This window comes from Theobroma cacao, chromosome 9 (genome assembly GCF_053813885.1).
Source record: "Theobroma cacao isolate CCN51 chromosome 9, ASM5381388v1, whole genome shotgun sequence".
NCBI classification, from domain to species: Eukaryota; Viridiplantae; Streptophyta; class Magnoliopsida; order Malvales; family Malvaceae; genus Theobroma; species Theobroma cacao.
In genome coordinates, this window is record NC_142647.1 from 16,756,094 (window position 1) to 16,820,540 (window position 64,447).

The window sequence follows — 64,447 nt, forward strand, 5'->3', positions numbered from 1 at the left end:
TAAATTTCAAAAAAATTACTCCCCCAAGACTTTGGATAAGTCTGAGAATTTTATCTAAACTATGGATATGTGGGACAAGTGTATGGTGAAAATTTAGAAACAAATGGATGGCTAGAATTTAAGGAATTAATAAAACAAAAAAAATAAATAAAATAATATTATATTATTTGAGCCTTTAAAAAGGTCGAAATTTCCAGAATTTTCATCTTCGTCAAGCCATCCAAACCAGGAGAGAAAAGGGGGAAAAGAAATAAGAACCCTAGCTGAAAATTTTGGGGAAAATCAAGAGAAATCAAGAAATTAAGCATTAAAAAGGTAAATTTCATTTATTTTTCTTGTGATTTTCACTACCCATGCATTTTTTCTCATTTCCATGCAAAATTAGAAAGTGGGTATGGACACCCATGCTGGCCAAACCTCCATGGATGAGTTTTGAGCTTGAGTTTTGGTTAATTTTAATTGAATTAAGTGATTTTAGTTAGGTTATATTGAAATATAGCAAAAATAAGCTAGAGAAATAATTTTCTCCCATTGAAACCCACTATGCCAAATTTTCTAGGGGAATATTGGCTGCTGGTCTTGATGTTTATTTGAGGAATTATGATGAATAATGATGAATTATGAGCCTAGAAAAATAATGGAAATTTTCGGAGCAAAAATATGAATTTTTACCCACTATGGGTATTTTCGTAATTTGCTACCGAGACTGATAATTTGCACCACACTAAGGGACATTAAGTCAATTTGGGTGCAATTGAGGTATAGAAAATGAAAAAAATTAATTTGGAGTTTAAACAGACGCGTATATCAATTTATCAGGTAAAAGACCGAAATAGGCTAACATCGCGTTTAGGCAAAATTTAGACATTTTGCACTTCATATCATGCATTAATAGTATAAATTAGTTTATTTTGGTTTAGTACCAAAGTAGTAAACCTCTTAATTGTGCAATTTGTCAAGTAGTAAACCTCTTAATTGTGCAATTTATCAAGGTGGCGAATCCTCTAGCAAGGGCAAAAAAATTGCACCCGAGGAGTAATAGTTGGAGTACTCGAATTTAGTTTTCGAAAACAGTGAGTAACCTTACCATCATTTTAATTATCTAAAGTATGTTTTTATTCGGTTTTGGTGAATTTATGAAAATGAGTTCAAATGGTAAATTTTTATGTTTTGTAAACAAAATGAGTTTAAATGAAAATATTTTATAAATTGTCTTGAAACGAAATAACGATTTTGAAAATAGAGTAATTGGAGACCACTTGTTATGAATTAAATTTATTATTTGAATCGAATGATAGTATTTGCATGAATGGTTGAATTGATATTTGTGTTGAAATATATAAAATATATATTTAGCCTTGAAAGGTTGTGAATTACAATAATAGTCATATCATGTTATCGAATTTTATTGTATGGTGGGTTTGACATACTGCAGTGGGCTGGGTTCTTTGGACTAGCCTATTAGAGGGGCACGGAATCTTGTTATATTTTTACCTCGGTTGGAGAGGCGAGTAGGGTAACTCCTGAGGTACAATTTTTAGAGTTCACTTCGCTCCAAACCACCACGTGAAGGGGAACTCGGGCAACGCCAAGGAACGGCTATGTTTTCAAAATAAAAACATGACTTTCTAATAGCCTTGGCGGACTCAGTTGGGATAGCCCTCGACCAAGGTATCCCAGATAACTGAGTATGATAATAATTTTTGGCATGAGCCAAGCTTTTTAAGAAATTCATAAGCCATACTAATTACTTGCTTTAAATAAATTGATTTCATTTGGTTGAAGTAAGTTGAAAGATGATAAATTACAGTTTGATGAAATATTTTTATAGTCTCCTTTTACTCGACTTTAGATATTTTGAGTGATGTTTGTTTACTCACTGGGATTTTATAATCTCACCACCCTCCTTTCCACCCATTTCAAGCTCAGAAAGGATTGTAGATAACTGATATCAGTGAGGATTACAGTTGAACTTGCCACATCCAAAAAAAACTGTAGGTTCATTTTTTTTGATACTTTTGGTCATTCGTGGGCTCACGTGTCATTGTAAATTAAATTCTATACTTTGGTTATCTGTATTACAGTATGTAGGAATTTATTTTGCTTTTACGCTATAAAAATTATTTATGCAGTGTCCTTAAAATATTATTTTATGTGAAAATTGAATATTTTATTTAATATTTTTATTTTATTATAACAGTCATAATTTCATTTTAAACGAATGTTTTAGACATCCAAAATTATTTTTGATTATGAAATATGTGTTTTCCACTTACATACTATATTTTTAACTGATTTTGAGATTTTTTGGATAAATGACCAAAATACCCCTGTGAAACAAAAATTATTATTTTATTTGTTTAAGTTGGAAACAGTTTAAAATCTTTTAGAACGTGGTATTTGGCAACAGTTACCCACAGGGGAGATGAGAAGCTGATATTAAAGCATTGCGGGGTTTCGGTTGACATTTCAGGTAATGAATGTCGATCAAGATGTCGCGGCGGTTGTCACGAGCTCGATTGGAGTTCCAGGTCGTGACACATTATTAGTATAATAAATTAATGAATTTTTAATTTATGTTATACTTATTTTGTGTATGTCTTGATTATTATTGTAATGTCATGTGATCGTATATATTTGAATAATTGAGATTAGGCACAGCATCTTAATTACGATAAGATATACATTAAATAAAAAAAATATTTATTCAGAGCACATCAAGTTTAAATGACATTATAAACTAATTAAACATATTTGTATAATTATTTTACCTCACAAGTAAATTATTATATTTTCATGATTAATTAGGATGAAATAGAAATTATTTTTATTTCTTAATTAGCCCACAAGTATTAAGAAATATTAATAATTTTTAGTTTCATCATAAAGTTAATGAATCATTATGTGTTAGAATATTTGCCCACAGGTAGATTTGATGATATGTCGATTCATGTATATTTTGATTTGTCTTATATTGGTAAGCTTATATTTATGATTGATGATTTGTGCCTCATAAATTATTAAGTAAGCATGTTTATTTACTTATTTATTTCGCTATAGTTGATCAAACTTTAATGGTTTCTAATGATAAAGTTCCCAACTTGAGTGGTGACAATTATAAAGGGTGGAAGGAGAATTTTCTTCTCCGTTTAGGATGCATAGACCTTGACTATACTCTTCATAAAGATGAGCCCATCGTACCTACGAGTACTAGTATTCAAGTTGAGATAGTATTATATGAAAGATGGGAACGATCAAACTATTTAAATATGATGTTTATCAAATCTCACATTATGATTAGTATTTGTAGATCGATACTTGATTATAAAAATGTCAAGAATCAAATAAAGGCTATTGATGAGAATTTGAGTCTTCTAATAAAACATTTGCTAGCACCCTAATGAGCAAGTTGACATCAATGAAGCTTACTAGCGTTAAAGGCATCCGTGAGCACATTATGCAAATGAGGGATATTGTTGCTCAATTAAAATCCTTAAAAATGGAGATTCTGATGATTTCCTTGTGCACTTTATCCTGAACTCTCTTCCATCTCAATATAATGCTTTCAAAATATTTTATAACACACATAAGGATAAATGGTCAATTAATTAACTTTTGACCATGTGTGTTCAAGAGGAAGTAAGATTGATTCAGGAAATGGATGAAAGTGCATATCTAGTAACAAGAAACAATAAGCAAGCCTTTAACAAGAAAGGAAAAGGAAAATCAAATGCATTTGGCAAGTCAAATGGACCTACCCATACTAGAATAAAAGACAAATCTAGGTGTTTCTTTTGTAAGAAGAAGAGACACATGAGGAAAGATTGTCTTAAAAAGAAGGTTTGGCTTGAAAAGAAAGGTAATCTTATATCTTATGTGTGTTATGAATCTAATATGATTTATGTTTCCCCTAACACTTGGTGGATTGATTCTAGTTCTACAATCCATGTTTCTAATACCATGTAGGGTTTTCTAAACCTAAGGAAACCAACAAAGAGTGAATACATCATCTATTTTGGAAACCAGATGCCTTCACGTGTAGAAGCTGTTAGAACGTACAAACTAGTTTAAACAACTGGTTTTGTTTTGGATTTAGAACGAACTTTTTACATTCCAAGTTTTTCTAGAAATTTAATTTCTATTTCAAGACTTGTTCCTTTGGGTTTTTCCTTCAACTTTTTTATAACATCCTTTAATTTATTTAAAATGCAATTGTTATTGGAAATGGTACAATAGATGATGGTTTGTTCAAAAATCATTTAAATGATAGTGTTCTTTATAGTTTGATGGCTTCACATGATAATGCTAGTATTAAACGTTGTGCTATATATGAGAAAACTTCCATGTTATGGCATCAGAGATTGAGACATATCTCCATTGAGAGAATCAAAAAATTAGTAAATAATGGAATTTTAAAAACTCTTGACTTTACCGATTTTGATACTTGGGTAGACTACATTAAAGGAAAGCAGACTAACAAGACTAAGAAAGGTGCCAAGAAGAGTTTTGAAATTTTAGAAATCATACACACTAATATTTGCTGCCCTGATATGTGCTCAAGTGGTTAGAAATATTTCATCAATTTTATAGATGATTACTCATGATTTATGTATCTTCACTTGCTTCATAACAAGAACAAAGCATTGACTGCTTTTAAACTATTTAAAGTAGAGGTAGAGAAATAATGTAAAAACAAATTAAAATTGTGAGGTCAGGTAGAGGTGGTGAATACTATGGTAAGTACACAAGAACTAGGGAAGCACTTGGTCCATTTGCTGAGTTTCTTTAAGAGCAATGTATTATAGCTCAATACACCTTGCCTGGCTCACCATCTTAAAACAGTGCAGTAGAAAGGAGAAATCAAAAGTTCATGAATATAGTAAGGAGTATGCTTAGCTACTCCAAACTTCCTTTATCCTTGTGGTGTGATGCCCTTAAAATAACAGCATATATATTGAGCAAGGTTTTAACAAAGGCAGTTCCTAAAATGCCATTTGAATTATGGAAAGGTTAGAAATCGAGTTTAAGACATGTATGCATTTAAGGTTGTCCAATTGAAGTTAAGGTTACAATCCACAAGATATGAAGTTAAAGCCAAGGACTATAAGCAGATATTTTATTGGATATGCTGAAAAGTTCAAGGGTTACAAGTTTTATTGTCCAAATCATACAAATAGAATTGTTGAATCAAGAAATGCTAAGTTTCTCGATATAGACATGGTTAGTAGGAATGATAAACTTAAAAACTTTGTTTTTGAGGAAGATCGTGTTCTTAATGCTACTCCTGCATCAAGTAACACATTGGTTGTTCATCCAAATAGGATGGACATTGAGGAACCAATTATTCAAGCTCTATGTCCTATTGAAAATGCTTTATAAGATCTTATTGAGCAACCACCACAAGTGGAACAACATGTTGAACAACAATTTCCACAAGAGGTTGTTGATACAACATTAAAAAGATCAACTAGAGCAACAAATTAGTAATTTCTACTGATTATGTCGCATATTTACAGGAATTTAACTATGATGTTAGTGTTGATAATGACCCAGAGACATTTTCATGAGCAATGAAAAATGATAAATCTAAATTTTGGTATCATGCTATGAAGGATGAGATGGGTTATATGGCAAATAATCAAGTCTGGGATCTTGTTGAGTTGCCTAATGAGGTGAAGCCCATTGGCTGTAAATGGATATTCAAAACAAACAAAAATTCATTAGGCAACATTTAAAGTATAAGGCCAGACTTGTTGCTACAGGATTCTCACCAAAAGAAGGAATTGATTATTGAGAGAGATTCTGTCACGACCCGGAACTCCCCATCGAGCCCGTGACAACCTCCGCGAGGCCTCGACAGACATTCTTCACCCCGAATGCCGATTGAAACCCCGCAAGGCTTAGCATCGACTTCCGCATCTCCCCGGTGAGCAACAGTTATTAAATCTCGCATTTCAAAAAAATTATAAGTCATTTTTAAATAAGAACAATAAAATATTATTTTCTGGCTCACAGGGGTATTTTCGTAATTTTTTGTCAAAAATCTCAAAACTTGCTAAAAATGTAGTAAGTAAGCAGAAAATATATATTTAATGATTTAAAAACAAATTAAGTATCTAAAACGTTCATTTGAAAGCAAATTGTTGACAACTAGCACTATTCAAAAATAATAAATAAAATATTCTATTTTCTTATAAAATAAATTTTTATAGAAATATTCGTAAATAATTTTTCGCACATGAAAGTAAAGTAAAAATTGTATGAATAGAAATACAGATAACCAAAATATAAGCTTTGATCTGCAATGACACGTGGGCTCCAATTGACAAAGAGGATGTAAGACTGTGAACTCTTACTTTCTATAATGCAGTTCCAAGCTTAGTTCTCGTCCTACTCGACTATCTACAAACTGTCCTGAGCTTGAAAAATGTATAGGAAGAAGGGGTGAGATTTTATAATCCCAGTGAGTAAACAGATACCATCTAAAGTATCTAAAGCCGAGTAAATTGAGACAATTAAAATAAGTCATCATACCGTAATTTCATTACCTTTCAGTTCATTTCAACCAAATAAAATCAATCCATATAAATCGAGTAATCAACTTGGCTTATGAATTTCTTAAAACTTTGGCTCGTGCCAAAACTCATACTCGGTGATACCTTGCGCAGGGCATCCAACCGAGTCCGCCAAGACTGTTAAAATTTCGTATACACTTAAAATATATTTTTAGTTTGAGAAAAATACAGTCGTTCCTTGGCGTTGGCTGAGTTCCCCTTCACGTGGTGGTTGGCGTGAAGTGAACCCTAAGCTTTACCCCAGGAGATACCCTACGCGCCTCTCCGTTCGAGGTAATAATATAATGGAGTAAATAATTAATATATAATCCACCAATCAATAAAATTCATTCTAGCATGACATGGCAATTTATCGCAACCTAGCCTCTCAAGGCTGAATACACAGTATAAATAATTCTAACACCAAAATCAGTTTAGCCATTCATGCTCATTTATTATCATAAGCCATTCAATTCAAAACCATAAATTTGCAACACAAACTAGCAGTCTCCAATTACTCTATTTTCAAAAACAATATTCGATTTTTCAAAAAATTTATAAAATCATTTCATAAAATTACAATTTCTCTTAAAACATAGCAATTTACCATTTAAACCCATTTTTCATAAAATCACACAATTGTATAAAACTACTCTAGATAATTAAGACGATAATAAGTTCACTCACAGTATTAGGAGTAGAAATACTCCTATCTTCTGCCCTCGGGTGCAGTCTCTTACCCGAAACAATTGACTCACCACCTATCCATAATCCATGATACAAAATTCAATAAATTGTGTCAATTTATCATAAATTATTTCAGGCTCTTATCCATGCGTATGCACTAGATAGGATTTGAAATGTCTAGACAATCGCTTAATTACGGTGTCCGACCTAACTCTCCTATACACGGTGTAAATTCTTAAAATCCCCAATTCGACTCCAATTTCATCCATTTCAGTTTCAATTATCCAATTATATCCACAATACCTCAATGACTGTGAATTTGGTCCAATTTATCAGTCTGGACTATAAATTACGCTTTTACCCTTAGTGGGTAAAAATTTTAATTTATTGCACCAAAAATTCCCATTTAATTTCCAACCTCATAATTCATCATTTTTCCACCCAATTCTCTTAAAATAAAGTCAACCTCATCCTCATATACCATTGGCTAGATTCGACCTAGAGAAATTCATGGAGAAGATAAATATTTTTCTTGTTGTTTTACTCATAAACATGCTAAACTAATACTAAACACTAACATAGCTCAAAATCAAATTAATCTGACAACTTTCTCTCTCCTAACCCATTTTTCAGAATTGAATTCATCCTCAAATCACATGATTCAACCATGGAAAATGATGGGAAATGCATGGGAAAGGTAAAGCACAAGACAAATTTAAGAAATGTTACCTTTTTTTCACTTGATTTTTGAATTTCCACCTATTTTCCCTTTAAATTTCTTGGCTAGGGTTTTATTTTCTCCTTTCTCTCTCTTGTTTCTTGCTTGGCCGAATGTTGAAGAAGAAGAATGGGTTATGGGCTGATTTTTTTATGCCTTTTTTATTAGTTTAATGAAATAATATTATTTTATTCATATTTTGAATATTTTATTAATTCATTTTTTTTTTCTAGCCATCCACTTGTCTTACTTTTTCCACCATGCATTCCCTTTGACTTATCCAAGCCTTAAGTGAAATTTCCAGATTTTTCCAAAGTTTTGGTGGAGCAAATTTTTCAAAATTACACTTTTGCCCCTGAACTTTTCAAAAATTACATTTTTACCCCAAAAATTGAAAATTTTCCATAATGCATAATTTTCACTCCTCATACTCATTTCACACTCCAAATAATTAAATTTGATCAAAATCCTTTCAAAAATTAAATTTTTGATTTCGAGTGGCAAAATTACCATTTTACCCTTTTACTCCAAATTGTACCGAAATTAAAATTTTTCACTTCTAAACCTCAAATCTTACTCCAATAAGTCAAATGGGGCCAAAAATCTTTTCTAAGAGTTCCCATTTTGTCCCCAAGTGGCAAATGACCATTTTGCCCCTAACCGGTCAATTTTCCGGATTGACTCCAAATCGGACCTCAAACTCCGAATTACCATATTAAACCATTCTGGGACTTTAAAATTCTTAATTTCATCATGAATTCTCTATTTGATCTAGTTCGAGGCTTAAATTAACTTTGTTGTACGTCTAGGTATAATACCGACTTCTGTAAATTTTTTTCGGGACTCTCTTAACATGCAAACATGCTATCCATCACATGTATGTCATGACAATTATTTTTATAGAGTCGGGCTTGTCATCTTCTCCCCCACTTGGATCAACCATATGATCCTTCTTCTTGATTGACTTCGACATCAAGCTAAATATTAATATTTTAATATTATTTCATTAATAAAATATTATTTTATTTTAAAAATTTTATCTTATCTCCTTGGTACCCAAAATACCTTATTATGCCTCACTTGACTTCCAAATCGCCTTTTATCTCACAAATTCTCCTCCGATAAAATTATTATTATTTTATTATTATTTTCTCATTTGCGAAATATTTTATCCTAAACTACTCCTTTCGTCTTTTATCACTTCTAAACATTTTAATTGACTTCAATGTGTATTCGATCAACTTTATTTATCACCATATCAAAGTATGGGGTATTTCAGATTCTCTCTTATATCGAAAAAGGATTCTTTCCGTATCATCATGGCATTAGTTGCTCATTTTGACTTAGATTTACATCTAATACATGTGAAAACAACATTCCTCAATGGAGATTTAAAGGAAGATGTTTATATGAAACAACCTGAAGGGTTCATTTGGAATAAAGGTGAGTACTTGGTTAACATTGTCAAGCCCGACCTTATAAAATACTTTCCATGTCATTCATATGATTGACAATATGCTTGCATACTTGGAAAGCCCTGAAAGAAAAATCGTTAAAAGACGACAATGTACCAAATGGTACAATTAAGTTAATTTAAGTCTCGAACTAGATCAAATAGAGAATTTAAAATGAAATTAAGAATATTAAAGTCCCAGAATGGTTTAATATGTTGATTTGGAGTTCGAGGATCAATTTGAAGTCAAACTAGAATTTTTACTGTCCAGGGGCAAAATGGTCATTTGCCACCCAAGGACACAATGGGAATTTTTAGAAAAGAATTTTTTTAGCCCCATTTGACTTATTGGAGTATGATTTGAGTATTGGAGTATAATTTGAGGGTTTGGCAGTGAAAAAGTTTAATTCCAGTGATTTCTAGAGTGTAGGGGCAAAATCGTAATTTTGCCACTCGCGGACAAAATTTGAGATTTTGAGAGAATTTAGATCAAATTTGACAAATTGGAGAATGGTATGAGTATAAGGGATGAAAAATATGTCTATGGGCAATTTTTCAATTTTTGGGGCAAAAATGTAATTTTTTACTTTTACGGGGGTAAAAGTGTAAATTTCAAAAATTACTCCACCAAGACTTTGGATAAGTCTGAGAATTTTACCTAAGCTATGGATATTTGGGACAAGTGTATGGTGAAAATTTGGAAACAAATGGATGGCTAGAATTTAAGGAATTAATAAAACATTAAAAAAATGAATAAAATAATATTATATTATTTTAGCCTTTAAAAAGGTAAAAATTCCGGAATTCTCATCTTCTTCAGCTGTCCAAACCAGGGGAGAAAAGGGAAAAAAAAAACAAGAATCCTACCTGAAAAATTTGGAGAAAATCAAGAGAAATCAAGAAATCAAGCATTAAAAAGGTAAATTTCATTGATTTTCCTTGTGATTTTCACTACCCATGCATTTTTTTCTCATTTCCATGCAAAATTAGAAAGTGGGTATGGACACCCATGCTGGCCAAACCTCCATGGATGAGTTTTGAGCTTGATTTTTGGTTGATTTTAATTGAATTAAGTGATTTTAGTTAAGTTATATTGAAATATAGCAAAAATAAGCTAGAAATATAATTTTCTCCCATTGAAACCCATTATGCTGAATTTTCTAGGGGAATATTGGCTGCTGATCTTGATGGTTATTTGAGGAATTATGATGAATAATGATGAATTATGAGCCTAGAAAAATAATGGAAATTTTTGGAGCAAAAATACAAATTTTTACCCACTAGGGGTATTTTCGTAATTTGTTATCGAGACTGATAATTTGCACCACACTGAGGGATATTAAGTCAATTTGGGTGCAATTGAGGTGTAGAAACTGAAAAAAATTAATTTGGAGTTTAAACGGACGCGTATATCAATTTATCGGGTAAAAGACCGAAATAGGCTAACACCGCATTTAGGCAAAAATTTAGACATTTTTGCATTCCATATCAAGCATTAGTAGTCTAAATTAGTTTAATTTCAATTTAGTACCAATGTGTTGAATTTCTCGATTTTGTACTATGTCAAGGTGGTGAGTCCTCTGATAAAGGCAAGGGAATTGCACCCGAGGACCAATAGTCTGAGTATTTCGAAAATCCTCACTCTAGACACGGTGAGTAACCTTACCATCATTTTAATTATCTAAAGTATGTTTTTATTCGGTTTTGGTGAATTTTATGAAAATGAGTTCAAATGGTAAATTTTTATGTTTTGTAAACAAAATGAGTTTAAATGAAAATATTTTATAAATTGTCTTGAAACGAAATAACGATTTTGAAAATAGAGTAATTGGAGACCACTGATATGTTGTAAATTTAAAATTGAATTAATGGCTTATGTTATTGTATTGGCATGACTGGCTGGGCTGTGTTTTTATGAATTATATGAATTGCTTTATTTTACCCTTACAGGCTGGGTAGTAATATATTAGCCTTGTCATGCTGTCAAAATTTTATTGTATGGTGGGTTTGACCTGCTGCAGTGGGCTGGATTCTGTGGACTAGCCTATTAGAGGGGCACGGAATCCTGTTATATTTTTACCTCGGTTGGAGAGGCGAGTAGGGTAACTCCTGAGGTATAACTTTTAGAGTTCACTTCACGCCAAACCACCTCGTGAAGGGGAACTCGGCCAACGTCAAGGAATGGCTATGTTTTCAAAATAAAAACATGACTTTCTAATAGCCTTGGCGGACTCAGTTGGGATAGCCCTCGGCCAAGGTATCCCAAATAACTGAGTATGATAATAATTTTTGGCATGAGCCAAGTTTTTTAAGAAATTCATAAGCCATACTGATTACTTGCTTTAAATAAATTGATTTCATTTGGTTGAAATAAGTTGAAAGATGATAAATTACAGTTTGATGAAATGTTTTAATAGTCTCCTTTTACTCGACTTTAGATATTTTGAGTGATGTTTGTTTACTCACTGGGATTTTATAATCTCACCACCCTCATTTCCACCCATTTCAGGTTCAGAATAGATTGTAGATAACTGATATCGGCAAGGATTACAGTTGAACTTGCCACATCCAAAGACTGTAGGTTCATTTCTTTTGATACTTTTGGTCATTCGTGGGCCCACGTGTCACTGTAAATTAAATTCTATACTTTGGTTATCTGTATTACGGTATGTAAGAATTTATTTTGCTTTTACGCTATAAAAATTATTTATGCAGTGTTCTTAAAATATCGTTTTATGTGAAAATTGAATATTTTATTGAATATTTTTATTTTATTATAACAGTCATAATTCCATTTTAAACGAATGTTTTAGACATCCAAAATTATTTTTGATTAAGAAATATGTGTTTTCCACTTACATACTATATTTTTAGATGATTTTTGAGATTTTTGGGATAAATGACAAAAATACCCCTGTGAGACGGAAATTATTATTTCATTTGTTTAAGTTGGAAACAGTTTAAAATCTTTTAAAATGTGGTATTTGGAAACAGCTACCCACAGGGGAAATGAGAAGCTGATATTAAAGCCTTGCGGGGTCTCGGTTGACATTCTGGGTAATGAATGTAAATTGAGACGTCGCGGCGGTTGTCACGGGCTCGATGGGAGTTCCGGGTCGTGACAAACATCCTTTAAAAGTCCATATATAGACTAAAGCAAGCCTCTCGTTAGTGGTATTTAAAGTTCCATAATTTTATCTCTTCATTTGGTTTTGTAGAGAATGTTATCGATCAATGTGTATCCCATAAGGTTAGTGGGAGTAAGATCATCTTTCTGGTTCTATATGTGGATGATATTTTGCTTGTAACCAATAATATGGGACTGTTACATGAGGTAAAACAATTTTTCTCTCAACATTTTGACGTGAAAGATATGGGTGAAGCGTCTTATGTCATTGGCATCAAGATTCATAGAGACAAATATTAAGGTATCATAGGTTTGTCTCAAAAAGCCTATATCAATAAGGTTATAGAGATATTTCAGATGAAAAATTGCTCACCTAGTGTTGCACCTATTGTGAAGGATGACAAGTTCAATTTGAACCAATGTCCTTCGAATGAACTTGAGCGGGGACAAATGAAAAACATTTCATATGCTTCAACTATTGAATGATTAATGTATGGTCAAGTTTGTACTAGACTAGACATTGCATTTGTAGTTGGAATGTTGGGAAGATATCAAAGTAATCTAAACTTAGATCATTAGAGGGTTGCAAAAAAGGCATGAGGTACCTTCAAGGGACTAAAGATTTCATACTTATATATAGATGATCCTACATCTTGGATGTCAAACCCTGCTTTGTAAAATAATTATAATGTCATTCACATGCTCGATAGAATGTTTGTATATTTAGGAAGTTCGAAAAATCGTTAAAAGACGATATTGCCCCTAATGGTATCATTAAGTCATTAAGCTTCGAACTAGTTCAAATAGGAATTTTAAGGTGAAATTAAGAGTTTCACAGTTCAGGGATGAATCAAAATGGTAATTAAGAGTTCGAGAATCAATTCGGAGTCAAATCGGAATTTTCACTGTCTAGGGGTAAAATTGTAATTTTTCCACTTACGGACAAAATTTGAGATTTTGAGAGAATTTAGATCACATTTGACAAATTGGAGAATGGTATGAGTATAAGGGATGAAAAATATGTCTATGGGCAATTTTTCAGTTTTTGAGGTAAAAATGTAATTTTTCACTTTACGGGGGCAAAAGTGTAATTTTTAAAAATTTACTTCACCAAAACTTTGGAAAAGTCTAGAAATTTCATGGAAGACATGGATAACTGAAGAGGATTGAGTGGTAGAAAAAGAAAGTAAAAAAGATGGCTAGAAAAAAATAAAATAATAAAATATTCAAAAGGTAAATAAAATAATAATATTTTATTAAGCCTATTAAAAAGGCTTGAAAATTCCAGAATTCTTCATTGGGATGGTCAGCCAAAACCAGCAGGAGAGAGAGAGAAATACGAACAAACCCTAGAGTGAGAAAATTCAAAGAAAAAGTGTGATTTTTCAAGGAATCAAGTGTTTAAAGGTATGATTGTTCAAGCTTAGCTTAAGATTTATCATTTCCATGCATTTCCCATCATTTTCCATGGTTGAATCATGTGATTTGAGGATGAATTCAATTCTGGAAAAATGGGTTAGGAGAGAGAAACTTGTTAGATTAATTTGATTTTAAGTTATGTTAGTGTTTTAAGTTAGTTTAGCATATTTAGGAACAAAACAACAAGAAAAGAATTTATTTTCCTCCATTACCATTATTGACTGAATTTTCTAGGGGAATATTAGCTGATGATCTTGATGTTTATTTGAGGAATTATGATGAATAATGATGAATTATGAGTCTAGAAAAATAATGGGAATTTTCGGAGCAAAAATATAAATTTTTACCAATTAGGGGTATTTTCGTAATTTGCTACCAAGACTGATAATTTGCACCACACTGAGGAACATTAAGTCAATTTGGGTGCAATTGAGGTATAGAAACTGAAAAAAATTAATTTGAGATTAAATTGGACGCGTTAGTAATTTAATCGGGTAATAGGCCGAATTAGGTCAGCACCGCATTTAAGCGGTAGTCGGATAAGTTGCATGTCATATCATGCATATATACCGAGCCTGAATTGATTTTATAATGGTCAAGCATTGATGTGGTGAATTATGTATTGTACATTGTGGATAGGTGGTGAGCAAATTACAGTGGTAAAATTACCAAAAATTGTGCTTGAAGACTGGGATTAGGAGTACATCGACTCCTAGAACTGTGAGTGGACAATTTATCGTCTTAAATATCTAGAGTTATTATACTTGTTTGATGCTTTTATTGAATGGTGAGCTTAAATTATAAAATATTATGTTTTTCAATTAAAATGTTTTTTTAATAAAAATGAGATTTATATTGGTTTTGAAATCAAATATTGTTTTGGGAAAATTGAGTATATGGAGACTGTGTTGAAATTTATGATTTTATATGTTATTGAAATTGGGGCTTATGACATTATGGTAGCATGATGGCTAAATTTTTGGGGTTTGCATGAAATATATGAATAGTTTTGGATTGGTCTCGATAGACTGGATTACATTTTATTCGCCATATTATGCTACTGAAATTTTTATGGGTCTGGTGGTATATTAAACGGTCACTGCAGTGGTGGGGGTTTCCGTGGACTGCCTATGAGAGGGGCACGGTAACTCAATTATATACTTACCTCCGGGGGGAGATGTTGGGTGAAGTATCTCCTGAGGTATGATTTGAGTGCACCTCACGTTCGGGCCACCACGTGAGAGTGAGACTCAGCCAACGCCAAGGAACGGCTGTGTGTCAAATGTGAAAACATGTTTATGAGTATGGGTCATTGAACAGCCTTGGCGGTCTCAGTGGGATACCTTGACGAAGGTACCCGCGATAATGATTATGGCAGGGGCCAAGTTTAAGAAATTCATAAGCCGGGAAATTTTGATGAAAATAAATTGTTTGGTATAGATTGAAACGAAATTTGTGTTATGAACATTATTGAGATATAACGTTTTTATATTATCTCCATCTACTCGGCTTTAGATGCTTTTGATGGTAATTGTTTACTCACTGGGATTATTTAATCTCACCCCTCTTCCTATCCATTTTTCAGGCTCAGGACAGTTTGTTGATAGTTGATTAAGACGAGAATTAATCTCGGAGTTGCATCATAGGAAGTAAGGGTTCGTAGCTCTACACCTTCTTGGTTAGTTGGGGGCCCACGTGTCACTGTAAACGAAATTTCATACTTTAATTATCTTTATTACTATATGAATAAATTTATTTTACTCTGACGCTACAAAAGTTATTTTAGGAAGACTTTGAAAATATTGTGTTTTAAGAAAATAGAATATTTTATTTAATGTTTTTATTATATTCAAATAGCTATAATTTTACTTTAAACGAATGTTTTAGACTTCAAAATTTAATTTAAATCATGAAATACGTGTTTCCACTTACATATTACATTTTTACGGATTTCAAAATTTCAAAAAAAAATAACCAAAATGCCCCAGTGAGCTAAAAAAAAATATTTTTATTGTTTTGAGTTGGAAACAACTTATGATTTCTTGAAATGTGAGATTTAATAACTGTCGCTCACCGGGGAGATGCGGAAGTTGATGCTAAGCCTTGCGGGGTTTCGATCGGCATTCGGGGTAATGAGTGCTTATCGGGACGTCGCGACGGTTGTCACGGGCCTGATGGGAGTTTCGGGTCGTGACAATTAGATTAGTATCAGAGCATGGTTTAAAGATCAAAGATTTCGATTTTAAAGCTTTGGATTTTAAAGTTTTTAGTTTTAAAGTTGTTTTAAGAAATCCACACTGACACTGCGTGTCCCCGAGTTAAGTTAAGTCAAATAGAATGCATGAGTCTGCATATAGAGACCTGTTTGTTTGTAGGGTATATAAGAGATTAAATGATTTTCGTTTGATTTCATATAGGTTTTGAAGTGTGTTGGATTACACTTAACATGTCTAGGGGGGACAGTGATTCTGATATTTCACAGAGTGTTAGTGAAGGACCAACAGATTTTACTACTGAAAGCCGATGGTGTCCTGAACTTAATAATCTAGAAGGAGATCCATTTAGAGTACCTACTAATTGGGCTCCATCAGATTTGGGAACGAAAGTTAAAATAAGGGAAAGTCCTAGTGACAGTGAGACTGATGAGAGCGTTGATAGTAATGATGTAAATGAAGGCATGAGAAACTTTCTCTTAAAAGGAATTGAGGAATATAATCGGTTTCGATTATGAGAATAGTGGGATACTGTCAATAATGAATCATTAGGCGTGTGATGAAGTTGTGATCTATTGAACCATATGGGAAGACTGTCCTAAGGTGGGATATAGGACATGAAGATTTTTGAAGATGCTTATAGAGGGAGATATAAATTGTAAAGTATGTTTTTCCCAAGTTTTAATTTATTTGAGAAATTATCATGGTAAAGATATGTGAATATTGTAATGAAATATGCCCTAAGGGATGACGGTGACATATCACATAGATAATATGGATATGTTAGGGTCAGTATCCCGATCATGCATCTGTGATAGAAAATTTACTTTGCTAATTGTGGTATAGACTCAAAAAGTAGCTAAGCCGTTGAAAATGACTAAGGTAGTAACTCCAAAAGTGAAAGATTTGTTTTAATTAAGTAGATTCCAACGGCTACATTGAAATAAATTACCTTGTGGAGTATTAAGATCAATAATGTATTGATTAAAGTCAAATCTTAAGAAATAAAGAGGATGAGAGATTAATGAGAAGGAACATCAATGTTAAGTAACGAATTTGTGAATAAAAGATTACGACGGTGGCATAGAAAATGAGTACTATAAAGGATTACTAAGAGGATTTATAATTCTTGTATTAACTCAGTTAAATGAAAAGTGATTAATGAAGCAACTCTTGTGGTAAACAGCGGAATAGTGGAGTTGATGTAGAGTCTTGTTTATAGTCAGTGACTGCAGCATCGATTATAGACAGGAGGCTACGTAGACTCTTTATCTTGGGAAACCACTTAGTATAATCCTAAATGACATAAAGACTCATGATCGAGAGGATTATTGCTGATCAAACTTCTAAAGGGTAACAATAGATATAAGTGAAGTATTCAAGTTGAGTTGGAAATAAATACGAGGAGAAACTCAAGATTCCCTATAAAGGAGATAACATGAGAAGTTGAGCATCGAATAAAAGATAATACCCTGCCTTTTCTTTGAGTTGACAAGTGAAATTTTGAGGACAAAATTTTATTTTAAGGGGGGTAGTGTTGTCAAACCCTACTTTGTAAAATAATTATAATGTCATTCACATGCTCGATAGAATGTTTGTATATTTAGGAAGTTCGAAAAATCGTTAAAAGACGATATTGCCCCTAATGGTATCATTAAGTTGATTAAGCCTCGAACTAGTTCAAATAGGAATTTTAAGGTGAAATTAAGAGTTTCACAGTTCAGGGATGAATCAAAATGGTAATTAAGAGTTCGAGAATCAATTCGGAGTCAAACCGGAATTTTCACTATCTAGGGGTAAAATTGTAATTTTTCCACTTACGGACAAAATTTGAGATTTTGAGAGAATTTAGATCACATTTGACAAATTGGAGAATGGTATGAGTACAAGGGATGAAAAATATGTCTATGGGCAATTTTTCAGTTTTTCAGGTAAAAATGTAATTTTTCACTTTACGGGGGCAAAAGTGTAATTTTTAAAAATTTGCTTCACCAAAACTTTGGAAAAGTCTAGAAATTTCATGGAAGACATGGATAAGTGAAGAGGATTGAGTGGTAGAAAAAGAAAGTAAAAAAGATGCCTAGAAAAAAATAAAATAATAAAATATTCAAAATGTAAATAAAATAATAATATTTTATTAAGCCTATTAAAAAGGCTTGAAAATTCCAGAATTCTTCATTGGGATGGTCAGCCAAAACCAGCAGGAGAGAGAGAGAAATAAGAACAAACCCTAGAGTGAGAAAATTCAAAGAAAAAGTGTGATTTTTCAAGGAATCAAGTGTTTAAAGGTATGATTGTTCAAGCTTAGCTTAAGATTTATCATTTCCATGCATTTCTCATCATTTTCCATGGTTGAATCATGTGATTTGAGGATGAATTCAATTCTGGAAAAATGGGTTAGGAGAGAGAAACTTGTTAGATTAATTTGATTTTAAGTTATGTTAGTGTTTTAAGTTAGTTTAGCATATTTAGGAACAAAACAACAAGAAAAGAATTTATTTTCCTCCATTACCATTATTGACTGAATTTTCTAGGGGAATATTGGCTGATGATCTTGATGTTTATTTGAGGAATTATGATGAATAATGATGAATTATGAGTCTAGAAAAATAATGGGAATTTTCGGAGCAAAAATATAAATTTTTACCAATTAGGGGTATTTTCGTAATTTGCTACCAAGACTGATAATTTGCACCACACTGAGGAACATTAAGTCAATTTGGGTGCAATTGAGGTATAGAAACTGAAAAAAATTAATTTGAGATTAAATTGGACGCGTTAGTAATTTAATCGGGTAATAGGCCGAATTAGGTCAGCACCGCATTTAAGCGGTAGTCGGATAAGTTGCATGTCATATCATGCATATATACCGAGCCTGAATTGATTTTATAATGGTCAAGCATTGATGTGGTGAATTATGTATTGTACATTGTGGATAGGTGGTGAGCAAATTACAGTGGTAAAATTACCAAAAATTGTGCTTGAAGACTGGGATTAGGAGTACATCGACTCCTAGAACTGTGAGTGGACAATTTATCGTCTTAAATATCTAGAGTTATTATACTTGTTTGATGCTTTTATTGAATGGTGAGCTTAAATTATAAAATATTATGTTTTTCAATTAAAATGTTTTTTTAATAAAAATGAGATTTATATTGGTTTTGAAATCAAATATTGTTTTGGGAAAATTGAGTATATGGAGACTGTGTTGAAATTTATGATTTTATATGTTATTGAAATTGGGGCTTATGACATTATGGTAGCATGATGGCTAAATTTTTGGGGTTTGCATGAAATATATGAATAGTTTTGGATTGGTCTCGATAGACTGGATTACATTTTATTCGCCATATTATGCTACTGAAATTTTTATGGGTCTGGTGGTATATTAAACGGTCACTGCAGTGGTGGGGGTTTCCGTGGACTGCCTATGAGAGGGGCACGGTAACTCAATTATATACTTACCTCCGGGGGGAGATGTTGGGTGAAGTATCTCCTGAGGTATGATTTGAGTGCACCTCACGTTCGGGCCACCACGTGAGAGTGAGACTCAGCCAACGCCAAGGAACGGCTGTGTGTCAAATGTGAAAACATGTTTATGAGTATGGGTCATTGAACAGCCTTGGCGGTCTCAGTGGGATACCTTGACGAAGGTACCCGCGATAATGATTATGGCAGGGGCCAAGTTTAAGAAATTCATAAGCCGGGAAATTTTGATGAAAATAAATTGTTTGGTATAGATTGAAACGAAATTTGTGTTATGAACATTATTGAGATATAACGTTTTTATATTATCTCCATCTACTCGGCTTTAGATGCTTTTGATGGTAATTGTTTACTCACTGGGATTATTTAATCTCACCCCTCTTCCTATCCATTTTTCAGGCTCAGGACAGTTTGTTGATAGTTGATTAAGACGAGAATTAATCTCGGAGTTGCATCATAGGAAGTAAGGGTTCGTAGCTCTACACCTTCTTGGTTAGTTGGGGGCCCACGTGTCACTGTAAACGAAATTTCATACTTTAATTATCTTTATTACTATATGAATAAATTTATTTTACTCTGACGCTACAAAAGTTATTTTAGGAAGACTTTGAAAATATTGTGTTTTAAGAAAATAGAATATTTTATTTAATGTTTTTATTATATTCAAATAGCTATAATTTTACTTTAAACGAATGTTTTAGACTTCAAAATTTAATTTAAATCATGAAATACGTGTTTCCACTTACATATTACATTTTTACGGATTTCAAAATTTCAAAAAAAAATAACCAAAATGCCCCAGTGAGCTAAAAAAAAATATTTTTATTGTTTTGAGTTGGAAACAACTTATGATTTCTTGAAATGTGAGATTTAATAACTGTCGCTCACCGGGGAGATGCGGAAGTTGATGCTAAGCCTTGCGGGGTTTCGATCGGCATTCGGGGTAATGAGTGCTTATCGAGACATCGCGGCGGTTGTCACGGGCTTGATGGGAGTTTCGGGTCGTGACATTGGAAGTTGTTGGATATTCAGATTCAGACTTTGCAGGTTGTGTTTATTACAAAAGTCAACATCTGGATATATCTTCATACTTGCTAAAAAAGCTATATCTTGGAGAAGTGCAAATCAATCTTTAGTTGCTATTTCTACCATGGAAGCAGAGTTTGTTTCTTATTTTGAGGCTATATCATAGGGTATTTGATTGACGAGTTTCATCTCTAGGTTTCGAGTTGTTGAATCAATCTCTAAGCCATTGAAGTTATATTGTGACAATTTTGCTGCTGTGTTCTTTACTAAGAATAATAAGAGTGGAAGTCGAAGTAAACACATCGACATTAAGTACGTAGCCATAAAAGAGCACATTAAAGCAAATGAAGTGCTTATTGAACACATTCATACTGAGTTAATGATTGCAGATCCTTTGATGAAATGTATGCCACCAAAGATGTTCAAGGATCATGTAGCGAAAACGGGATTGATTTTCGATCTGTCACTTACTATTTTAGTTAAGATGCTAGCATATTTTTCTTTGCAATGAAATTCTGAATTTTAGTTTGTTTTCTCATTTACGATTGTATGCATTTATGTTTGGGAACAACAAATAGTTAAGGACCCAGAATAAACATTGGAGGTTTATTCATAAAGTAATATATTATTTCATTAATTTTATTTAGAAAAAGAAAAATTGCATTATAATACATGGAAAATAATACTTATTTAAAAAAGAACTTACTGCCATAATTCATGTAATTCCATTTTTTTGTTTAAGCATATAAGGAATAAGCCTATTATGTAAAGCTTGACCTTGTAAAATACTAGTTATAACATACATGTGATGATAGCATGATTGCATGCTAGGAGAGTCCCGAAAAATTTACAAAAGTCGGTATTGTATCTAGAGGTACAACAAAGTTGATTTAATCCTCGAACTAGATCAAATAGGAATTTTAAGGTGGAATTAAGAGTGTCACAGTCCAAGGATGACTCAAAATGGTAATTCGGAGTTTGAGGATCAATTTGGAGTCAAACCGAAATTTTCACTATCTAGGGGCAAAATGGTCATTTGCCACTTGGAGACAAAATGGTAATTTTTAGAAAAGATTTATTTGTCCCCGTTTGACTTATTGGAGTATCATTTGAGTATTGGAGTATGATTTGAGGTTTAGAAGTGAAAATTTTTAATTTGGTATAATTTGGAGTATAAGGGTAACATGGTAATTTTGCCATTCCAGGGGCAAAATTGTAATTTTCCACCACTAGGATATTTTTCCAGCACATGGTCTTCCTTTATCCTCATTTTTGACCTTTGACTAATCATGTGGTGGAGATAAAATGTTTAAATTTTTAAAATTTTAAAAATAGACCAATAAGAAAATGCCATGTGTCAAGCTTAGGATAATTTAATATTTAACTTAAAAATCAGCATAAATCAGCCCATTATTCTTCAAATATTCGGCCAAGCAAGGAAGAGAGAGAAAGAAAGGAAGAACAAACCCTAGGTGAGGAATTTCAAGAGAAAAAGTGTGGAAAATCAAGGAAAATAAGTGAAAAAGGTAGGATTTTTCAACTTAAGCTTGAAATCTATTTTCCTTAAGCATTTCTCCTTATTTTTCATGCTCAAATTACATGTTTTTATGATGAATTATTGGCTGATCAAAATGGGTTAGGAGAGAGAAAGTTGTTAGATTAATTTGATTTTAAGTTATGTTAGTGTTTTTAGTTAGTTTAGCATATTTAGAAACAAAACAATAAGAACAGAATTTATTTTCTCCCACAATCATTAATGGCCGAATTTACCATGTATGAGTGAGGATGAGTTTGATTTTTATTCTAGGAGAATTGGTTAAGAAATGATGAATTATGAGCCTAGAAAAATAATGAGAATTTTCGGAGCAAAAATATGAATTTTTACCCATTAGGGGTATTTTAGTAATTTGCTACCGAGACTGATAATTTGCACCATACTGAAGGACATTAAGTCAATTTGGGTGCAATTGAGGTATAGAAACTGAAAAAAATTAATTTAGGATTAAATTGGACGCGTTAGTAATTTAATCGGGTGATAAGATGAATCAGGTCAATACCGAGTTTAGATAGTTACTAGTGCATTTTTGCAATCCATATTATGCATTAATAGTCTAAATTAGTTTAATTTCAATGTAGTACCAATTTAGTGAATTTCTCGATTTTGTATTGTGTCAAGGTGGTGAGTCCTCCGATAAAAACAAAGAAATTGCATCCGAGGACCAGTAGACAGAGTATTTCGAAAGTCTGCATTCTAGACATTGTGAGTAAACTTACTATCATTTTAATTATCTAGGGTGGTTTTTAGATAATTTCATGAATTTTATGAAAAAAGAATTTAAAAAGGTAAATTTTCATATTTTATGAATAAATGTGTTTCAATGAAATTAAATTATAAATTGTTTTGAAATTAATAGTGATTTTGAAAAATAGAGTACACGGAGACTGTAATTGTGGCAATTTGATTGTTTAAATTGATTGGCTTATGATAAATCGGGCATGATTGGCTAGTTGGCAATTGTATTGAAATACGAATTGTTTGGTTGCCTTGAAAGACTGCGAATTACAAAATTGCCATATCATATTTTGAGTTTTATTGTATGGTAGATTATATATATTAATTAATAACTGTAGTAAGGGGTTTCTATGGACCAGCCTTTTAGAGGGGCACGGTAAACCCCATTATATTCTTACCTCGAACGGAGAGGCGCGTAGGGTATCTCCTGGGGTAAAGCTTAGGGTTCACTTCACGCCAAACCACCACGTGAGAGGGAACTCAGCCAATGCCAAGGAACGGCTATGTTTTCAAAATAAAAATATGATTTATGTGAAATGTGAATTTTAATAGCCTTGGCGGTCTCGGTAGGATACTAAAGTTTATTGAATTTTCTTGAATATTTTAAATTTTTTTATGAGAGAATGAGGAATCAAATCCATATTTTTTAAGAATGGACAGTCAAATACTCAAATGCGAATAATTTAAAATTTTTTAAAGCATATGATTATGTATATTTATATATTCCAAGTCTAATTTTGTTTTATGGTTTTTATATTTGAAATGGTGGGTCGATGCTCTTTCCTTCGCAAGCTATGGAAGCGAATAGGATTGTAGCGGTGGGTTTCAATTTTAAAAAGCAACAACTTCTTCTAACAACAAAAGAATTAGGGAAGTAGAAGAAAGGGAAACAAAAATGACAGAGGAAATCAAGTTAAGCATGGTAGTGAGCAAATGTTGTCTGAAAACATGACAAGCATGTTTTTGAATCTGTCCTATTTTTTTGACAAAATGCTACTCATTAATGAAAGAGATCTTAAAAGACTGTTGTTTGAGTTGATTTTTGTTGCATCATGTATGACTTGCAAGTTGCAAAATGTTGTCCAAAAAAAAACGTGTTTTTGAATCGCTAGTGCTAAAAGTTAATCTGCTCTATTTTTCGAACAGCATCATGCTCATTGTTAACAGCTGAACAATTTTTGTATATTTTATAAGAAACATTATTTGTACATATCTCAAATATTAACAGCCAGAATTACAGCAATGACAACATTGGAAATGAGAATGCTAAAACAGAAAGTTATGATTATTGCATCCAGATTTATGGTTCTTATTCTGAATCATTGGGAGTTCAGAATTACTTCTAATGTAGACATTTGGCTATTAGTTGCAAATTGAGAAGTTGTGGTATGGGTGTTTAATGATGCATGAGAACTCTTTAAACTGTAAATTAGTGCTATTTGTTTTCTTATTTTATACATATATATATATGTACTATTTTTAGCATAAAATAATCTGTCATTTTACCCATGCACAATAACGAATTCATTACTACATTTCTTTAAACAATCTAATAACAATTATAATACTTAAAATTGTTAACATTAATAGACAACTTTACGATGCAGCAGCGTAGCGCAGGTGTTCTTCTAGTTAATAATAATTTGTATGCTTTGATGTAAAACTTTACATAGCAAAAGAAATCCATATTGGTGTTTTAGACATAACATAAAATGTATATCAAATCAAAACATGATTTATAACAATAAATATGTGCAAATAGTCTGATCACTTCTTATCAACCATCGTTACTAATGTCATCGGATAATAAAATCATAAATAGTATTGGTCATCATAATTTTCTGTTTCAGCTAAGATCATCATTCTTAATTACAATGTCCAATTCTATGTTATAAATGGGTGATAAATAATGGTAAAAAGTTTAATCATATGATAACACATTTAGTTTTTCAAATGACTTGAAACTTGACATTGAATATATAGTTGTATCAGTCTTTCTTTTATTATAGATAATGATCACAATTTCAATTCATTCTATCTGATTAAATTTACAATTTGGGTATGAAATGCATAAAATCTACCATAAATATCATTTGAATTTCCATAACCAATATGTATAAATATTGATTTAAAAAAAACAAATCAACAGGCGCTAAAAATAGTGTACATTAATGATAAACTACAATCGAAGACAAAAGTTACTTTAAAACCTTTGCAAAATCTACTGATTACTTGTCTAAATATAAAATCACAAATCAATGTGCTTATTGTAAAATAACAAATAAACACAAAATTATAATGAGACAAATATAGGAACATTACGTTCATAATTGATACATCACCAAACAAAAATATGTAAAAAAGGGCAAAAATTACAAAATATAATAAAAAATACTAAGTTTAGCAAGAAAAATAGTATGACAGAGAAAGAACACCAAAATAATTAAAAGACAAATTTGCCACCGTTTTGATTTGAAACGCTAATAATCAAATTTCAATGCATACATTTACCAGCTTGTATTGAGTTAACAACAGTTGCATTGTCATGGGATGGTCAAATTTTGGAAAGAACAAACATTCTTCTCATAGCCAAAGAAAAAGAGGTCGCATCACGGCTCCTGAATTTTGTTTGATGACCAATCTTTCCCTTAACAATGAGAAAATTTTTTTCCAATCCAATATTTAATCATCAATGACAATACATAACATTGATATTTTAAACCAATAGCAAAAACAAATGTCGTACATGAGTGCATAAAAAATAGAAAGCAGCCAGCAAGACTTAGCAATAGTTCAATTATAGAAAAATAAATGTCGTACATGGTGCACAAAAATGTATTTTCAAAGAATTTAAATTCGCACTGAAAATCATAATAACTTCCATAAGCTACTTGTATAGATTTTGAGTTCAAAAAAACAGAGCACATAGAAGAATAGTAAGAACAATTTCAAGTCTAGGCTAACACAAAACATGAAAAGCACTACAATTAACCAAAAGACAAATAGAAAACACAAAATAAATAAAAGTGATTCTTTACTATACTCAAATTGACAATGAAAATCATAATATTTTTCATAAATAACTTGCATAGATTATGACTTTGAAAAAATAGATCAAAAACTGCAATTGAATGTTAAAGAACTCAAAGAAAGTGTATACAAAACAATTTTTAGAAAGCAAATCAAGTATAACATTACAATATAATAAACCACAAAAGAGAAATATGTAAAAAAGGGTAACAAAAAAAAAACTCCATATAGTCCATAGACAGTTAACATGTCACGACCCGGAACTCCCATCGGGCCCGTGACAACCGCCGCGACGTCCCGATAAGCACTCATTACCCCGAATGCCGATCGAAACCCCGCAAGGCTTAGCATCAACTTCTGCATCTCCCCAGTGAGCGACAGTTATTAAATCTCGCGTTTCAAGAAATCATAAGTTGTTTCCAACTCAAAACAATAAAAATATTATTTTCTAGCTCACCGGGGCATTTTCGTCATTTTTTTTAAAAAAAATTTTGAAATCCGTAAAAAATGTATTATGTAAGTGGAAACAAGTATTTCATAATTTAAATTAAATTTTGAAGTCTAAAACATTCGTTTAAAGTAAAATTATAGCTATTTGAATATAATAAAAACATTAAATAAAATATTCTATTTTCTTAAAACACAATATTTTCAAAGTCTTCCTAAAATAACTTTTGTAGCGTCAGAGTAAAATAAATTTATTCATATAGTAATAAAGATAATTAAAGTATAAAATTTCATTTACAGTGACACGTGGGCCCCCAACTAACCAAGAAGGTGTAGAGCTACGAACCCTTACTTCCTATGATGCAACTCCGAGATTAATTCTCGTCTTAATCAACTATCAACAAACTGTCCTGAGCCTGAAAAATGGATAGGAAGAGGGGTGAGATTAAATAATCCCAGTGAATAAACAATTACCATCAAAAGCATCTAAAGCCGAGTAGATGGAGATAATATAAAAACGTTATATCTCAATAATATTCATAACACAAAATTCGTTTCAATCTATACCAAATAATTTCTTTTCATCAAAATTTCCTGACTTATGAATTTCTTAAACTTGGCCCCTGCCAGAATCATTCTCACGGGTACCTTCGTCAAGGTATCCCACTGAGACCGCCAAGGCTGTTCAATGACCTATACCCATAAACATGTTTTCACATCTAACACACAGCCGTTCCTTGGCGTTGGCTGAGTCTCACTCTTACGTGGTGGCCTGAACGTGAGGTGCACTCAAATCATACCTCAGGAGATACTTCACCCAACATCTCCCCCTAGAGGTAAGTATATAATTGAGTTACCGTGCCCCTCTCATAGGCAGTCCACGGAAACCCCCACCACTGCAGTGACCGTTTAATATACCACCAGACCCATAAAATTTCCAGTAGCTTAATATGGCGAATAAAATTTAATCCAGTCTACCGAGACCAATCCAAAATTATTCATATATTTCATGTCAACCCCAAAAATTTAGCCATCATGCTACCATAGTGTCATAAGCCACAATTTCAATAACATATAAAATCATAAATTTTAACACAGTCTCCATATACTCAATTTTCCCAAAACAATATTTGATTTCAAAACCAGTATAAATCTCATTTTTATTAAAAAAAACATTTGAATTGGAAAATATAATATTTTATAATTTAAACTCACCATTCAATAAAAGCATCAAACAAGTATAATTACTCTAGATATTTAAGACGATAAATTATCCACTCACAGTTTTAGGAGTCGATGTACTCCTAATCCTAGTCTTCAAGCACAATTTCTGTACTTTTACCAGTGTAATTTGCTCACCACCTATCCACAATGTACAATACATAATTCACCACATCAATGCTTGACCATTATAAAATCAATTCAGGCTCGGTATATATGCATGATATGACATGTAACTTATCCGACTACCGCTTAAATGCGGTGCTAACCTAATTCGGCCTATTACCCGATTAAATTACTAACGCGTCCAATTTAATCTCAAATTAATTTTTTTCAGTTTCTATACCTCAATTGCACCCAAATTGACTTAATGTCCCTCAGTGTGGTGCAAATTATCAGTCTCGATAGCAAATTATGAAAATACCCCTAATGGGTAAAAATTCGTATTTTTACTCCGAAAATTCCCATTATTTTTCTAAACTCATAATTCATCATTATTCATCATAATTCCTCAAATAAACATCAAGATCATAAGCCAATATTCCCCTAGAAAATTCGGCCAATAATGGTAATGGAGGAAAATAAATTCTTTTCTTGTTATTTTGTTCCTAAATATGCTAAACTAACTTAAAACACTAACATAACTTAAAATCAAATTAATCTAACAAGTTTCTCTCTCCTAACCCATTTTTCCAGAATTGAATTCATCCTCAAATCACATGATTCAACCATGGAAAATGATGGGAAATGCATGGGAAAGGTAAAGCACAAGTCAAAATCAAGAAATTTTACCTTTTGTCACTTGTTTCCTTGAATTTTCACCAAATTTTCCTTGAATTTCTCCCCCTAGGTTTTTGTTTTTCTTTTCCCCTTTGTTTTCTTGCTATGGCCGGCCATAATGAAGAGAAAATGGTGGTGTGGGCTGATTTTTATAGTTAAATAATATAATAATATAAACTTGCCACATGTCACTACATTATTTGTCCATTTTTTAAATTCTTATCTTTTAAGCTTTAAATCTCCACCACACATTATTCCTTAAAATATCCATAACTTAGATAAAATTCTCAAACTTATCCAAAGTCTTGGTGAAGTAATTTTTGAAATTTACACTTTTGCCCCCGTAAAAATCAAAAATTACATTTTTGCCCCAAAAACTGAAAAATTGCCCATAGACATATTTTTCATCCCTTATACTCATACCATTCTCCAATTTGTCAAATGTGATCTAAATTCTCTCAAAATCTCAAATTTTGTCCGTAAGTGGAAAAATTATAATTTTACCCCTAGATAGTGAAAATTCCGGTTTGACTCCGAATTGATTCTCGAACTCCTAATTACCATTTTGAGTCATCCCTGAACTGTGAAACTCTTAATTTCACCTTAAAATTCCTATTTGAACTAGTTCGAGGCTTAATCGACTTAATGATACCATTAGGGGCAATATCGTCTTTTAACGATTTTTCGAACTTCCTAAATATACAAACATTCTATCGAGCATGTGAATGACATTATAATTATTTTACAAAGCAGGGTTTGACATAACATATTGTTCCAACTTTATTACAAAACAAACATGCCAAAAAATTAAAAAAAAAAACTAACTAAATCGATGTTTAAACTTGAAATTGTCTAAGTAAGATATCGGAGCAAGGAAGTGTACAATATACGATAAAAATTCTGTAAAAGAAAGCTAAACAACGAAGCCAATAACAAAATTTTTGTCAAATATATATGTTATCTGTATAACATGAGAGAAACCGAATTTTTTACTGGCGAATGATAAAAAAACCATAGAAAAAAAATTCAATAGATCATTATATTTTCACAATAGAAAACAGGAAAGGCAATTAGAATTTGATTAAAACATAGGCATTCATTTCTTACTGAAAAATAGACCATCGATAACAGTACTAACCATTGTCATTCTTAATCTTAAATATTCTGAAAGAATTAATATGAGATGAAAAAAATTTAATATGTAAATTAAAACAATAAACAAACACCAAAGGACATGAACATTAACACTAAAGCATATGACTTAACAAAAGCTATAAAAAAATAAAAAACATGTTTGAAAAAAGTAACGAATCAATAAAGCAAACTAATTAACTCGAAAGTTAAGCATACTTGAGTAAGCAATTGATTTACCAGACTTCACTGCAGAACAAAAACAAAATAGGAATTAACAACAAAGCACATGAAGAAAAATATATAAAATATAAATAACTTATAAATAATAAAAAAAATTAAATCAGTTGGTTAACTCAATGTAAAAACTCATGCCTAATGATTTCCATCCAAACAAAAAAAAAACCCCTCAAATAAATATTTAAAACATAAAACACAAAACTAATTACAAAACAAATAATGAAACCAAAAATGCAACAAACAACAAGAATACTATATTTGATACAAATCCTACAACCAAACAGAACAAAATTGATTGAAAATAATTTCTATAATCAAATGAACAACATATATTGTTTACTCTTACAAAAAAAAAAAACCCTCAAACAGATACTAAACCGTAAAACCCAAATTAATACAAACCTTAAGAACACAGAGAACAAAACTGATTGAAAACCAAAAATAACGAATAGAAAATACAACAAACAACAAAAATATCTTAAATCAATACAAACCCTGAAAAGACAAAAGACAAAATTTATTGGAAATGAAATAGTGAAAAGAAAAATCCAAGAAATGTTACATACAAAAACACTTAAGGAAGAAGAAACAACGCCCACCCAAAAAAGGCAAACACACAGAAACGACAAAAAAAGAGGAAGAGAGAAAGCAGAATGATCCAAAGAGAATCGAAGGGAAAAATCACCTTGAAAACCAAAATCAACATTGAAAAACCCTTCAAAGAATTCACTAAAACCCAAAACAAATCAAGTAATCATCATGACAAAAAACCAGTGATGGACATTGAGAAGACATCCTCAAGAAACCAAACACGCAAATGTTTTCATGCCATCCACGTCAATTGGTCGTACAATCTCCGTTTGCCCATTCTAAATTCTCATAAATTAAACATTTTCACGTCACTGTAGAAAAATATAAGGAACATGGGGCAAAAAGAAAGGAATGAGGCAAGGAGGCAAAAACACTACGGCAAGAGTAAAATGATGCGGGCATGCAACCCGTCCAAGTTGAGCCCATGCCAAAAGCATACCAAACACTCAAAAACCTTCTTTAAATGGCTAGTAAAATGATGCGGGCATGCGACCCACCTAAATCTATAACATAAGCAAAAGGAAGCCCCAAAAGGGGCTTCCTCAGTCTGCCACGTTTCAGTTTTCTTATTTTACCACGTGGCACCTTACAGTGTGATTGGAAAAAACAAATTACCACTGAATGAGTCAAACAAAAGCAATGAAGAATGCTCTTAAAAGGTGCCCACGTCCAGCTTTGAGGACAGGAGGTTTAAATGGGGTTTCAAATTTATGGCAGGACTTCTAAAAGAAAACCCAGGAGGAGAACGGTGGCTAGGCTTTTTTAGATAGAGAGGAAACTAACGGCAAAAGGAAGGGGAAGAGAAGAAAAGAGGAAAGGGAAAGAAAGAGGGAGCTGCTGTCGGAAAGACTTAGTCCAACAAGGGTGACGACGTCGGGGATTGAGTGATGGAGAAAGGGGTTGGCTGCTGCCAGTGGAAGAAGAAGAGAGAAAAAATGACGAAAAGAGAAAGGGTTGGCAATTAGGGTTAGGTTAAAATTAAAATAATTTATGAAGGATAGAAAAAAAAGAAGAAGTAGGTTGGATTCATCCAAGTCCAACCCAGGTTTAGTTAATTTATTTTTTTATATATGAATTAAATTTATGAAATAAGATAAGAATAAAAAGTAAAACAATTTTTTTGATAAATAATAAAAAAATAAACAATTAACTGAATAAAGGTAATAATAACTTATCAAAATTATTGAAGGATCTCAAAACTATTTTCAGATGGTGAATTAATTCTAAATAATTATAAAAACATAAGATAAGAAAGTAGTAATTAAAATTGAAGATAATTTAGAAAATTTCATCATTAAAAATAATAAAATTTTAATAAGTGTAATTAATATTTATTTTATTTTAACTTTTTTAAAAAATTCATTTTATATTAATAATTTTATTCTATAAATTATGTAGCTTATCAATAATTACTTTATAAATATTATATTTTCTCAACATAAATTTTATTTCACTATTAGAATCATGTAATTAATAAAATATAATTATATCAACATTAGCATATATTAAGATATAAAAAACCAAATTTTTTAAAAAAATTTTACTTAGTAAGACATAAAAAATATTTTTAAAATATTAAATTTTTTAAAAAATTATCTTGAATTTATTATTATTACTATTATTTATAAATATTTTTAAATTTAAAATCATTTTTTTATTATTTTTATTTATAATATTATATAATTTAAACTTACTTTTAATAAAAAAATCAACACCCACGCAAAGCGGGGCACCACTTTAGGTATTTCTAACTGAAAGCTTGACCAAATGCTCCAAAACACTTTTCAAATGGCCACGCGTCCAACGTAAAGGTCGTCAGTTGTCGACCTTAAAAGAGCTTGCAGACGTGGCCAATTTTGGAAGCCCTTTTGAGTTTCTTTTTATGTATAACTAGATTATGGCCCGTGCGTTGCACACGAGCCTCTTTCTAGTTGTTTTTTTTTTTTCTCTTTCTACTTCTCTTCTTCTATTCTTTTTTTCTTTTTTCTTTTCTTCTTTTCTTTTTCTCTTTTTTCTTAGCCCTCCACGTGGCTAAAGGAGGAAGCCTGTCAAACCCTACTTTGTAAAATAATTATAATGTCATTCACATGCTCGATAGAATGTTTATATATTTAAGAAGTTCGAGAAATCGTTAAAAGACGATATTGCCCCTAATGGTACCATTGAGTCGATTAAGCCTCGAACTAGTTCAAATAGAAATTTTAAGGTGAAATTAAGAGTTTCACAGTTTAGGGATGACTCAAAATGGTAATTCGGAGCTCAAGGATCAATTCGGAGTCAAACCGAAATTTTCACTATCTATGGGTAAAATCGTAATTTTTCCACTCGCAGACAAAATTTGAGATTTTGAGAGAATTTAGATCACATTTGAAAAATTAGAAAATGGTATGAGTATAAAGGATGAAAAATATGTCTATAGGCAATTTTTCAAATTTTGGGGCAAAAATATAATTTTTCACTTTACGGGGCAAAAGTGTAATTTTTAAAAATTTACTCCACCAAAACTTTGGAAAAGTCTAGAAATTTCATGAAAGACATGGATAAGTGAAGAGGATTGAGTGGTAGAAAAAGAAAGTCAAAAAGATGGCTAGAAAAAAATAAAATAATAAAATATTTAAAAGGTAAATAAAATAATAATATTTTATTAAGCCTATTAAGAGGCTTGAAAATTTCAGAATTCTTCATTGGGAGGGTCAGCCAAAACCAGCAGGAGAGAGAGAGAAATAAGAACAAACCCTAGAGTGAGAAAATTCAAAGAAAAAGTGTGATTTTTCAAGGAATCAAGTGTTTAAAGGTATGATTTTTCAAGCTTAGCTCAAGATTTATCATTTCCATGCATTTCTCCTTATTTTTCATGGTTAAATTATGTGTTTTGATGATGGATTCAAATCTGATGATATGGGTTTAGAGAGAGAAAGTTGTTAGATTAATTTGATTTTGAACTATGTCAGTGTTTAGTGTTAGTTTAGCATGTTTATGAGTAAAACAACAAGAAAAATATTCATTTTCTCCATGAATTTCTCTAGGCCGAATCTAGCCAATGGTGTGTGAGGATGAGGTTGACTTTATTTTAAGAGAATTAGATGGAAAAATGATGAATTATGAGGTTGAAAATTAAATGAAAATTTTTTGTGCAAAAAAATTGAAATTTTTACCCACTAGGGGTAAAAGCGTAATTTGTGATCCGAATTGATAAATTGGACCACATTCACAGTCATTGAGGTATTGTGGATATAATTGGATAATTGAAATTGAAATGGATGGAATTGGAGTTGAATTGGAGATTTTAGAAATTTACACCGTGTATAGGTGAGTTAGGTCGTACACTGTGATTAAGCTATTGTCTAAATATTTCACACCCTATCTAGTGCATACGCATGGATAAGAGCTTGAAATAATATATATTGATTTGACACAAATTATTGAATTTTTTTGTGTCATGTATTGTGGATAGGTGGTGAGCTATCTGATACCGGTAAAAGACTACACCCGAGGACCGAGAATAAAAGTATATCTACTCCTAGTACAGTGAGTGAACTTATTATCGTCTTAATTATCTAGAGTAGTTTTATACAATTGTGTGATTTTATGAAAAATGAGTTTAAATGGTAAATTGCTATGTTTTAGGAGAAATTGTGATTTTATAAATTGATTTTATAAATTTTCTGAAAAATCGAATGCTGATTTTGAAAATAGAGTAATTGGAGACCTATACTATGATTGTGTTGTTTATCCATGATTTTCATTAAATGGCTTATGATAAATGTGGGTATGACTGGTTATTTTTATGATTTAAAGAATATGTGAACTGCTTTGATTTGCCTTGAATGTGTTAAGTGAACCATGTCATACTATTGTGATTTTATTGGTTAGTGGATTATAAAGTGGGCATTGCAGTGACGGGGGTTTAGTGGGCCAGCCTAATTAGAGGGGCACGGTTCCCAATTATTGAGCTTACCTCGATTGGAGAAGCGCGTAGGATAACTCCCGAGGTAGGATTTGAGTACACTTCACGCTGGCCACCACGTGAAATTGGGACTCAGCCAACGCCAAGGAACGGTTGTGTTGTCAGAGGTGAAATGTGTTTGTGTGTGTGAAAATAAACAGCCTTGGCGGTCTCGGTAAGATGCCTTCGCGGGGTATCCTCGAGAATGGATTTTTGGCAAGGGCCAAGTTTTTGAAAAGTGCATAAGCCATGTTGAGTAATTGGATGAAATCCAATTATTTATATGGGTTGGGATGAAGTATTTTAATTGTCTCCTATTACTCGGCTTTAGATTATTTTGATGATGTTTGTCTACTCACTGAGATTTTATAATCTTACCCTTTTTTCCTATACATTTTTCAGGCTCAGAATAGACAGTAGACTGTCAATTGCATCGAGAAGTAAATTTCGGAGTTGCATCATAGAAAGTAAGGTTATAGACTTAAATCTTCTCAGTTATTTGGGGGCCCACGTGTCATTGTAATTTAAATTGCATACTCTAGTTTTTTATATTACAGCATGTATAAATTTATTTTGTTTTTATGTGCAGAAAATTAATTTTTGATGTTTCAAATATATATATATATATATTGTTTTACATTAAAATAGATAATTTTAATTAATATTTTTATTTTATTTTATTATTAAAAAAAGGAAAAAAGAGAGAGGAATGGAAAAACTGGTACAAAAGTCTTGCGAGGTCTCGAAAGGCATTCGGGGGAAGAATGTCTGTCGAGGCTTCGCGGCGGTTGTCACGGACTCGATGAGAGTTTCGGGTTGTGACAAAGCCCCAAAGAGGCTTCCTTTTACTTATATTATAGATTACAAATATAAAAGATATAATATTTAAAATATCTTTAAATTATTTTAAAAATTTTAAATAAATTTTTATTCTTTTATTACATTAAATCGAATTTTGTGTTTTTATTTTAGATTAAATAAATCTTATGACTAAAAGTTAAATAATTGTCCTTTATCAAAATGTCACTTGTAATTTTTATATTATTTGGTATTGACATGACATGTTAACATATTAGAGTAGATGGTAAAATGACATGTAAACATAAATATTTGATATTTGTTACCTTTTAAGTCAATTTTACATTCGAAGTTAAAAAATGACATTTTGATTAATATTAAAACTTAAAATCTATTTGTTTTAAGATAAAAATACAATCAAAGAAAAAAAAATTTATTGAATTTTGTTGAATATTATAAATATTTTTTGTGAGAGAAGAAGAAATAGAACCCATATTCTTTTCTTTGAGGATGGAGATTATCAATAATCAACAAGTAAAATAGTCAAATGCACATGTTTAAAATTTTTTTAAAGCATATGTATATTTATATTTTTCAAGTCTAATTTTGTTTTATGATTTTTATATTTTAAACGATGAGGCGATACTCCTTCCTCTGCAAGCTATGGAAGCAAATAGAATTGTAGCGAATTGTAGCGGTGGGTTTCAATTTTAAAAAGTAGCTGCTTCTTCTAACAGCAAAAGAATTAGAGAAGCAGAAGAAGAAGGGGAAAGAAAAATGACGGAGGAAATCAAGTTGAGCGTGGTAGTGAGCCTCTTCTCTTGGATCCAGAAAAGCAAAACATCAGCCAAGAAGCGGTCCAAGTTTCGAAAATTCCTAGACACCTTTTGCAAGCCTTCCGACTACTTCAGCGCCATGCGGCTTATCCTTCCGTCGCTGGACAGAGAGCGTGGCACATACGGCCTCAAGGAATCGGTGCTCGCCATCTGCCTCATTGACGCTCTTGGCATGTCCAGGGACTCCCCCGATGCTCTCCGTCTTATCAATTGGCGCAAAGGTGGTGCAAACACCGGCGCCAATGCTGGAAACTTCGCTCTTGTCGCCGCTGAGGTTCTGCAGCGTAGGCAGGGAACGGCTTCCGGTGGACTCACCATCAAGGAATTAAATGACTTGCTTGATCGCTTAGCTTCTGCTGAAAGCAGGTAATTTTCCATTTTCATTGATTCACCTAATAATAATTCGATTTTTGTGGTTCCAATTTGCTTCTTGTTTTCGCTGTTGGCTTTTTACTTCTTCCGAAGCTACTAGCAAAAATTACTATTATGTTTGGCAAAAAACGATCCAAGAGTTCAAATGTTTCATTGAGTTAAATATATTTCTTCCATATAAAACTAAAATTACTCGTGTTGTGTTATTCATAATAATAGAAACATTGAATTTCCAACAACATTAGTATTTAATTTTATCCAAAGACATTTTTTCCCGCTTTTTCTTCAAGAATAAAAGCGTGATAATCAATCGGAGGCTAATAATTCCAACGTTATGTTTGTTACTCCTGCCTTCCCTCTGTTAGTAGTCCATCCAACTATTTTGAATTCATGGACGGTGTAGGGCTTAAACTGGTTTGTTTTTGTATAAATAAGCACTTTTGGCTTCCAGAAGCAAAACACAGGTAGAAAAAAGTAATTATCAAAATGTTGTGAATGCATGACGCTGATATTTTGTTCTATCTCAACGTCTTTGACATCAGGGCCGAGAAGACAACAGTCCTTTCTTCTTTGATTAATAAGACAAATGCACAGGAAATGAAGTGGATTATCATGATAATTCTAAAAGGTACTATCAATAAGCATCTTAACTCATAAATTTTTTGTTCACTATGTAAGCTTTGATCTTTAGCTTAATTTTCTGGCAGATCTCAAGTTGGGAATTAGTGAAAAAAGCATATTTCACGAATTTCATCCAGATGCCGAAGACTTGTTTAATGTCACATGTGACCTAAAAATGGTTTGTGAGAAGTTGAGGGATCGTAGTCAACGTCATAAGCGTCAGGTGTGTTATACATGTTGAACCAACTCTCTGAATCTCTATAAACTTATACTGTGTAGTGAATTTTTGTAGAAAGTTGGGAACTGCTTCTATCCCGTTAAGTCTTTAATATCCGATGCATTTTAAATTTTTGTTGGCCTCTTGTGTTGTAAGGTTATGGTTTCAGTTGAGGAGCTTTCTGTTCTGATGAAGCTTTTTGTTTCCCTTTTCTTTATCTCTTTAATTGCTTTTTTATTTTCTCATTCCTTCTCTTTCTTCTTCTCTTCTTAAGCTTCCTCATATTGGACTTAGTTTTTGGTGAGCTTACCATTTGCAGTTGTCCTTGCCAGAATTTGTTATGTGAATATAAGTGGAATTCTTTCTATGTTTTTTTTAGAGACCAAAGGTTGATGTTCTGTGATGTGATTTGAAACTTAAGGTTGGTGAATATTGGGATATATATCGATGCTATTACACATGGAGGGCTGGTACTGTATTGGCCCTATAATGTGGTCTCTCTCTACTGGTTTGTGGTGGGTTTTCTTATGCTGCAAAGTATGAATGAGATTTTTTGTCTTTATACTTGGGCCAAAGGGCATGGCATGGCTAGGTTAGTAGTGAAGAGAGGATGATTGTGGCTGGCGAAGAAAGATGAGAGTGGTGGTGGAGAGGAGGATGGAGAAAGGGGCACTGAGGTTGAGAAATGAGATGTTTAACTCATGGGTTCTGTTATTGCCTTCTTTTTTTTTTTTTTTCCAATTCATTTCCTATTCCTTAATCACTTTCCTCTGCCCTTTCTCCATTTGTTTGGAATTAATTTTTCCACCGCATGGTAGCATTTTGTTTTCTTTATTTCAATTACTCATATAGGCAGCATCTCATTAAATTTAAATGTGGTAATAATTCTCTTGCAAATATTATAGAAGTTTACTTTATTTTAAAAATAGAATTTTAGGGGTTAATTACAGCCAAATAAAAATTTATGGCTCAATTGAATAGAATAGAAGTACAAGGGCTTAATTCCACAATTCAGATCATTTTAAAGGTTTTTTTTTTCTCTTTTAGAAAGGCACATAGGAGCAAGGAAAAGTGGCACCTGCATGTGCTGTAAGAGCTTTTTTAAATCACATATCCTAGTATGTATTTAAGAAGTAAGTTAAATGTTGCCAAAAATGACATCTTGAATGGGAAAATGTATCATTTTCAAACTCATGGGAAAAGTCATAATTAGGCTATATTGATCATGGTGGAATTTTTTTTCTAGTTAACCCAACAAAATATTAATATTATGTATTTGTTTAAGTGACGATAGTCTTTTTGCAGGACATTGAGGTTGGAAAGGCAGTGCGACCGCAACTAGCTATGAGAGTCCGTGATGCGGCTGCTGCATGGAAAAAGGTTTGATTTATCATAGTTGGCTTGTGTTTCAAGAAGTGACAGCTCATCTTTGTCCCAAATATTTGGGAATTTTTTGGAGTAATAATAGCCATTATGATTTTATTCATGATGACATCATAATACAAGCTTGTTTAAGATTCTTGTTACTGTTAGTTTCTATGTGATTCTATTTATTGATTTCTCTTATCATAATTTCGTTTTTTCATTTTAAATATTTATCTATCTTAGTCAATAATTTTTAGTTGTTGTCCTCTTTCATAGCTTCATGGTAAGGAGGTACTTGTTGAGTGTAAATTTGATGGCGATCGCATTCAAATCCACAAAAATGGAACTGAGATACACTACTACTCCAGGTGGGTATATGTTCAACGAACTTGTTTACACCTTTATTTTTTTCCTATCTCGCATTAATATCTAAGAATTTTGAGGTTTGTATGACTGAAGTATGGCATACCTTTTTTGGTAATTGCACCTCCCCTGAAAGTGAAGATCTCATCTTCATGTCTCTTCTTCCTAAACTACCAAAATAGGAAAAAAGTGAGAAAAAAAAAGAAAAATAAAATGGTTGTTCATATGGCAATTCCCTCCAGAAAAAAGTGCTTTTCTGTTTATATGAATTTATGTGAAGAAAGGAATATTCAGTAGCTTGCTAAGCACAAGCATTTTGTAAACTCTATAAATATTCTTGTCTCTCTCTCAACAGGAATTTTCTTGATCACTCTGAATATGAGCGTGGGATGTCAAACATTATTGCACAAAATATTCTGGTTGATAGGTAAGCATTTGCTAGTTTTGTTATGGTACAACTTGTATTATTTCAGAAGGTTTGTCGTTCACTTGTATTCTATTTTTCTTTCCAACAAACTCCTGTTCAGACTACCCCTCTTCACGCTTCTTGGGCTATATATTCTAGCATACATGATTGTTTATTTTTCCTTGTTTCTTTTATCTAAAGAATAGACCAACTTTATTTGAGTTATCTATGCTAGTACATAAAGGTAAAGTAATCATTTGATCACTGGAACTCAAACATGTTTCTTCTTGAAAACAATAAAATCCTAGTATACCCCTTGCACAGTGGAACTCCAATGATAGAACAAGGTTGTTGAAGTCTTTCATCTCACCTACAAGACATTAATTCATTCGTGTTCTAGGGTTCTTCAATTCTCTCCATCTCCATAATCCATTTTATATCCCATTGTAAGAAGTTTTAACCTTGCTGAAAGAAAAATAGAAAAAGGACATAGGAAACTTATAAGATATGGATGATGAGGCAAAGGACACAGCAAACTTATGAGACAACGGATGATGAAGCATTTTTAATACAAAGAGAACCAAAAAGTACATGTCAAATGAACAGCTAGATAATCAATTTTGTGGAGCTGACAGGATCTGTGCTCTATGTGAAGGACACCTAGGATTGGCAGTGAAAACCTTCCCTTATAGATGTTTCCTTCTCGCTAAGATCAAGTTTCTGGCTAGGTTTTTCCAGGAGAAAATCCACTGGAATTGAGAAGATGATGAGAGGTCTTGGAATTTTCTGAATTAATTTCTATATTGAAGGATTGATGAAGTTTTGTGCGCTGTTGTTGATCGTATGGCTAAGTCGCTATCCAGAAAGGTACAGGAGTGAGACACAACCCTATAAATTGCTTCCTAAAGTCTTCTGGAACTGAAATATTACTGTGCTTTATGAGGACATCTTATTGTAGCTGTTCAAGCAAAAGTCAAATTGACGGGCCACTTGACTCTTCTGGTCACAGTAGATTTCTACCCAGTTAGCATGATTCCCAATCTATAATAACATCAAGTCTGACAATAAGCAAGTCCTGGAACAGAATGGAACTATAATCCACTCTTCAAGATTCAATGTAGATAGAGAACCTACTCAGAAGTGAAACTGATTCTATCTGAAGATAGCTCAAGTTTCAAGATGACAGTTTGGTTGTTTTGCTTCAGAAAACTGCATATGACATGGCCTTTTGCTGACTTATGAATATAAATCCTCTAACTCCAAAAGAGACTCGTTACAATGAGAATTAAGGAACTGTATTAGAAATAGCCATATTACTGAACTTAAGTTTTTCATTCATTGCAAATGTTGCCCTCCAAGTTGAGAACCGTTGCTTGTGACCAATAGAGGCATGAATGGCTTAAACGCACTGCAAATGTTCTTATTCTTTTTTATACTTTTAAGGCTTTATGGCAGCAATAAATTGTGATGCTGCAACTTGGTATGGTCAAAGCAGTGACTGCTTCCAAAAAAAAGAAAAGCCCTTTCCTCCCCCCAGTCCTTTTTTAAAAAAAGAAAATTTAAAAATTGAGATCCTTAAGATACCTTCATTTACGTGAAATGTTCCCCCTTGTTGCATCTTTCTCTTTCTAAATGCCTAAACTTTTCAAAGAAGCTTTTTATTAATTTTCTGTAAGTTCTCATCTTTTAGGAAAATTGGAGGTTGTATACTTATTTGTTTTTAGGATGGTATTTTTTTGAAAGTTTAAGGAAACCACTATAACCTTTTCTTCTTGTTAACCTTCCTTCTCATAGAAGGCCAATGCTTTTTTATCTTTTCTTCAAGTTATATGAGTCTTGTGGTCCCTTAAGTTGCCTCCCTTCATTCTCATCCTCCATTTTTGAAGAATCATTTCTGCCTTTCAGATTCTTTTGTGCTGAATAATGCTATAGATGGTTCATTTTGATGGGGTAATTGGGTAAATCTTATGATCTAATCTTACTGGTCAAAGTCAAAGGAAAGATAAGGTATTTCAGAAACCTTGCTGATTTCTTCTGGAATAAATGATTCTGGAAGTATTAGCATACTGGCAATTGTTTGAGTCTCATAAATCCTTGAAGTTCCCTTTCTTTCATTTGTCATTTCCTAGGAATTATTTCTGCTCTCTAGGTTGTTCTATGCCGAAGAATGCAGTATATGATTCATGCTGATGAGGTAGTGCTCCTGTGATCTAATCTTCCTAGTCAAAACCAAGGGGGAAAAAAAGAGTATTCTAGAATCTTGATTGGATTTTTAAAAACATGACTTCTAGGAAGTATTAGGGTTTTAGATTATTTTCTATATGCAATTGCTGTCAATATCTTTTGTTTTCAGGTAGAAGTAGAATGAGGTTCAACAAACAATGACTGAAGCTGAAATAATGAAAACAATTCACTGATATGTCTTTGACCATGAGTATCCTGTGCAGGACAGAGCTAATAGTTTATTTCAAAGGGGCCATATACCATTACTTGAAAATAGTGTAAGAAGAGGGGAAAAAGGTCATCTGGACTATGTATTATTTCTGTTTAAGTATAGTACTTTTCTAGGCAATATATCTATTGGTGCCTTTGGAAAGGGTGAGATTCAGTTGCATCAACAAATCCTTAAAGAGAACAATTTCTGTTAACAAAACTTTGATAAATCTTTTAATTTACATTCACGAAATCTCAGAAGGGTTCGATTTACATATTGCTCGAGGTTTTCTTTCGATGATGCAATACAATGTTTTCCCAGATTTGTGAGGTGGTTTCCATGCATGCTATGCCTAGTGCATATGGGACATTTCTGATGTGCATCAACTTTTTTTCCTTGGAATGTTTTATAGGTGCATACTTGATGGAGAAATGTTAGTTTGGGATACCACTTTGAGTCGGTTTGCTGAGTTTGGATCAAATCAAGAAATAGGTTCTTTTGCTTTGTTTTTCTTATCCTCATATTTGTTTTTGCTTGTCTTCTCATTTTGCTACCTCTTTATCTTGCAGAATTTATCATTATTAATGTGTTTATGACAATTATTATCTGTTGTTGACAGCCAAGGCAGCAAAAGATGGCCTTGACAGTGACAGACAGGTTTTATGTTGTAGAGAACTTGTTTTTCTTATTACTAATTACTATTGTAGAAAAATTTTCTTGAAGTTTCATGTGTATCTTATATTTTCTTTTCTCTTTCTTTGGTGCAGTTATGCTGTATCCTTTCATGTTTGACTTGAAATTAGGTTCAGATTTTGCTTTGAAATCAGTTGATATTGTTACATGGGCCCAAAATAAATTTACTGACCTGTGTCTTTGGACATGCAAGCTTTTAAAATGACCTTGACTTGCTATGGGCTAGATGTTGCATTTGATATTCTTTATGTTGGAGACACTAGTGTCATTCACCAGAGCTTGAAGGAACGGCATGAACTTCTTCAAAAGGTTGTGAAGCCTTTGAAGGGTCGTTTAGAGATTTTAGTGCCTTATGGTGGTCTTAATGCTCATCGCCCTCCTGGTAAAGAATACGGATAATTCAATTTCCTAGTATTTATGTTTATGTTGCATAGCTACCATATCATCAACAATAATGAGAATTGAGTATACTCTTTTCCTGTACTGGGTATTACAAATCTTTTGTTCTTCAATTTGGCCCTGATTATTTATGCAAATGCGACTTTTTCTTAAGAAATTTTTTGATTTGGGGAAAGGGATTTGAACTGCCCTTTGAGCAGGGGAAAACATGCACTTACAATTGAGTCAAATGCTTGGGTGCATATTTCTTAAGAACATAATTGAAGAATCTGGCCTGCCAAAATTTATAATTTTGTCCCTTTACAGAATTAGGGAGGACTTCATTTTTGTCATGTTTTAAGGCTAGAACCATGATGATAGATGTGAGTTAGTTCATATTTGTTAATTAACATGAAAAATTATTGTTTGTGGAAAGGGGTTGTGGGGTGCAGGAGGGAGGGGTATGCTAAGAGGCTTGTGTTGGCATTGTTCCTGACTGCCGTGTCTCAGCTAAAAGAAATCATTAGAGGATAATACTTATAGAAGTGTATGCCAGGTTATATTATGTTCTTTAATCCCATTAATTCCAATTCATTTTGGAGAAATTTCTAACAGCTTGCAGCTACTGCTGTTAGTAAAACTAAGTTTTTGGTTCACATGCAGAACCAGGCAGTAGTGTGCTCTCTGGGAAAGAAAAAGGGGGAGGGAGCAGGGGATTAGTGTCGCCATGTTGGGGAAGTTGGAGGGAGTAGGGTTGTTTATTGCCAATCTCTAGTCACGTAGTTAACAAATGCAAATGCAGTTGGAATGTTAATGACCAATGGTTCAGTTGGTTCTGTTTTACTTCCTCTGTGAAATCTTGAAACTTCATTTCTAACTGTTTTAGTCTTAATCTGATGTTTATTTGCTGTCTTAACCTACTGCAATTGTGGGCCATTATTTATGTACTTAATGTCCTCAACATACTGTTTGGTGAATATTGTATAGCTTGAAGGGTTTTCCCATGACTACCTGATTTGTGTGTAATATTTTCTACTTATGAGAAGAGCGGCAATCATTCCTATGCTCATCATGTAGGGGAGCCTTGTTGGTCATGTCTTGCGTACAGTGTGGATGATGTGGAGAGATTTTTCAAAGAAACGATTGAAAATAGGTCAGTCTTTTTCAAAAGCTTTTGATATGTATGTACGAATGTACAGACATACATATGTCTTAAATATATATATATATATGAGAATTAATTGATTCTTACTTCTCTGATAATTAAATATTTTATTTAATATATAATTTCTTAATATTAATTAATGTTTTATAAAATTATATTATTAAATATGAAATTATTTGATATTTGATATTTATGTTATTCATATTTTATATATTTATAATGCTATTATTTAAATATTATTAAATTGTGATATGATTAAATAATACCACTTAATATTATTATTAGATAATATTAAATAATATTATCATTTGAATTATATAAAATTAACTTGTTTAAGTAAAATGAAAGGAACATTTTTGAAAGCAGAAAACAAAAAAAGTAAAGAGAAAGCAATCCTAAATGCACCCTAGTTTTTCAAATAGCTTCAAACATGCATTTGGTGTTTTAAATAATTTACCTATTCTATCTATTATTAATTATTTTGTCTCATCCATCCTTATTATTATATTTTGGTTCTGATATGTTCTACTGCTTCTTATCATCTTAGGGATGAAGGTATTGTGTTAAAAGACCTTGGTTCCAAATGGGAACCAAGTGATAGAAGTGGGAAGTGGTTGAAGTTAAAGCCTGAGTACATTCATGCTGGTTCTGACTTAGATGTTCTCATTATTGGTCTGAAATATTTCTCTTTATGTTTTTGTTTCCTTTCTTGCCATCTAATGCATTTATTTCAAGACCATTAGCAATTTCTCACATGCATTTCAAGGTTTTTAGGAGGATATTATGGCTCTGGACGTCGAGGAGGGGAGGTTAGTTTTTTTATCCTTTTTCCTTATTTGTTTTTTCTTTTCCATACTTATTTATGTGGCACTTTTGCAGGTAGCTCAATTCTTAGTTGGCTTAGCAGATCGTCCAGACCCAAATGCTTATCCCAGGCGGTAGTATTTAGCTGCTTCCTCACCTCTAAGCTCCAGCTGTTCACAATTGGTTAAATTAGTGAAATACATACATATATAACATCTTGTGCATGATCACAGAAGCCTGTATGATTGCATATTGTTACTTTTAATTTTAATGTTATATATTATGGTCGATTGGCCTTGGGCTATACAACAAGTATTAGCTCTTTGCCATCTATATAAGCCCACACTCATGTATATTTGAACCTGAGACCTGAAAAAATCTTTTGTTCTAAGCATTGAGGCGTTTGGGAGACTGCAGACGTTTGTTCCCTTCTTCAACTCCTCCCTCTCCTAGTTCCTTTGAGCCTTTATAACAAAATAGCTGGGCCTTAAATGCTCAGAGGGCCAGTGAATAGCCTTTCACTTTCAGCTGAATGAACCTTTATGAGGTGAATACTTTGGCATAGGCATGAGACACTCGACAGGTGACTTGTAAGTTGAATGGACTCTCTCTAAGACCAATTCATGTGGAACATGATTAGTTCTGTATGCCTTGGAGGAAGAAAATTATTTCTTTTAATTTTTAATTTTTGAAACCCTTTTCCAGAGGTAAGTATGCTACTTCAATAGGATTTAGCTAAGTTGGATGTTGTGCCTAAGTGGACACCCTGATAGTTAAAACTTGAGACATCAACTACGAGGTTTTAGGTTTGAATCTTGGGTGGGGAGGATGGGGTTTTATGCAATGGGAGAGAGCTACCACTCTTTTTTGTAGCTTAACCGCAATGGTCTTTTGCATGTACCATAAAAGGAAACACCAGTATTGGGATGTTATCTATTAAACAATCTTAACATCAATTATCATAATGATATCTTATTTCAATTATTTAATTTACTTATTCTTGATTGATATGAATTTTTAATATGAATTACAAAGTGGAATTTATAAAACTAGAATTTTTGAATATAACTGTATATTCAATATAATATTGCTAGAAAATAACAAATATTCTTTTTAATAATTTTATAATTCAAAGGAAGTTTGTAAGTTGGTCCTCATCAATTGACCGTGCCATTATCTTGAGTAACCTAGACTAGACTAAACTCAAATAAATCTGCATCAAGGCTTCAGCTGCTGTTAACAATGACAATTAAATCCTTCTTGATATTTTTAAGTGTTTTTCCATGCAATATTAAAAAACCTGAATAATCATAAGAGAGGTTTGTTCACTAGGCATAATCTGCCAACTATCTAATCAGGTCCTTTTGTTGCAGATTTGTATCCTTCTGCAGAGTTGGTACTGGGCTGGCTGATGATGAATTGGAAGCTGTTGTAAACAAATTGAAGCCTTATTTTAGGTACCTTTCAGGTAAACTAGATCTTAGGAGAAGATGGTTGCTTCCATTGTTGAATGAGCTGTACTTAATAGCCATGGAAGTGACAAATAGCTTTTGCAGTGAGCGTAACTACCACTCACTGGCCTTATGACCTTAGGAAACAAAAATCAACCTTGTTAATAATGTTTACTACTTAAAATTGCTTTGTTTAAGGCTCAGTGTGGCCTTGAGTATCATGTATCCAGCTGATGAAATTCAGGATAGACACACATGCATGAATGGACATACGTATTGATGAGATTATGCTTGAATCAAACAACCAGGGATGAATTCCTTGACTATGTCACAATCTGGAAAAAGACATACTCTTAACTGAGAATCTTAGGTTGTTCCTCTTTTTTTTTAATCTGGGGAGACTTATTTATATGATTTACTTACCTGTTATGTTGTCTCAGGAAATATGAATACCCAAAGAAGACGCAACCTAGTTTTTATCAAGTTACAAATAACTCAAAAGAGAGACCTGATGTTTGGATTGAAAGCCCGGAGAAGTTAGCATTTCTTTATTGTGCTCTTATGCTGGAAAAATTGTTGGTTTTTGGTAGCAATGTTTACTCTTTATGTTCTATTTCTTGTTGCAGATCAATCATTCTTTCTATCAACAGCGATATCCGGACCATAAGGTCTGAGGTGTGTCTTTATAGCCATTATTATTTAATTTATATTTTGCACAAGCAACAGAAATAAAATCTAACTCTAGTTCTTGGTCTTTACTTTTTTCCTGGTTTCATTTAATTGTTTTGCAACTTTTCTCTTACATATGTTTATTTATGTTTTGTTTGATTTTTTCAGGTATTTGCTGCACCATACAGCCTGAGATTTCCACGTATCGATAGAGTGAGATATGACAAGCCTTGGCATGAGTGCCTTAATGTGCAATGTAAGGGTTTATATAAAATTGTTGCACCATTAATGAATTTCTCCTATTGAGGCTAATAATATGTCCTTTTTGTAAATTACTTTTGTTGTTTCAGCATTTGTAGAACTTGTGCATTCAAGTAATGGTACCACTCAGAAAGGGACAGTACAGGGAGATGCGCAAGATGGTAAATCAAGACACAAGGAACACACTAGAAAGGCAGAGAAAAAGGCTGTCTCAATCGTTCCTTCTCATTTTATTCAAACTGACACATCTAGTGTGAAGGGGGAAACCTTAATATTTACAAATCTTATTTTTTGTATCCTTCAATGGGATTGCTTAGTTAGCTGTTTCATTATCTTCTATGTCCTCTGTGTGTGTGTGTATTTATTTGTGTGCATGTGTGTGTCTCTTACTCTCTCCCTCCTTCCTTTTTCTACAAATTTCTTCTCTCCCCCGTTTCCCCAACTTTTCAAGATTCTGCTTCCTTAGCAAACTTATATAAGCAAATAATGATTGGATTTTCGTATACATTCCCTTACAAAAATGATGGTCTTATTAGGTGCTGATAACTTTGATATACCATTAACGGACCTGACATTTATACTCACATGGTGTACTGCAAAATCCACCCTTTAAAGTTTTATTATTTAACTTGCCTTGACATGTACAGACTTTGTTAATGTGCCTCCAACCTATTCTCTTGATTCATTTCACAAAATTATTGTGGAGCATGGGGGAATGTTCTCAATGAATTTGAACAAGTCAGTTACCCATTGTGTTGCGGCTGAAAGCAAAGGTCTCTTTTTCTCTCTCCTTCTCTCTCTCTCACACACACATGCACACTCACACCCACACACAACCATGTCCATATGTGTGCTTGCATTGAAACTTCTGTGCACCAGCAATATTTCTAGGCTGAATAATAAAGTTAACAAGAAAATATGTCAGGGATTAAGTATCAGGCAGCAAAGCTTCATGGAGAAATTATCCATTACTCTTGGGTCTTGGATTGTTGCTCACAAAAGATGCTTCTTCCTTTACAGCCAAAGTAAGGCTTAGTTTCATGAAATGAGCACCCTCTCCCTTCTCCCTCTTCTCTCCTTTCTTCTTTTCAGCCAAAATGCCTTTGACTGTATGTTTTCTTTTAAAGGTACTTTCTTTTTCTTTCTGAATCATCAAAAAAGAAGTTACAGCAAGAAGTTGATGAATATTCTGACCCTTATTATTGGGACCTTGACCTTGCAGATATCAAACAGGTATATTTATATTCCAGTACTTCATTTCTATTTAGATCTATTTGCATATTGCTGCATTAACTATCACTAGGTTGATGCACCCGAGCATTTGGCTCATTAGTTGGTGCATGATCCCCTTGCTTAAAGAGCAAGGTTCGAATCGCCCCTCCCTCAATTATAAAAAAAAAAAAAAAAAAAAACTATCACTAGGTTGACAGCCATCGGAAAACAAGAAATTAAGAAATGCATTTTTAATGATAACCTTTAATGTTGCTTTTAAATATTTGGTGTTTGAACTGCTATATTTTTATGGAGCAAACTTTTGATGAAAGATATGATTACTATTCCATTTTTCATTTTTCAGCTCTTAAACAATATCCAAAGGTCAGAAAATGCCAACACGATTGACTATTATAGAAAGAAGTACTGTCCAAAGGAGAGGTGGTCAAGTTTTCATGGCTGCTCTGTTTACTTCTACTGTTCAGCTCAGTCATTGTAAGATATATGACCATCATGATTCCACATATATCTTGTTTATCTGTCTTTATTCATTGAATCTCTTTAATAGGTGTTTTAGATCATTACTATCCAGTTGGTTGTCTATTTCCTTTCTCATAGCTGTACCTAACCATTTTATATAGGAAAGCTGATTGGCAAGTCATGTTGAGACTCACACTGAGGAGGTTAAAGCTTGAAGTTTTAATGGGTGGTGGCAAAATCAGCAAGGATCTCAAGCATGCTACCCATTTGGTAATCCTATCAGTGCCAGGATTGGATGTGGACTTTGATTCTCTTATTAAGAGGTAATGTATGGCTAACACAATTGTGTTTGATGGTTAATGCCATTTGGTGCCTCATAGTGAGGTTTTCTGACTAGTTTATGGATATTGGACCTTCCTGGTCACAGCAATATGTTATACCTCTAAGAAAAAATAGATATTGGAATATATTGGAACTAAATTATGAAATTGAAGAGCAATTATTTTGTGTAGTTTTTTTCCCTTTTGGGTGATATTAGCATCAGTAATTTGTATCGTAATGTGGCATGATCTCATGGACAAATGAATTAGCGAGAAATGATAAGGTACATGCCCACATTGTGATTGAGGACCGTCGTCTATATTTTCGAAGAACACTTGTGGACTAAAATTTAGAAAATAGGGTCTTTGTTATTTAGACTTCTTTATTGGACTCCATTTTATGTGTTATGTGGACTTCATTTTAATTTTATGAAGCTCATATAAATAGGTGTCTGTATAACATTTGAGGAGGGGTAGCTTTTGCTAATTTGAGATATTGAGATTTGTAATTTGAATATTAAAACTTCACTTTTGGGTTTTGACTATTGAAATTTCATATCACTTTTTGAGCTTTTATTTTGAAATTATCGGTTTTAAATCACTTTGTTGTTTGAAAATTTTTATTTTTCCAGTTTTGAGATTCAGGAGGTATTTTCATTTATCAAGATTGGGCCTCAATTTTTTGAATCTAATTGCAACTTTGTTACTTTGATATTGTCTGTACATGGTTCTCACCATGAGTGATTGTACTTAAAATAACTTACGATAATAAATGGTTCATTGATCATGTTATTTTTTATTCAGTTGAGATATTCCGATTTGGCTTATGATGGCCATGAATTGGTTTTTGTTCTTTATAATAGCATCCCTTTTTCCTATTTGCTGAGCTTTTCTTCTGGCTTAATTTTGTTGAGTTCATTTCAAACTTTACTGTGATTAAGTTATTATGATTTTTTTTGGGTGGGTAGGATTTGATTTAGAAAAAAAATGCATGAGAAGGATTTTTAAGGGTAGTCTTATGTGCTTTGTTCATTATAAGATTCAGGAGTGTTATTCATTTACCAAGATTAGACTCTAATTTGTCAAATTTAGTTGCGCTTTCTATTACTTACGGTTTTTAAACTCTGCATGGTTTACTTCAAAACTCATTGTACTGGATAACATATAAATAGCAAAAGGATTATTGATCGTGCTGAATTTGAATCATTTGAGTATAATATTTTGGCTTATGACTGCCACAATTTGTTTTTTATCCTTTTCAACAGTCTCTACTTTGTTTAGTACTGTAGTTTCATTTGAATGAGTTCATTTAGAAACTTTAGCATAATGACTATTGAATTATGGATTTTAGAGTGGCAAGCCTGACTCATACCCGAATCACCCATGCAATACCAAGCTTATAACTCTATACAAATTGATTTAAAAGGCCTACCTGAGCCTGAACCTCATTGTCAACTACAAGGGACACTTGAAGCGTCCAGATCCTAAGCAAACTGGACTTTAATTGATCCAAGGTAGACCTGACAAGAGCTGCTTGTGTGCTACCTTCAATGAGTCTGATAATGATGTCTTCCAAATACACTTAGACCAAATTTGGATGCGTCATTTTAGAAGGGATTTCGTTTTGAAAGAGGATTTTAGATTTTGAGAATTGAATTGCCTTATTCAGGCAAAAGACGAGGGAGAATTCTAAAATGTTTGTAGGATTTTAAACAAGTGTTTTAGAGACCTAAAATACATGATTCATTTTGAGGCTGAATTACACAGATGCTTCATTCTTCATGCTGCACACCAAATAGATGATAGAGAAACTCTCCCTTCACTGGATTCTGACCTCCCAGCTACCTCTCCAGTCAGCAACCTTGTCCTTTAATGATAAGTGGTGTCTTCCTCTCTCTGTGGCAACTTCAACCAATATCCAATTTGTATATTTCTCTCTGTTTCCAGTGACTTTCCTAGCAAAATCACTTACTCTTATGTCTGGTGTGTCTCTTTCCTACTCTACCTGTCATCTTTCTCTTTACCTTTCTTTTCTTACAGATTTGCATCTTAAGCATGGGAATTTTGATTGTTTTTGTCTTGATTTTGTGGAGAATATGATGGGTTTTCTTTGGGTCTTGGTTTGAGGATTTGAATGTGGGGGTAAGGTTCACAGATGCCATGGGAGAGGATGATTGTTGGATGTTTGATGGTTTAGAATTGGTTTTAATCGACATCATTTCTGAAGACCATAAGGCGGAATTCTATTTGGAAGAAATACCAGCCAAAGAAACAATTTACCATTCTAGAATTTGCAAATACTGTACTTTGAATTGACTTCATTTTAAAATTCTATGGTGCTTCATCCGAACACACAGGTGGGATTTTAACTTTCTTTGTTCTTTTTATAGTTTTTCTTGTGCAGAGAAACATCTTTTCTGGAAGAAGGGGTTACATGTTGTGGGATCTCAGTGGCTGGAGGATTGCTTAGAGAGGGGACAAAAGTTACAAGAAGACCTATATAGTTTGAAACTCAGTGAAGTTGAAGAAACAAACTTGTTAGAATGGTTGGTGCAAATACACTTTAAATTCATTTGTGTTCATGTGCTTTAAACATGCTATTGCCTTGTGATATGTATTTAACTTCTAGATATGAATGTTGAAAATTTTCCAAATTAGATAGTGCATAACTTCTGTACTAACTCTGATGAGATGAGATATGATTTGGGGAGATAGGGCTCTCAGCAATATGAGAAATAACACTAGCAAGTTTTGCATCTGTCTTAATATACATAGCCTTTGTTCAAACAAGTCTTTCCAGAGTTGGTAGAATCCAACTCAGTCATACTTCACACGAAAACCATATCAGATAGTGTGGTATAACTTGGATAATGAGAATATATCAGTCATTTTCACTCTCCACACCACCAATCTTTTCTCCACTTACTCTCTTCTCCTTTCCCCCGAACTCTTCCTTCATAGAAAGAGTGGGTGCCACAAAGACTAGTATTATTGTATGATACTTGTGCTCGTCCCATGACAGAATCTTAGGATGAAACTTTTGGCTTTGTAAACTCTGTGGAGTGAGCCTAGATTGGTGTTAGATGTGTATGGGTGATCCCACAATGCAAATTACCAGCGAAAATGGCAATCAGTTGCCAATAAGGATTGAGGGTAATGTAGTTCTGAGATCGAAATGTTAAAATTGACCTTATTAATGGCTGTAAGGCTTGTCTTGATTGCTTGGCATGGTTGAAGCATTCATCTATAGATCATGATGTTTCTATCGGATGGTCTGTTAAAAACGATAATGTTTTATTAGTCATAATATTTCTGCAAACTGGTCACCAGAAACCAGTCATCCAAGGAACTGCATGCATTATCTCATTTACTTGGAACTTTTGAATGGACAAGAAATTGTATGGTTTTGGCTTTGTATGATACCTTGTTCACATGTGCATCACATACGTTCCGATATGTTCTAATGAATAATTGCTTTATGTTATCTTTTTGCTCAGTGAATTAGACCAAAATCTGAAGGAAGCCATACCAGATTTCAACAGTGTTCAAAACCAGGTTATGCCTGTTTCTTGTGAAAGTCCAATAAAACAGAGAGGCAGCAAAGTTCACCTGCAAGAATCAATGCCGTTGGTCACTCCTAATTATGGCAACAGGAAAAGAAGACCTGCTGGCAAGAATGCAAAGAAAGGAAAAACAGTGGTAAGCCAATGTCGAAGGGTACCGAGACGTTGTGGAAAGATGTCTGTTAAGATAAATGAAGATGAATCAGAAGAAAGTGGTTCTGACGACAAAACAAATGTGGAAGAGATAGAAAAGGGTGAAGGGAATACTGAAGGCTTTGGAATCGTTGGTAGGGAAAATTCTGAGATTCGACGAAATCAAGTAGCAGAAGATATAGAATTATCATGCAGCGCCAAGCCAGTTGAACTGGAGGCTGCAGAAAATATGAGTAAAGAGTGGTCTGATAAAGCTCCCTCGGTTGAGATGTGTGAACCAAATAATGACCAAAGCTGCAAGAAGGCTGAGAAGTACAACCTTATGGAACTGGATCAAGAGAATTGTGGTGCGAAGTCAGAAAAGCTAGAAGTTATGGTTGATCCGGTTCAGGCCATGTTACTGGACATGATACCAAGCCTCGGGATCAAGCATGTTGAAGCTACAAACTCATTCGTTGAGAATGAAAAGCCACCTGCAGATAACAATGCTGAGATTCCAGTGGTAGAGGATGATAAGCTAGATGCAGATTTTATTGCACCGCCAGTAAAGAAAAAGAAAGTAAGTTACAAGGATGTCGCTGGAGAACTACTCAAGGATTGGTAAAAGGTTGTGCTTTGCATGGTTTTGTACATAGTTGTCTTATCAGTCCGTGTGCAGCATGTAAATCGTGGGACGACAATAGTTTTGTGTTATTCCAACCTTACTTGTACCCTTCATGTGGTATACTTATTCCATGTGTATGCTTTGCATTCCTAATCATGCTAGAGTGCTAATCAGGTTTTTGGTCAATATCTCCTTCCCGGAAAACAAGGGAATGTGCTTCCCAAGGACGAGGTGGGACAGTAGTTTTTTTCAAGCTGTGGTATTAAACAAGACAAATTTGCCTTTCGGGCATCTTTACTTGTTCCAAATGTTTTGACAACTTAGATATGGAGAGTATAGCTGGGAATCTTAGATATGGAGATGCTTGCATTAGGTATAGCTGGGAAAAAGTGGGAGAGAAACACTTTTACTTAAAGAAAATGTTAAGAGAAAACCTCTTTAACTATCTCCATATCCAAGATGTCCAGCTATACTCTTTAAAACATTTTGACAATTACATATCCCTATATATTTCTCCCTATCACAAGAATTCTTTTGTATTTTGACAACTTCACTAGGAAAGAGTGCTTGCATTAGGTAAAGTCTCATTGGAAAAACTTTGCGTTACTGGAAGAGATGGATAGTTCTACTAGCAATCAAAATGCACTTATATTTCCACTTACATCCAAGACTTGATGAAAATGATCAAAGCTTGTCAAGAGAGGATGCAAAAGTTGGAAGACAATAATAAGTGAATAATGGAGACCATATCTCAATTTGTATCATCTACTGCCACCACTTTTTAAGCTTAAATTACACATCTTAATGAGAATGCACTTGATGCAGACACTCCATTGGTTGTAAACACAAATGGGAATGGAGGAAATAGAGAAAATATTATTGATGTGATAGGTATTTGAAATCCCAATTTGATCAACGCCTTTGTGATAGTTACGCTAGCAACTACTTCTACTATAGTAATCACAGTAGCCACTGCTCAAGGTTTCATGACAAAGAAAGAGCTCCAAAGGTTACTAGATCAAAAGAATAATAGTTTAAACCTTTCTAAATTTGATCTTAAGTTGTCTTACTTAGCTAGTATAGTTGCTAAGCCATATACTAAGGATTACATTAGCTCCAAGTTCAAGCAATTTAATGGAAAGATTGTCGATGCATAGGAACATGTCATGAAGTTTGTGGAGACCCTTGGAATAACAAGATTGGATGATGACTTGAAGTTGAAGGAGTTCTCCAAATCTCTCACTATAAAAGTTTATACATGGTATGTTAATCTTACCTTTAGTTACGTAGAATCTTGGAGTTAAATGTGTTGGATGTTTGAAGAGAAGTTCTTCTTTATTCAAGAATAGGATGTTTGGAGTTAAATGTCACTTTCAATCTCTTTCACATTAGGTTTAGTGTTAACCACCCTAATGTAAAGTTAAGAGTTCCCTTTTGGTCACATATGACAATGTGAAGTGCAAATAGTATGAAAGATGCATATAACTATAACATTATTATTAAAAAAAAATTGAGATATGAGATATCAATAACAAAATGTTAGCTCACCCAAGCTTACAAGATAGAAAAATAAATAAATTAAAGCAATAAAAAAAATCCGAGCCTACTATGTGATCCCATGAAAAGGAGTCACTATTCTTAAAATTGATAAAGGCATTTAATTTTCCTCGCATTTTGATCTCGTGGTTTCTTAATAAAGCAATCTTTGCTGCAATATCTTCTAACTTAGCTTTCAACAAAGGTTTTTCATCCTCTACTTTAAAAAAAGCTCTAACTTTAGACACACAATCACGAAACAGTCAAGTTTGAATTCAATGTTATAAACATCATCTATGTACTGTAACATTAGTTTCAATCTTTAATGAAGAAATCATCCATGGAATATGGACAATCACTAAAATTTTACTCAAAATCTCCATCATGGAAGAAATGGCATATATGCTTTTGAAAGTGTAGGTACTTCAAACTTCCCCATCTATACTGCAAATACACTTTAAATATTCCACATGTTGCAATGAAACTTGAAAGCTGTGGAAGTCGACTTTTATACCGCTCTGCTCAATATGTGCCATATGAGTGCCAAAGCACTATTGACATCTCTATGCTTTAGTATGAGGGAAAAAGAAGCACAAGGATTAGGATCAGCATTGGGAATAACGTTAACTTCAAAAGTAGCTTCAACATCTTTCGTAACAGTTTCAGCACCAAGAACAACCTCAACATCAAGAATAGCCTTAGTGTTAGGAATAGCCTAGCTTGAGTAGCTATGTGGAGCACGAATAGTGTTAGTTTTAGAAATATTTGGAACAACATTAGCTTGAGTAATATTTCAACATTTTTCTGCTTGATTTATATTAACATTTCAACATTTTTCTACCTGATCAATATTTAGAAATCTTTAACCAAGTTGACTTCTACCCTTGTAGGTACTATTAAAAATAGAAGAGAAAAAAAATGAATACTGTAGAAAAAAGAAGCAAATGGTAAACTTACTCCTCAATACACATATTTCTCTTTTATTCAATGAGTAAAAACAAGAGGAGCAATAAAAGTTGTAACTCTTTCTTCATCTTCTTCTTTATTTACATTTTTGTTCTTTCGAAGAGTATCAAGCATAAGGATATGTCATTGTTCCCAAGGTGAGGAGTGTAAAGATGAGCTTTGGGATTATCTAATGGCATAGCAAAAGATCTCTATCCCTCAACAGACTCTTTTTAGTAAGCAAACCATCGAGAAGTATGAATACTAACTATATTAAAACCTAGGACAGTATTCTTTTAAGTTTATCCAAACAAAGTTGACATCTTGCCATGAGAAATAAAGAAACATAAGAAAAAAAGCTGATAAGTGAAGAAAGATCAAGTGAAGTTGATTAGTCGTACCTAAATTGGTGCACCACTGTATAAGGTGAATACACTTCTACAGAGAGTGAGTCTTTATCTCCACCTGGACTAGCACTTTCAATCATAGAAGGCAATAAGAAACTATGAACCCATACACTAAAGTTAACTCCTCGTGAGTTCATTCTTCTAGATTACAATGGATGGTGGACATAATAAATCCCAAGATCACCAAATCCATTATTAGGTTACACATAAGGTTTGGAATTGAATTCTTTTATCACAACTATCACTTTAAAAAATTATCCTTTGAGGTATGATTATGTCATGCTTAAGATCTGTAGTTATTCTTGGATAAAAAGTTATTCATCAAACAAGATGCAAGAGGGTTTACATTAGGCACAAGAGTGCAACTACTAAACCTTTCCCATAGACACATTTGAATGGAAAAAAGCATCCACATTAAGCTAAAATTTTGTAATGCCCAGCTAATTGTGCAGTCTTGAGTTAATACAAGTCTAACATTTTATACATAGATTCTAAATATAGTAGAGCTAGAGGAAAATTCATTCCTTTGGCAATCTTCATTGTGAAAGCAGTTACTTCTAAAGAGATCTCATCATCTAGACGCCTTGAAAATACACGTTGACCTAACCACAAATTAATAAAGTCACTAATCATGCTTATGGTTTGGGCATTCAAAAGGGCTGTTCTTAACTCCCTTGATCTTGAACTTCTTATAAAATAACCTGCCCAATTGGAGAACCATGCAACCTTCAAAAATTTATTCAAACTTTTGAGTAGATCAAGATAAAATTCTCAAACACACTCCAATTTATCAAAAAGCTTGATAGAGTGAAAATTATTTTTGCCCATACAAGTAAATTTTAAGAGAATACACACATCCTCCAACTTCAAGGTAAATTCCTTCCATGATGTAAGCATAGTACGAGAAAAAGTGTTTCACCTTGCAAGAATAGCATGCCATATATCATCCATCCTTTTCTCTTTATAAATGTTGAACTTGGAGTTAACCTATATAGCATTAAGCACTCCCACAGTTGAAAGAATTTTAACATAAGTAGGATTCTTCAACATCTTGTTTACTTACTCATCCCATTCAAGAACAAATTGAGAATTGGAGTCAAATTTAGTAACAGAAAGTTAAAAGTCACCATGTTCAAACCTGAACTTCAAAATTGATTGCCCTATAATACAAAGTCTTTCATAAAAAGGTGTTTCAAAGCATAAGTGATTCTAATCATATCCCATGGGTTTAGAAGGATGTTCATCAACCTAACTAGCATGAACTTCTTCCTAAAATAATATTCTCCTTTTTCTCTAATAACTTCATCTTCTCAATTTTCAAGAATATAAGGATTTCAACTAATCTTTCCTGCTCGAATCTTTTTGGGAGGAAAAACTTTAAAAGCAATATTCTTTCTTTTATGTGTAGTGGTTTTTTTCTTTATTGCAACAAAAGCATCCTAATTAGGTTAGCATAATGGATATTTGGAGTGAAATGTATTTTAACCATAGAGGAAGAAGAAAAATGAGGCATGTGGACATAGACAAAAAATGAGATAAGTAAATGTGCAATAATATTTTTATTAGCATAAATATTTATTATAAAAACTTATCAAAGAAAGGTTTTTTTTTTTTTAAAAAGGGTTTCAAAAACAAAAGATTTAAAAAAAAGGCCATTCACTAATCAAGTCCCTTGCATAGGTGATCTTTGCTCATAAGGGGACTTCCACTCGACAAGTCTTGTGTGTGTAATACTTTTCCTACATGCAACAATTTGTCAAAAGAAAAAAAGAAAAAAAAGGGCTATGTACAAACAAAAAAAGTATTTGATCAGAAAAAAAATTTCATGCAAGTAGCAACCAAGGAGAAGTGTTTTTTAAAACAAAAACGAAAATGTTTCGGTCCTAATGATTTTAGATCAAAAAAATTTAAAACTTTTTTATAATCTTTTCAAAATAAAAAAATTGAGAAAAAGAAGAAAAAAAACTTACTTGCTTGAAAAGATCCACAAAAGATCAAAACCACTAGTTTGCTTTAAATTTTGCTTTACTCTAAATTTCAAAAAGAAAACCACTTTTTAATTCTAAATTTTGCTTTACTTTAAATACTCCTTTAGTCTAAATGAAAAAAAAGTAATAACAACTTTGTATTTATAGGGCATAGATCAAGGTTTTTATGAAAAGATTCACTTTTCTTTTACAATTAAATAACTTTTACCTTGAAAATCTTATTTTATCTTATGCATGGAAAATATATTATTACGTAATCAATGAATTATTATGCAACACATTACACAAGACATTAGTATGTTACTATCTAAGGTGTACATATCACACCGGTATGACTATCATGCGCAAGGCATTACAAGTCCTTAAATCAATACATAAACACTTCTCTAGCAAGAATTCTTATGTAGGGAACAAAATATGAGACTTGATTTTGGTTACTAATATATTATTTTTTTTATAATTGTTTTATAAAAGGTGTACTTTTATATGGAGAATAATGAGAACAACTAATTAAAACAAGTGGAACAACTGTTTCACATAGACAAACATGAAATTAACTTGGAAAAAGTGATAAGGTTCATGGGTTATTTTTACTTTAGGATGTTCTATAAAGTTTGATTTGATAGTTTAAATACGGAGGTAGTTAAAAGGTCTTTCTCTTAACCTTTTCTTAAAGTACAAGGTTTCTCCCTCTTACTTTATTCTCTTATACTTTTTCTCGTACTTTCTCACTCTTACCTTCTACTTAAGAATAAGTCTTATTACATTATTAATGGTTAGAAAACACTTATTACTTCAATAGCGACATAATGGATTTCTAATTGTTACTCATTATGTACAATGAAAATACTACTTCAATAGTCACATAATGGGTTTGAGTAATTGTTACTCATTATGTACTTCAAATCTCTCTCAATATTGTTACTCATTAAGTGCATTGAAGCCCATTCTTGAGTAACTGCTTCTTGTGGCTCTATATATAGAGTTGTGACAATTCATTTTGATAAAACAAAGATTTTCTTGAGCTATTACAAACATATTTTCACTCTTATCTTTTTTCTCTTATTTTCTTCTACTTAGTTCTTCTCTTCCCTATTCTTAGTTTTACTCAATTGTTTTGACAATACTATTACTTTGCTACTTGCCTCTTCTCTACCTATTTTCAACCATTAGTCTAATACCTGTTGGTATATTTTCAAAATAAACGATTGTCTCTTCAAATGGAAAGCTATCTTAATTCAAAGGTTATGTCATATGGTGTGACTATTGGACTATAAGTATGTTTTTCATGTGAATAGTTATATCTTTTAGTAAAGTGACGTGTTAAAAAAACATCTCTAAATCCAAAGGTTATGAGACAACAAAAAAACTACAACAACTCAAAAGTTTAGATATAAAAAGTTATATTTTCATATTATAGCTCAAAGATTATATCTTATGTAATGAATGGTTGTCCTTTTATAAAGTGATTATTGAAACAATAACTTTATCCAAGGATTGTGCTTTACAAAAATGCAAAGGTATCTTTAAGACAAAGAGGTGCCTTGATGAAATGGTTGTGTTGTTAAGAAGAGACACTTGCAAGCCTATATAAAGGACTTGTTGCTAACCATTTTGACACACAAAAGGACAAACAAGGCAAGTAGAAAAATCAAGAGCAAGAGAAGTGTTATGTTCCTAAAATTAACATAAGCTCTTAGGTTTCCATCAAATACCAAAGGAGTCCAAATTCTTTATAATCTACTTCCTGTGGAAAGTAGGCTCTAAGGTTGAACAACATTGCAAATCCTCGAGTGTATCTAGCAGTCTACTCTCGTATAATGCATTTACAAAGTTAGACATTAGTTTCATTGTATCTCTAAGACTATTCGTATAATTCCCTTTTTGTGTACTGAGTGTTGGGGGCAAAATAAGTCTTAAAGATGGTGTTTATTGAAAGGTTTGTCTTGGAGTCAATTTTTTCAGTTCTTTGAATTCTATCTAAATTCCATTTGCACCAACACTACCCACCTATTGTCTTCCATTTGCCACAACACTCAGTACTTAAAAGATTGCTCCAATCTTCCTCTTTGTTGTCTCTAGTACATTCTTTTACTTATTTGCAACGTTTCCTTTCTCCTTATCACAAGATTCCTTTTATAATGTGATAAGAAAAAAATGCAAGTAGTATGGATCAAATAAAGCCTTCTAAAGGAAGAACATTCAACAAATAAACCAACAAACCACAATGTAAATATAAGAATCCAACATAAAGAAATTTGAACTCATTGAATTTAAAAACTTAATAATTCAACTTGCAGGCCCTCCATTCGACTATTGTGACAAAATCTCACTAGTTTTGATTTAATTGCTACAATTAGTACATTAGTACCTTACAAACAATGAACCTTCTATAATTCTTTAATATTTTGAAAGCAATTATGATTAGATTAACTCCATTTAGTCCAAAAAAACAAATATTTTGTAAGTGAGGACATAGAAAATGATAACCAATCCTATTTGACCGATTTTAGGATAATCTTGTGACAAGTGGTTACGTTTCAAGTTTGTTACGATAAGCATTTTTACAACGGTTCTTGGTTTTGAACACTTATCCACAGCCTTAGATCGAAGGGTCGAAAACAGCATGACCAAATATTGTTTAGATTCTAAAGTAACAATTATTTAAAATTCCTATATAAAATAAACTAAATATTTACACATTTTAAGACTCAAATCCATAATAAAAGGATTATTGTTCCGAGCTAAAGAGATATTTATGTTAATTGTTAACTTAAAACATTTATATCAAATACAAATAATAAATAAAAAATTACCAACAAATTAAAACAAATAAAAGAAAATATTAAAAAAATTAAACAAACGTTAAAATTTTGAAATAAAACCTAACAATAAAATAATAATAATGTCTATGTATCACTTTTTAATAATATTTTTGAATTTGGTAACTATTTGATTTTCATATACCATTATGATGATGATTGTAATTATAGTTTTTTTTAATTATAGAATCAAGGGTTCAATTATATGAAAAAAAAAATGTTACATTTTTAAAGATTTTGATCACTGAACTAATTAAATAGTTATTTACATTAATTGTTAACTTAAAACATTTATGTTAGATACAAACTAACAAACAAATAAAAAAAACTACCAACAAAACACACAAAATTAAACAAAATATTAGAAAAACACTAAACAAAAAACAAAAATTTTGAAATAAAACCTAATAATAAATTAATAATAATGTGAATGTATGATTTTTTAAAGAATATTTATTTGAATTTGATAACTATTTGATTTTCATTCACCTTTTATTATAATGGTTGTAATTATAACTTTTTTTTAATCATAAAACCAAGGGTTTGATCTTGGATCACACCAGAAAATAAGTTCAATTTTATGGATTAATGGATTGATTGATTCATGATCTAAAATTTTTAAGATCAATCTTACACAAGTGGTTAATAATCTGATAAAATAAAAAACCACCGTTCCTCCTCTCTCTCACTTAAAACCCTTACTGATATTTGCTTTATCTCTTTTTGTTGTCGCTCCACTACTGGCCGATGTTGAAAAACCCTTTTTTCTTTTCCTCTCTCTACCATCTATATTTCTACTGATTTGTTTTCTTCTAAATCCTCTCTTTTCCCCTAAAAAAGGACTAAAAACTGAAGCATCTTCCCCACATTTCTTGTTGGAATCACCGACTGCCAAGTAGGTATACTTCTTTCTTTTCTTGTTTTCCCTTCATTCCATAATCCATTGGTTGATTTCCACCAGAATCAAATTACCTTCTTTCCTTATTTGAAAATTTGAGACACAAAAATCCCCTCATCTCACTTATTCCTTTTTATTTTTTGATGATATTTGGTTTCTTGGGGTTTTCATAAAAATGATTTAGAGTAAAAGTCATCTTAATATATATAAAAAAAAGAGTCTCTAAATTGGAGTTTATGATAGTGGTGTTCTGTTTTTAGAAAAAGTGTTGGTTAGGGCAAATTTCATTATTCATTGGCCTTTAGTTTTTTATTGTGTGGTTTGTTTATTTTGAATAAGTTGTCAACTCTAAATTCATGGAGGCCATTAATGATAGTTGGAAGAAATTCCAGTTGTTTGATGAAGAAGCAAACTTTGTTAGGTTAGGTATTAGAGGAGGTTTGGGCCCTTCAAATAATCACAAAGAATTCTGCTTGTTGGGAACTGTATGGTAAAGATGAAAAGTCAATCTACACGTTATGATCAAAACGTTAAGCTCTTTGTGGACGATTAACGGTTAAGAAAATTAGAGATAATAAGTTTTTATTCAGTTTCGATGTTAAAGAGGACTTTGAGAGAGTCAAAGATGGAGGGCCCTGGTCGTCTGAAAGATGTTTGGTGGTGTTGAAAGATTTTGATGGTGAAATTATGGACCCAGAAGAAATCAAATTTGGAATGGAAGAATTTTGGGTTCATGTTATTGAATTACCGCTTAAATTGATGACAAAGGAGATTGTTGTTACCACTGGCAAAAACCTAAAGGTTGATGATGAAGAAGAGAATCTCAAGGATAGTTTCACGCGTATTAAGGTTTCCATTAGTTTGGTTAAGCCATTGAGATGAGGCCTTATGATCTCTATGGAAGAAGGTAGAGTTAAGGTTGGAATTTCAATATGAAAAACTACCATGTTTTTGCTACAGGTGCAGTTTGATTGGGCATGTTGAGAATATTTGAGAAATAACTCGCATTAATGATTGTGGAATAGAGGTAAAAAGTCAATATGGTAACTTTCTTGTAGCTCCAATTTGATGGAGGAAAATTGTGGTGATGATAAAAGGGGTGAATTAGAAAAAGAAGACAAATGAGGAAGGTAATTCAATTGAAAGTGAAAATCAGATGAAGGGGAAAGAATATGAAAAGTGTAGATTCACATCAAAAACTTTAGATAAAATTCTAGAGGAATCAAACGTACAGTCCAGTTGTGCTAAGTTTAATGATATATTGCCAATTGCTCTTGAGGTGCAAGATAATTTTGATGGTAATAAAGTTAGTAGTAGACTTGAAGATCTTCATGGGCTATCAAACAAGGATGGTCCACCTAGTAGGAACCAAGAGGTGTCATCACTTTGTAACATAAAAAGGTCTGACTATGTGTAAGAAAGATCTGCTAAGTTGGTTAAAAAATCGAAAAGAATGATTGACTAGCTAGAGAAAGTATTAATGAGACTAGAAAGAAAAGCAGAATGGAGAAAGAGTTTATTAATGAACAAGAGGTGCCAAAGGGTCCAAGGGACGTATACCGCTCATTGATATGAGATTGGTAAGCTAGAATTGTCGAGGTCTCAGGATTCCTTGTACAATTCATATGCTTCTCGATTTTTTGAGGAGTAGAAATACCCATGTGCTTTTTCTAATGAAAACAAAAAAGAGCACAAACGAGAAGGAAGAGTTAAGAGTTGTTATGCATTTTGATAGCTGTTTAGCAATTGATTAGGTGGGGAGAGTTGGTGGCCGTTTTATGGAGAAAGGGTGTAATGGTGGATGTTAAGTCCTACTCAATGAACCATATTGAAGTGAGACTAAGACTAAGAGTTTTAGGTGGCGTTTGACTGGTTTTTATGGGGCACCTAATGTGATAGATAAGTAGGATAAATGGGACTTGATGTTATTGCTTAAATCAATATCATTGTTACCATGGATGTGTTTTTGGAGATTTTAATGAAATATTTTTTCAACATGAAAAAAAAGGTGGAGTTGACAGATGTGAAGCACGCATGAAAAACTTTAGCGAGACATGTGAATGTTGTGGGTTAAGAGACCTTGGTTTCAGAGGCCCAAAATATACTTGGTGGAATAATAGAGAAGAAGGTAAATTTATCATATGCAAGTTGGACAAAGCACTGAGAACTTCAAATTGGATCGATAATTTCCAAATGGTGTTCTAAACAAAGCTCTAGGAGTGTTTGATCACTTGGCAGTATGTGTGGACCTTTATTATTAGCAAAGCATTGAGTGGCATCACGAGTTTCATTTCGAACAAGCATGGCTTGAAGATAGTGCTTGT

The 64,447-nt window shown here is 32.6% G+C and overlaps 1 protein-coding gene and 2 long non-coding RNA genes across 3 annotated transcripts; all 3 read left to right on the forward strand.

Annotated features, from left to right (window-relative positions):
• Positions 1–14,627: 14,627 nt before the first annotated feature.
• On the forward strand, positions 14,628–15,734 carry LOC148760789 (uncharacterized). The gene is made up of 2 exons (XR_016028191.1): positions 14,628–14,678; positions 15,544–15,734. It is a non-coding gene; the product is annotated as an uncharacterized LOC148760789 (long non-coding RNA).
• Positions 15,735–19,140: 3,406 nt separating this feature from the next.
• LOC148760790 (uncharacterized) lies at positions 19,141–20,247 on the forward strand. Its single transcript, XR_016028210.1, has 2 exons — positions 19,141–19,191; positions 20,057–20,247. It is a non-coding gene; the product is annotated as an uncharacterized LOC148760790 (long non-coding RNA).
• Positions 20,248–35,782: 15,535 nt separating this feature from the next.
• ATLIG4 (DNA ligase IV) lies at positions 35,783–53,683 on the forward strand. Its single transcript, XM_088809989.1, has 25 exons — positions 35,783–36,362; positions 36,911–36,996; positions 37,076–37,212; positions 38,512–38,586; positions 38,848–38,939; positions 39,290–39,361; positions 42,187–42,266; positions 42,394–42,441; positions 42,694–42,849; positions 43,923–43,998; positions 44,558–44,682; positions 44,785–44,819; positions 44,890–44,948; positions 46,188–46,271; positions 46,706–46,801; positions 46,892–46,940; positions 47,103–47,190; positions 47,285–47,488; positions 47,843–47,968; positions 48,121–48,220; positions 48,323–48,428; positions 48,772–48,902; positions 49,049–49,210; positions 51,598–51,753; positions 52,705–53,683. Exons 1-25 carry the CDS (start codon positions 35,938–35,940, stop codon positions 53,525–53,527), a joined length of 3,591 nt encoding a protein of 1,196 aa, XP_088666115.1. The 5' UTR covers positions 35,783–35,937; the 3' UTR covers positions 53,528–53,683.
• The last annotated feature ends 10,764 nt before the right edge of the window (positions 53,684–64,447 follow it).

Excerpts from the sequence above, each read along its gene's own strand:
- ATLIG4 (XM_088809989.1), top strand. The coding sequence starts at position 35,938 with ATGACGGAGGAAATCAAGTTGAGCGTGGTAGTGAGCCTCTTCTCTTGG. Across the intron at positions 38,940-39,289 it reads GAGATACACTACTACTCCAG|GAATTTTCTTGATCACTCTG; the intron begins GTGGGTATATGT and ends CTCTCTCAACAG. Across the intron at positions 44,820-44,889 it reads CTGGACGTCGAGGAGGGGAG|GTAGCTCAATTCTTAGTTGG; the intron begins GTTAGTTTTTTT and ends GCACTTTTGCAG.